The sequence below is a fragment of the Mya arenaria genome, chromosome 7, assembly GCF_026914265.1.
Source record: "Mya arenaria isolate MELC-2E11 chromosome 7, ASM2691426v1".
Classification (NCBI taxonomy): domain Eukaryota; kingdom Metazoa; phylum Mollusca; class Bivalvia; order Myida; family Myidae; genus Mya; species Mya arenaria.
The window spans coordinates 54984581-55045528 of NC_069128.1; the positions used below are offsets into that span (position 1 = coordinate 54984581).

Below are 60948 nucleotides of genomic sequence, written 5' to 3' on the forward strand. Positions count from 1 at the left end.
TAACTAATAACTGTATATCTTATATTTTGAATTGCTTTCTGTTTTCCACATCTTTAAAAATGCATGTGTATCACTTCAACAGATTGTCAAAGCTGAATATGCAATAGATAAGTGTTATTTAAATTCTACTTCATTGAAATTAGTGTATAAAGCACAATCCGTCTACGTTCAGGTAAATAAATTTGAATTCGATGCTTCAAGATGATGCAATAATTGTATTTGATTTATGAACAATATAGTACCAAAAGCTCCAGCAAATATGCTCTTGAAACGGTCGATCCGAATAATCATGTAATTAGGCTTTTAATAAAAATGCATAATATAGATTTGATATATTTGCTTATTCGTCATGTCTTTAAGAGGTGTATTTTGAAAACTTATTAGTAGTTTTGTATTGACTTAAGTATTTGCAGGTACATCCGATCTAAGAGTTTCTTTCCAACTGTAACACATTAATTCTTCTATCCAATTTTGTTTATGTTTGAGCTTATTAATAATATAATTCCAGTATATGCTGTCCGAATCCGATAGAATATCGTATATGTAAAGAATGTTGGAATCAATCCAGTTCTTGAATAGAAGTCTTTTATTTATGTTTTTATCAATTTAATAGCCCATAATATTTTTTTCTCTAATGTTGTAGTACCTGCTGTGTGCTTTTCTTTTTTTAATTGCTAAAAACACTTTGTTGTTGAGTCAAAGATGGTTAAGCTTGTTCAAAGGCTAAAACAACTAAGTCTCCAATGATTTGCCAAAACGTTTGATAAGACTATACTGTCAGACCATCTCGTCAAGGATGTTTTGTTTATGTTCCTATCATTGAGAGCTGTCGTAGCGTTCTTCATAAGAAAATGCTCCCTCACAATTTTCGGCTAATTTATATTCCAATGTTAAGTCTAAGTCAATAAAATCTATATATTGGTTATAATCATCATTTTTAAAGTTTGATGTGTATTCATCATAATAAATGATCACCAACGCTCTTATTATATATTTCTGGTTGAAATAATCTGGCTCCATCTATCTAGTGAATTTATGCTTTTTTACTTGTTCGTGATTTTTCCAGATTTTAGAAATATTTTAGATTAGTTTCTCCTTTTCAATGAAATATACATTTGAACGTATTTGTGTGACTGTGGCTTTATTTCTAAATATTTACATTAACACTTCATTCCTTAACGATGGTTGTTGGTTATCAATTTCACATTATTTCTGTATAAAGTGCATTGACATTTCCCATCGAAATCGCGTGCGTTTGTTCGATACTTCTGTCCTGTCATTGGGCGCAATAATTTTAATGGGCGGGGTATATTTACTACGGAACTATTTGTTTCAATGAAACCGTAGTAAAATTATTGGAAACATGCGAAACTGTAATATGCAGTAAAGCAGTTGAAACAAAATAAGCAACGATAATTTGATTGATTTTAATGTAGATGATTTCATGATGGATGGAACAGTTGACGAAATATTAAATTACAATGATGACGACTTCGGTTTTTGGAATTGACATTTCGTAAAAATAAAGCATCTGACAAAACATGAAATCGAGGAAATGAAACAATAACATATGTTGTAGTGCACCCAGCAACGTCCATAAGAAAGAGCTCAGTTCAATACTAAGTCTGTTCGCGTTCTCTGGCTTTCCTTCCGCGAAAAGGTCACGTTACCCCACCCACCGCCACTGTCGTTTCCACAGAGACGTTTCATCCTCATTGAATGTTTACTTCCAAAGAAATGACAATGCACTTGCTGCTTTGTCCAACACCGTATTCCAACATGATTCATACACCAACTGATTCTTCAAAATAACACTCGACAAATAAATTGACTGGAATTTCTCTCCAATTTGAAAACTCGATCGTGACTTAACAAACGCTAGTATCGGGTGTTATCGCGAGATATAATGAGAACTTGGTAGGTGGCGATATTTTTGTTGTTTTCTTGTTATTGTTAATTTTTCATTACTCAAGTTGTATTTTTCTAGTTATAATGCAGTTATAATACGTATTTATAATATACTTGACCTTGAAAATATAGAAAATAAACATATAAATAAGGAACTATTTTATATGCGCATTCATTGTTGTATAAAATAAGGTTACGATAGCTGTTCTAATTTACCCACCGTTGAGAACAACGAAAGAAAGAAAAAAAGAGAAAATGCTCTTGAATAATCTATTTATTTTAGCAGAAATGTAGATTTAAATAAATGTAAATATAAGTATTAACATTCGACATGTTGCATTTTATTGGGGTATGGTATGCATGGAATACGTAATACTGGGATTATTTCGAAAAAAAAAACTACAATAATTCACTATCGCTTCCTAGAATTGCATTTAATGAGTTTTGGAATGAGACCACGTTGAATATTACGTCCTTATGCAATGATAGTGGAGAACGTCTGCAAACAAGTTTTTTAGTTAAAACTGTATTAGAACTAACTTGACAAATTTTCAACAGGTAAATTCAGTCTACGAATGTTAGCAACAGGTGTTCGCCGAAACTGTCTCCGCCTTGCAACGGCTGGCTTTCAACATAATTATAAACAATGATATTGTTGATGTTTTGACTTTCTGGTGATATTTCCTCGATGGTGTTTTAGTTCGAGGGTATCATGTATATACTATATATGCATATAGACGTTGTCAGTATATGTTTAAAGGAATCACTTAATTGACTTTCAATATGGATAATACTTTTCACAAGGAATGAATGTTTTATTTACGTGTCTAAAGTAAAACCGAACATCCCTCAAAACTTATTTATACATGTGTATGTAAATCTAAAGCTTTTCATTCATCGCTAAGCAAATCATTCAAAATAAATTTCGAAAATTGAAACCGAACATTTTGATTACTCAAAGTCATTTTCTTAGACGGATATCATACAACAAGTGTTTATACATTAAATACCTGAAAAGTAATTGACACTTTATTTCAGGAATCATTTCACTACATGAAATCAACATTATTTTATCTAATCTGAGTTTGATGGAAACCACATCTTCATAGTCTAAACAATGGTGTTGTCATGCAGGATAGTATTATTGCCGATCAAATATATATAGGTAGCATAGAAGATATCGATGTGGAAGTACGAAACCTGATATCACCCATCCATGTTTTAAAATTTAGTGATATCTTTGAATAATGTTGCTTTATTACATTGCAGTATGTTTCTACCTCAGAAATACGTTTCTAGTAAGAAATGGTAACACTGCCGGATGGTAGAAATTGGTATAATATCCAAGCTCTTTATTTAAATAAAATAATTTCCATCAATAATGGCCATGAATAACGTTGCTTTATGTTCTATTTAGGCACGACTGGATGTCGAGTTGGACTTGAAACGAACGATAGCAAACTTGGATCGAGTTAAAATGGTAGGCAATGAGAGCTAAATGACAACGCATGGGTAAACCTCAACAGCGAATGTTGACGATTTATCAATGTATCAACATACAAAACAGTGCTGACTCTAACGTATATTGATAAGTTTATTCTCATATTCATATTCTCTGTTTGTACTGGTGTGTATCTATTGATCGAAATGCGTTGCATGTACTAATCATGAAAAGTTCTAGTCATTGATATATTGTCTGTTTTAAGGAAAAAGCAACAGTCCAGGCAAAGTTTTCACACATCAAAGAAATATTCAACTGTAAGTTCTCCTTAAATAACTATATAGTAAACAGGAATAGAAAGTTAAGTAAATTGACCAACGCATTTAGTATATCCATTTTTATTATTAAAAACTGATATAAATTACATTGCTACATATGTTTCATGCTTGAATTAGTGGTAAATTATTTTTAAAATTAAGGTAAATGCTACTAGTACTTTTTGCTCTTGACATGAATAATGAAATCAATGTTTAAAGCATTAGGAGATGCGCAGCGTCTAACCGTTCGAGTCGGCTTGTTGAAAGGATTGTGTTGCTATTAACAAAATATTTACGAAATAGCAACCCCGCAATGGAGCGGACAGTTATTAATTTAACTATGTTTCGAAGTGACTCAGCCCACTGGAACAGTTGAGGTCAAGACAAGCAGTGAACTCGGTTATCCAATCATCAAGTTTAGTTTTACGTTCCAGGATGGTATTCAGACGGTAATCCTTTTGTGTAAATTTCTTTACTTTATCAATCACCTGTTTCAAGCTAACATGTACTTGTAAATAACAGTTTATTATTTCATGTTTTTCGGTGAAATATGGAGTTTTATCAGTGAAATTACATATTGAAATGTTCACTATACACTAAGGAATAACTTTAAGAACTACTTTAAACATCAATTGTAGTTACTTATATTAGTACAAAACCTAGTACCTCACTTTTGAAACAGTAAATGTTTTCAGAAATATATATTCGATGTTAAAAAAATATTGCACCTTTGTTTTTTTACAGTTTCGACTTTTAAAATATTCATTCAGATAAAGGCGACCAGTGTAATGTAGGCGATGTGTTCATGCCCTGCTCAATTAAAAATAAAATCATACACTTAGTGATAACTATTTGGAATATAAATGCATTAATGTTTAGGAATGAATGTTTATAAAATGATTGTACTGAAACAAGAGAATTTAATCAACTTTAGAAACAACATAAGAGTACTATTTCTTCACAAACCGGCGAAGGTACGACAGTCAGTGTCATCGGCGACCAAAACTGCGCAAGGGGCGTCACATAAGTAGTAAAGGGGTATTTCAAAAAGGGGGTAAAGAATAAAAGTTTAAAATAACAATAAATCTTTGAAAATTAGCACAGAAGAAACAGAAAATATATTGAGTTCAGTATTTCACCACAATGCACACAGCGTAGGTTAACGAGCACACCTATATGATAATAAATTCTAAGAATATATTCATTTGTTGATTTCAGTGTAAGATCGTATTTCATTCAACTCGTGATCACTTTTGATCATGGAAAAACTCGCAAAAATATGGTGCAATAAAATACGAAACTGAAATCAACAAATATCCTCTAAATATTTCATGTAAGTGTGCACAACAACCTACGTCTTGTGTATGTTTGCGAAATACTGCCATTTACGTACTGGCTCTCCATGCAAAAATTGTCCAGGTTTTTATTCTTTATTATTTTCTTGAACTACAAAAGGTGCAAATTACAATGAGAGTTTAGATGCTTAGTGAGGCATGTCATAGTTAAATATCAATAATAAATGATTTTTCATGAAAGAGAAACACTAATTTAATATCTGCATTTATGCCACAACAGCTGTATAAATCCCTGTGTACGTGTATTTGTAAACTGCTATGGCTAATGTCCTGAAATAAACAGTGTGTGTAATGTGTATTAAGTATGTAAATTGTTTCAGAATTTATCGATTAATACTAAAAACTGTCTAGAAGCAAAACAAAATATATATGATTTGTATATTATAATATCGATTATGTATTTCATATAACTATCTCTTTATCAAATGAATTATGATGGATACAGACAAGTCTGAGCATAAAATTAATTCCATCTGCGAAACATGTTTTTCAAACAAAGAGTCATTAGGATAGCTGCACTTCAGTGTTAGGCACCAACTGTTTTTTAACAAGAGTTCGTCGGTCTTACCCTCTAACAAGTGTTAGGAGTCAAAGACATAATCAACATGTCCAGCGGTTCAAGATAACTACAATTTTGTAGAATATCATGTGTCACCTGTTTAAGGCGCCCATTATAGTCAAACCCATTGTAATACCAATATTAATGTAAAAGGAGCAAACATTTCAGTTAAATGAAAATTTGTCTAATTATCATGTAACAAAAAGTAAACAAGGTATATTTAAATGAAAATGGGTTATACCCCATGGTAGTTACGTTATGCTCAAAAACTTTTATCGTGATTGGATAAAATATAGAAAAGCCATTGTCCGCACAAACATAAACCTACTACTTTTTAACGTAAAAATGGATGTAACTTTAGAACTGAGGTGATTTACGCAACAAACAAACTTGACAGAGACATTATGCACGTACACACTGTCACCAAGCATTTAAACCTTCTTTTTGTTCATGTAAAAGGGGCATAACTCTGTAATTAGGCATTTGAACACAAACAAAGTAAATAAATAGACAAACAAATACATAAGTTATTGTCTGCCCAAGAGTTTGCTGATGTAGTTTCATTCGACACAAAGACTTGTTTTCAGATACATTCATAATCATACTGAAAGGAGTCATATAGCTTGTAATAATGTTTTAAAACATTTTAGACCACTAATAGTTGCAAGATAGCATAATGCAAACCATTAATTACTACATTCATGTTTTGTATAAACAAGTAGTCTGACGGAATCCAAAGCTCTAAAATGTAGCAGTCTTGGTCAAAATCTAGGAGCTCGGACTATCTTTAATAACTCCGTGACTGTTAATATAACACTACAGTAACTCTAGTCCAAATAAAATTCAAGTGTGGCCAGTGGCGCAGTCACAAGCAGGACATGGACGGGTAGAAACTTTGGACCCGGGACCCAATCGTCAATTACCCGCGTGTACCCATAAATATATTTCATGCCGCAGAATAAAAATGGCATAACATAGTAACAATGTCATTGGAACGAAAACAAGTACTTTCTGAGCGTTTTTCATATGAAAAGATAAAATGACGCCTCTGTTCATGTGAGCTCAGTCACAAAAGATTGAGACCGTCATCTATGGAAAAGCAGATGAAAATTGTTTTTTTTTTAAATATTTCTTTTCACCGCCTGTACCTTCCAAATTGTAAATGTTGTGCCAGTTGAAACATACGAAGTCATACCGAAAAAGCCAATATAATTGCAATTATACTTTGTTTGCATTTATTAAACTCTATTCGAGCCACTCTTATAAAGATATTTTTTTCAAGAAATACTAGTGATTGAAAATCGGCAAGAGTTTCATTATCGATTAATTGTACAGACATACTGACTTATTACTCGGATTTATCGATAATTATCAGAACATTTATAAAAATATATTTTGTGTCATTTCGCATCTAGTAAGTAGGTACTAGTAAATAAAATCAGACTTACTGCATTGCTTAAGAATCTAAATCAAATAAAGAAGCGTTATATATATGTAGTTTGTAATTTTGTATTTTTTTCTAACAAACTGACAAGCACATATATGTCAAATTGTCAATAAAAACAATCAAAAACAAACATTAGATAAACTTTGTGTGAACTTAATGTAAAGTCACAAAACTTAATATAAAATTAATGTAAAGTCATAAAACTGAATAGTCAATGAATCATGATGACACACTGTCAGTTCCTGACCTGAATAAAATGATTATAAACTGATAAAATCATAAGTGCATTTACTCTCTCAGAAATGATGACTAGTAGTACTAAGGACTAGAAGTTAAACAACATAATCTCAAGGAAATCTCAAGGAATGAAATTACCACTGACAAATTGTCAAATACTATATTACAAGATAATAAATATTACAACTTTAGCTGAGTTATCATTTTCCTCATTTTCCAGGGTAATCGTATATAACTTCATTAATTGTGTCATTATCCGCTTATACAATTGCTATTTCGGCGTCCATGTTTTTTTAAGTCAATTAGATTGACTTCCCTTGTTTAACTAGGCAAGAGAGATATACGAACGGATAGAGAAAATAAAATAAACGGAAATATATAGAACGCGGATTTGGTCCAAAAGTACAATGCACCAAGTATTCAATTAATCGATACCGGCAAAAACGTGGTCACCGATCGTTGACTTTTAGCCCGCGGCGTCGATTAATCGACTATCGCCGACAATCGGCCAACCACTAAGAAATACATCGTTTATTTTTTTACGGAATCGTGTTTCCCGAATTGGGAAATTAATAAGTTTTTTTTGGGGGGGGGGGGGAATGAACATTTTTTAGCAAGGGTAGAAAGCATGTAGAAGGCAGGTAATTGCACCAAGAACAGACACTGGGAAAATTAATAACTTATTCATTCACGTCAAGAAGCAGCATTGCGATAAGGCTGACGAAAAACATCTAAAAAGCACCAAACATTATATTGAATTGCTGTATTAGTTGTGCACCGGGTACTAAAATACAGGACTAGTGGCTATTTTGCAAACTGCCTACATATACTGCAAAAACAAAATTCTGAGGATTCACATTATTCCAATTTGAAAGAACACTGAGAATTGCAATTTACATGAAATGAATGGGAGCCTTGTTTCCCATCAGGTTGCTTGTCGAAAGATGTTTGTCAAAAAGTAAGTGATATTATTTAATACAGACGAAATATGATCCCTTTATTTGTCATCTGAATGGTTGAATTATCCACAGCGTTGTGTTAATTTCTAAAAGTATTATACACCATGTATGGAGGACACCCTCCCCAAATGCAACCACATTGAAAATAACACACACTGCATTTTTTGGAGGCGGAAAACCCCTCTCGAATTTCCCCAATTTTACATTTATCTGAGCAATGGATCTATATGTTATCAGCAACATGCAGTGGTCTTTAAACATATTTTCTTTGGCAATTTGTGTACGTGACAAAGCCTTGTATCGACCCTACTCAACCCCAAACTGCTGACATGTTAAGTTAAAAAAAGTCGGTGCATGTCAGAAGAGGGTGGGGGGGTCCTTCCTGAACCTTCACATTCTTCCCTGATTTGCAATATTCTTGCAAAATTAACGTCAAAACTATTTTTTAAGATTGTTTATATTGCAGACAGGGGCATACCTTAAGCAGTTTGAGTGTTGTACGCCCGTATAACTTTAGTGAGCCATTGACATGTGAAGGTATTTCATTAGTCTCAACATGTTATATGGGATGGAAACGGGACGAGTGTCCACTCCCGTAGGAACATTTGTTTGGAATATACAGTAATGAAAACAACATTTTTATAATATTCACTAAAATTACAGTAAATTTACTAGTTTAAACTTGAACGTTGCATTTATCATTTGAATAATAGTTCCTGAACACTTTTTGAGGATTTTAAAGATGCCTTCCTGAATTGTTCAGATAATAACAACCCCTTAGCCTTCATTTTTTATTCCTGATTTCGTGTAATCAAAATTGAAATGTATGGCCGGGAGTATTGGAGTATGCCTCAGTTCGTCCCTGGCAGATTCTTCCAAACATAATCTTGAAAGGATGCCTAATCTATATGATTTAAAAATGCTGATGATATGCATTTGAAAACCTGATCTTACATGTACATCACCTTCAAAGCAAATGTTAAATAAAAATCTCCAATACAGCACGACCTTACCACAACTACCTGCATGCACATAACTCTTTCCCGTCTATCATACATCTGAGGAACCAGAGTCCGGGATCATCTGCCACAGCCTTATCCTTAGAAGCTTTCAAGTTCGGGGTGATGCAGCGTTACTTGGCATGTGTACATAATTTTAATTCTGCACTCATTCACGCCTCATCAGAACCTTTTTCCAAAATGGCCCGGACAACCTAGAATATTGTCACAATGTGGATTTTCAAGGTGAAGATTGGTAAAACATGAAGTCGCTAGTGATCAATTATAAAATCTGCATGATTTAAATAAGAATACATTTCTACTGGGTCGAATGCAGATTAATAAATATAATTCGTATCTCATTTATTATTTTGTTTGTACGGTATTCTGTTAACTTTGTTGTATTAATGTTAGGTTTTATAACAAATACAATTTTTCTTAAAATATATTGGAGAGGAAAGAAATATAAAGACCGATCAAAACTAAATCTCTTTACCACAAATCAATGCATAATTACATATTTTTGCACAAATTCACGAGAAGTGACTATGTAAAAGTGTTTTAGTATTGATTTTCATTGGTTGTTAGAGGTCACACTATGTACGATTTTCTTAACGGCCTGCATGCGCCTTATATAAGCCAGGACTGTTCCCACTAGCTGAATCAAAGTATTTAAAGTCCATCATACCGGCAAAGAATGATGGACGATAAGTTAGTTCCTTATTTCTCTTTCGAATAAGGCATAAGGAACTAGTTCCTTATTCCTTTTTAAATATTCATTATACAATAGGCGTACAATCACTTCTTTGTTTTGCGTTTCGTCTTTTCATAAGAATTAAACAACATTGTGAAATAAAACAATGCACTTAAATAGTAAATTTCGAATAAGGAATAGGAAACTAGTCAACTACCTCGCAATATGCTTTTTTCCTTTATTTTGCATCCGTTAATACATCAGCAGTATTTTCCATTACATGCGTCCATTTTGACATGCAATCAGGGACAGAAAAGAAATCCACGAAAAAGGAACATTGAATTTGATCCTTATTCCTTATTTTAACTCTGATAGGTAATTGGTTCCTTGTTCCTTATTCAAACCGAAATAAATTCAGAAATATTAAAGTGTTAAAATTATCAATTCGTCATTTATTGATCTAATGACAATGCTACATTGATCAATATAAAATGGTTGCTCTGTCTTTTATACAATACTTGGGGCTGAAAGTGATTAACAATACACAGAACTGGTTCCTTATTCCTTATTCAAAGTCGAATTTTGAGAATTGTGGCATTTTAGACGCATTGGGTTTTTCGCATAAATAATGACTTTCCCATCATTTACCAATATAATAATAAAATGTTCTTTCTCTATTTTCCTCCTGTTATATTGTATACGACTTGATGAGTATAGCTCAGACAAGTATTTAATGTTCTGTGTTTTACCAAAACGATCCAGAAATATATCCTGAAATTGGATGGTCCTTCAAGATTGTGGCTAGATAGCTTCCGTCACTGCATGATGACTATCTCATAGTTAGGTATTACGCCCGTCAATTACCTTCAGTACGTTTGTGCTATTTTAGAGTCCTGTATGCACAGCTGCCCACAATCATGCAGTGATGTGATACATTCACAGTAAATATGTCGTCCAGAATATGTTTTCGTAAGCAACACCAACAAGGAACAAAATGTTATCTTTTCAATTTGCTCCAACAACAGTCAATGGCCCAGCTTTAGCGAAATAAAAAAATCAGACAGCTTAAAATAGTATAAACATCTGAAACAACTAAAAATAAACTCCTTAGTAAGCAGAACACACGAAGTCCTACAATTTTCAAATTGAACCATCATTTTGTATTCTATGGAATAATAAAAAAATAAATGATTCCGTGATGCCGTAAACCTGACAAATAATGCAATTTCCCGCTGAGAGTAAGTTTATAAACGATATTTTTACAATACATAATACACAATACATAACTTCCTCTGTTCTCAGATATAAACGAATATACTATCCTAATCTAATTTAACGTTAGAACTTTCTACAAGGTTAACTAATACTGATATAAAAGGTGAGGTAAACACACACTTATATCAAAGTTTGTGATTATTGTTCCACAAACAACAGACCCTATTCACATAAAATTGTCCTTCTTAATGAACTGGCAATAACAATAGCACAATGTTCAAAATGACTATGCACCATGTTTTGCATTCATAACGTCGATGTATGATATTAGCGTCCGTCTACTTCATTTATTATTTTGTACGGTTAACGTATTGTTATTTTGTTATTTTACGACAGTGTTAAACATACTCTGTCCGTTGGTAAACAACCATTTTAATAAAAACTGCGTTAGTTTTTAAAATAGTTTCTACAATAGATCACCTGTTTGAAGTCAATCAACTAAATCCTTAATAAAACGACGAAGTATCAGCGCCTTTGTCCCATCTAACAAAGGTTGCTCAGTGGGATTGCATATTCTTAGCGGCACTGACTAACAGAAGTTTTCTTCGTCAAGTTGTTCTATAGTGGATTTTGAATAATATATAAGCCCATTATTAACAAAACAGTCCACTTTAAAACGAACTTAAATCGAGCAATTTGGGATCGATATGGTAGTCTCATTATGTTGCTTGCAACGCATTACCGCTAAAAAAAACATTGCATAAATCATACGCATTATTAACAAAGCCTTTCAATTTAAAAAGAAAATTTAACTGAGCAATTAGGTTTCGATTGAGTAGTGACTTTTTATGACTGACCCCTATCCATGTCATGTATGTTTTTGACGCTGTAATTGTAAACTGATACATATTTGTTTTAAAAATTCGATATTTGAATGCCTTTTTTTGCCAAGTATATAATGAAAATCAAAAATAATTATATGTATTTTTGGATATTTTTTACCTTTGTTTTGAATTGTTTAGACGTATTTTGAGACCATTAAAGTACTTCTTAAAGTATTAATAACCAAGTACATTCGCATCTTCACGTCTCCATTGTTGCATTATATATATAAACACAAAAGTCATGTTGACTGGCAATAAATAGAAATGTCCAATATATTGTATGATCTATTCATAGGAAGTTGATATATCCATTTCATGACTTATAACGCAAATATTGTCTTCCCTACTTGCAGAAACACCATTCGTCTTCGGGAAAAGCGTATAAAGGCGGCTTGTTCACAGGACGTTTAAGTGACGACAGTGCAGGCAAGCTAGTGTGTGGGATGCTGAAAGCGGCGTTTAGGAGAGGACGGATGTTCACTATCGGGATAAACGGAAAAGTTGTTCTGGATGGCGTCTCATTGTATAACGATGCAGTGTATGTGGACAGGTAAGAATAATCTCATAGCTCTACTAAGTCAGCTCAGGATGTTAAAAACGGCGTTCAGGACAGGACGGATATTCACTGTCGGGAAGGAAGTGAAAATTGTCCTGGATGGTGTCTCGGCGTATAGTGACGCAATGTATGATAACAGGTAAGAATAATATCGCTGATATAAAATTCTTGCGTATTATTAACGAAATTGAACCTACACAAAGTGGCTACCGATTCCTCAATTAGGCGGACACATTTGGACTTTAGAAGTTTACCGTTTATGAATATACTCTGCCTGTATAATTATTGTAAAAGTGTTATATTTAGGATAATTAAAGGACTGCATTTGAACTACGCTGAATACATATCTACTGTGAAAGCGGAGCTTGCAGTTAAAGGCATCACAGAGGAGGCCATAGATCAGATGGAGAAGTTGTACGAGACTTTCACTGTCGATGGTTCGTTACTTTTTAGTCTTATGTTTTCGCTTTTTTGGTTCAGAATAATATTGTCCTAATCTCATATATATATATATATAATCTGGTGCTCTATATAACATGATATGCCAATCTGTTGTCTTTCTTGCCACCGTCGATTTTGCTATTGTGCATACTTCGTGTTTAATTTTTAACTGTATATCTACTAGGCAATATCAAATGTCTTAGATATTAAATGAAATGAGGTATTGTACTTCCATGAAACTATTGTTCGTATTTTGTTTGAATATTACAACTAGCATGCGAACCATTCTAATTTAAAATTAATTAACACACTATCATAATCAGTACGACAATATATTTTATAAATATTCAATTAATTCTAAATAATCCATAAAATATGGATGCGATTTTGATGTCCTTGGTGATTTTGTTTAATATTATTTTGTCGTAAGTATTATAATATCCATGTCTCAATATTTCATTCTGCGTAGTAGCTTTGTTTTTGTATAGTCGGACATTTTATGAGAATCAGTTACTGTTTGGGATAATGTTAATGTACATTAATTTTACTTTGATTATTGCAGTACATTTAATATTATTCTAAACTCCAGGTTTATCTTTCCTCGAAGTTGCGCTGAATTCATGAGAAGATAGCTAAATTTATAGACAAGGTCATAACAGAGGCGAACGTAGAGCCTGAAGGAATATTGAATACAGACGGTTACGGTCTTTCATCCGTTGTTAACTGTTGTGGATATTCTCTCGACCAATGACCTCGTGTGAAAACGAATGAAACGTGTTGGATACGATGTTTTACAGAGTTTTATTTTACTTATACTTAACAGAGAATGTATACTGTCGTTTATGTCAATGGCAAATTGATGATGTTTATGATAATTTAATTTGTCGGCAAATAATCGTTCCGATGAGGTCCAGAAAAAAAGGAAACCATATGTCATTAACAAGCAGTATAGGCATGAACTGTGCATGAAAGAACTGTTAATTTAATATGTGTGTTTCTAAACATACTTAATTATGGTATTTGTGTTGATTTCTGTGACTTTGTGTGTCTCTAAGTCAGTGTCAGCTATACCATAAGTTTGTGCCTCTCAAACAGGTATTATATATGAGTTGTCCTCGTAGTTTCCATTGTAGTATTTGTTTATACCTAAGTGTTTAATCTCGTCATCACATTTAATATTATTTGTTTTTTTTAAATAATTATTTTCAAGGTAAATACTAACACTTGGTGTATTGATGTGACATTCCATTTTGTAAACACTCAATATTGTTTACATAATCAATATTATTTGGTTAAAGTAATGTTGACCTTGATTTTAATGTTTGATAATATTTCGCAATTTATAAATCTGATTTCATAAGTCGATTTTTTAGATATTAGTTACTTGTACATTCGGATTGTTTAACTTTGAATATAGTATGCCTTGGTTATCTACATCTTTGATAAGTCATATGATAGTAATGCAATACACGATAAAGTTAGATAGTTCATACGTGTAAATAATTGTAAGGTAAATGTAAACTCTGCAATACATTAAAGTAAAGATCTTATTTAATCTTATCTTGTTCAGTTTTGTTGGGGAAGTAATGTTCCATTGAAATCGTATAGTATTATGATATGAAATTCAATGTATTGTAGCTGTTTCAAAATTAAAACCCTGAATGAAGTTATTGCTATACATTGTTTGCATTGTAATTTATCATCTTAATCGGAAAATCTAAAGATGTATAGGTTCGATCTTGACCTTGAGTTTTATGACACTTGCTTGTTTTTGAAGATATATATTTAATGTCTTAATTTATTGGTCTGTATCTAACAGTTTCACATGTCCCCAGCATTTCTGATATACACGTGCAGATTAACGATTAACAGTGCCTTAATAGCTATGTAGCAAGGCTCCCAATACCGGAAGTCAAGGTATTTCATTACCAATTAAAGAAATTGTCGTACCAACGACGGTATATAATTATAGCAATTACACTCCTTCTGGTCTTCAGGGAACAGAGTGAAACTAGGCATAATCGGTACTGGTAAGTCCTATAACAATGATCACTGTTGTTTCGGTGTTTATACTGGGAATGTAAAGGAACCAACTAGTTCATTCAAAAGAGTTTGACTGTCGTCCTCCTTTTAGATGTATCGTACTCTTTTTGTGTCGAACTGAATAAAATACAAACACATGTGGGGATTTTTAAGTGGATGGGCTGATTAAGAAATTGACATTAGAGTTACTAGGGGCATAATTCAGAGAGAAAGTGATAATAAATTGCTTGGTAGCATCTAGCCATATCAAAACAAGTTCCGTATTTGGCCCGAACCTTCAACCTCCCGTTGCGTAGGCGCTCGCTCTTTTAAATAGCCCCCACAAGTCATGTTAACAATGAAGCGTGGCCTTCACCCCATCTCGGAAACCCGTGAACAAACGAAGAAGAATATTCTCAGAAAATGACTGTGCTTTGATATTCACGTATCATAAACCCACGTTCTATCATAAAACGAACTATACAACTGGTAGATCGGCTTTTAATCTAATGTTAAACCATTGATGATTGGTTTCCTCGTTTAACCTTTCAAATATTTCTTTAGTAAAAAGTGACCACTGTAATGTTTTTAACGGGTCCATGATCTTTTTTATTCGTGCATAAACATTTCTAAATAGTATTGTACATGCATTAAAAGTGGTTAAATAAATGTTTATGAAGGAATGACAGTCTACGTCATTAGCGATCAAAGGTTTGCGTTGGGGACGTCCCTCGGGTGTAGCAAACAGTTAATCGAAAACGAGGTGTTTAGAAATGTAAATATAATATAAATAAAGCTACAAAAATACGCATAACAGTATTACAAACAGATTTTGTTCAGTGTAAGTGTGTTTTATACACGTGAAAATATGCTTTGTGAAATAAAATACGATCTAACACTGAAATCATAAACTATCCTCTGTATACATTACAAACTGCTTTGTGAACCTTAATGTTATGAAGTTGTTAAGCTGAAAAATAGAAATGTTTGTTGTTAAAATGCCACGTCTAGATGTGTCGTTTTATTTAAAAGCATATGTCGATTAGTTTAAAAATAACATTAAGGCCCGGTCACACAGCAAGAACTTTGCTGGAGCGTTCCTGGAGCGGTGAAAAAAATCATCACCGCTCGTTACCGTTCACCAGAAGTTGGCCCCCGTTAAGGCAACGCCGTATACGCTCGGCCACCGCTTATGGTCCTTCATACAGCTCCGAAAGTTTTGAGCTGCACAAAATATTGCGAGCGGTGAGGAGCGGGCAATTTTCCGCTCCGGCAAAGTTCACCACCGCTCCAACAACGCCCAGTCAAAGTTTGGCACCGCTAGACGCAAATTCGTGGACGCTTGGGTCCGCTAGCCCAACGCAGAAATCTTGAACGCTGGACCACCGCTGCTTCGCCAGCTTTGCCCGGGCGGTGATTAAACGTTGCACAAACTTTGGTGGAGCGGTTGTAAGCGTTTTACGAGCGGACACGGGATTGCTGGAACGGTGTCGGGCGTTGAAGCAGCGATCCATTGCGGTGATGAACTTTGGTTTGACGTTGGTATGGAGGTGTCGGAGCGGGATCAGAATAAACCAACGCTCGCTACCGCTCGCTACCGTTAAGCCAACGCTATAGCAAGCCGGTTTCAGCGGTGCACCGCTAAGGCAACGTCCTTGTTTTCGATTTTTTTCCCATTTTGTGCGCGGTGACGAGTGTTGTCGAAATTCGGTCCCCTCTCCCTACCGTTCAAGGAACGCTCCAACAAAGTTCGGGCGGTGTGACCGGGCCTTTAGACACAACATTAGAATCTATTGAATCAGAAATAAATTCATCGCACATGCTCATATAAGATATCAATAAACAGCTTATACGACACTACACACAACGTAGTTATTGAAAAGTGTCTTCTTACGGTTTGTAAGCGCATCGCTATGGATCAGCCTGTTATAACTTCACTTCATAACAATATTTACATATAAACTAGCACTTGTGATTGCACCGTGTTCATTGTACATTGTGTTTCATCTCTGGCGAGTCCGCCATAAACCATAACAGCCGAGTTTTATAACTTTATAACACTATTTGCATATGTACTAGTACTGTAACTGACTAACTGGTGAAGCCACCGTAAACTATGATTAGAATACTGCCTTGATTTTCATCGAAGGCAACTGCTGATAAGCAATGATTACGTGCTGTGCTTAACCATTAAGAATTTCAACTTTCGCGCGTGTTTAACAATTCCGCCTTCTGCCACTCATTCAATACACACTCCCTGCATCATTGACAATAGGTCAACCAATGAGGTTGAATCTCACTCCCCCCTTCTTAATCATTGAGAATTTATTTCATATCATCTAAGTATTACTTATTCATTTCTGGTGTTTCCGCCGCTAGTTAGGAATACCACTCATATGATCTTTAGATTACCTTCCTTAAAAATGCAGTCATTCTATCGCGCAGTAACATTAAGCGTATCATAATTGTGCACAACAATCTTTCAATATCATAACAAATGATCAGATGCATTCATCTTTTTACAAAACTAAACACAAACCACAAATCCCAGCTTTTTCTAAGAAAACATATTATAATAGATTGTCAGTCAAGATTGGCAACTCATCTGTGTAGCAATTTAAATGGCAGCCAAGCCAAATGTACTTAGGCCAAAGTTTTTATATCTTTAGATTTACGGGAGCGCCGTACCTAAATATTGCAAAACCCAAATAAAAATAAAATTCATTTTCGTAGTTTTATTTTTATTTTTTCCGACGAACGTTGCTCCAAAGTTAAGAAAAAAAATAAAATTAGTGTTCTATAACCCATATCTCAGAACCAACTGGTGTACCAATTGTCATTCATTATCGGTCTTTTTACTGCACAAACCACGTAAACCAGTCGGAAATACGCGGGGAAACAGAACAGGTACCCGTTACCATAACAACGTCCAGTCAAAAGTGAAAGTACTTTTTGTCATACCCCTTATTTCTCACAATTTCTGCAGCTATATAGAAATGTTTTACTACAAAAACGTTCCGATGTTTATGTTTCATTATTTAAATCAAACCGTGGTGAACTTAGAACGTGTTTATTGTGATTTTTTTGTAGATTCAGTATGTTGTTCGCGTTTCGTGGAATGATTGCGAAACTTCCGGTCAAAATATGGAGACAGAAATTCGTGGGCTGTATTGTCTATTAAAAGTCGTTGCCGCACGTCGTATATTAACAAGGATGAATTGGATTACAGCGCAAAAATGTATAGCTTCTGACAAACACAAACTGCAAAATGATATCGTGTTCATCATAGTCAAAATGGATATTTTTGTCTGAATTTGACTCTGGGGAGCATTGAACACACTGCTTCATGATCACATTTTTGAAGAGAAAAACACAAGGTATCGTGATAATCGTAATTGTTAATTAGTTTAATAATGATTTAGAATTTAAATCGTTACAGAATACTGAAAATGATGTAATAATAACATAGAAGATATCTGGCAGTCAGTGCAAGAAGTCAAACTTATCCGTTGCTTATTGCCAACGGGCATAGCTGGAATTAGAAGGATATTTTTCTGGACTGATTCTAAAATCAGTTCTTAGACCTGCTTTTTTGAAACATATACCACTTGTAAAATTTATCGACTGTCTGTGTATCCGTAAGCCCTGTCAAACTTTGAAGTGAAGAGGAATTTCCATCAGGGCTTCTACTTTTTTTGGTTATATTTTCTATATAAAAACCACATCACGGTAAATTGTCACGGTGCTATTTCGTTAAAGACAGAAAAACACATTTGACCTCCTTATTATACCGTGTCTGAAACTGTGTTCAATGTTTGATTACTTCACAATGGAAATGATATGCTTATATTGTGGGCAAAAGGTTAGAATTGGCCATTTAAACTTCTTTATTACACTGACATGTCTCATAAAATCCATGGGTTGATAATATATGCACCTCATATGCATAGATGCATTCGAACAAATATATACAATTAATTTCAATGAGCGCTTGAACTCACAGTGTTGAGGTCAATATTTTCAGTCATTAAAAGGATCTTTTAATTATGCTTTTGAAACTTTATGGTGATCTATCACCCTTTTTTCAGCCTATGAAATAGCTGACACAAGTAAGGTGTGTTTTGTCTTCATGATATAAGAAGATTTAAAAAATAAAAAAAATCGGAGAAAAATCCGTTTTATTTTTATTTATTTCTCCTTTGGGACATTTTATGTATTTTATTTTTATTTTTATTTCCTCCTCCTTACCCAACTTTTTGAAAAATCTCCCGTAAATCTAAAGATAAAAAAAAACTGGCCGTATTGAATTATATAAACAAGTATAGAAACAATATCTGTTTTAATAGCGAATACATAACAATTCTCTGAAACTTCCATAAAACATTCTTACTTATCTCTCAGAATCTTTACAACTCAACTTATGAAAGAAGGATTAGTATTCTTTAAAAAAAATTATTTTAATGCCGACATTCTAAATTTAAAATCTTCTAAACCAAAAATCAAGAATTGTTCTGCTTTGCTTCAAATCTTTCAATTCAGAGAGAAATAAAATTTCATTTATAATACTTATCGTTATATGTTGACTATATGTCCAAACTACGGCTGACGCTGAAAGGTAATATTAAAACAGAAAGCCTTAATAGGCGAGGGAACACCATCGTAGCGCGGCATTTGAACAGGAAGTGACGTCAACGAAGAACAGCTGCCAGGAGTTGAAGCAGCTCATCTGTTCAAAGTCACGTGGTAGAACCGCGGAATCCGTGTAGTCCCGACCTGATTGTTTTGCATCGTTCTCCTACATGTTTCCCGCAAAAGAAAATAAAATCATTGTCACCTATATATTATTAAATTGTTTGTAAACAAAACACTCATTTTCTAAGTAAAACTTGAAGCACTTTATATTAAAGTGGCGAAAATAATTTCCTCTAACACTCATATTTTGATGCCTTTAAACACAAAAGAAACATGTTCTCACTCTAAAACAATCATTTATTGTCCTTAAAGGAATTTCTATGTTAGTGTATTGTTGTGGTATAGAGAAAGGTTATTTTGAAAGCGTAATGGGAATAGATGTGTAGCAATTAGCTACAATTTTAATTCAATGGTTATAAATCAAGGTATTTAGAAAAAAATGTTGACGATTACACTTAGCAGACACTAGAAGACACCAGACACTAAGAATCGTCTATGTCACAAGTATACGACTTTGCACCGTAAACCATTTTCGTTGATGCCATCATGGGTGCCAATATCATTTTGTTATGCATTTCAATCTCTTAATATACATAGATAATTTGACATGGAATACGATTATGTTTGCCACGGGAATTTCAACATGAATAAAAAGTGCACATATCATGTTGAAATCCGCATTAAGATAGTTAATAATATTAATGTCTTTTTACATAGAATAGAATAAACCAATTTTAATGTCACTCGAAATGACATACTGGGTTAGCATGCACTACGATGCACAAGCTAAATGAATAACGTGATTCCTATTAAGTTGAACATTTGTATATAGGCGTAAAATAAAAGGAATGTTTGTTCCAAGCATGATAATGTGTTTTTACTTAAAATTAATTGTCGGTAGTATTTGTTATTGAATTTAAAACAATTCTTGATTTCGATAAAAGTTTGAAATAGTTGTCCTTAGTAAAACACATCCAAACAAGTTAGACAAAAATATAAAATATAAAATCAATTTTGAAATATACCCTGTTCGATTTAACCATAATTAATATTTTCCGCAATAACACTAGTTCATTAAATGTCAATCAGATAGCTGTTTGCTTTTCCTCATTTATTTTAATTAAACACATTTTACTGATTGTGTAGATTGAAATTGTCTAATTTTATTTGCAAATACTTAAGTTTCGTCATTATACTTCAAAACGCATGAAAGTGTACATCCCTAAATCTTAACAAGGCAAACATATCGAATTTTAATTGATAAAATGATTGAAGTATAACTTAATAAATGTAACAACAGCAAAATAGGAATTAATCAAACTCAGGAATGTATTATGCTTTGTTTCAGTAGAAATTAGATTGAAGTTACACCATATTCTTCGCTATATTACTTAACAGCATAAAAATCAATTACGAAGTTTATTTAAAATCATTGGTCACATTCCGTTATTATATAAAGGTACCAATTTGGATTTCTCGATAACATTATGCTAATTTCAAAAGATTACTTTGCAATCATGTTTATATGGATATACTTTTTATTTTATGTTGATGAACGTAGAGTTTATATATATACGTTCATCAACATAAAATAAAAAAGTATATCCATATAAACATGATTGCAAAGTAATCTTATATAATAATATAGTAATTTCATATTTTGTATTAGCATTTTACCTGTCCCAAAATGTATTTTCACTGATACATAACATAAAATACATCTGAAAATAATCGATGTTTGCCTTTTCCACAGAAAAGCATCACGTTAATACACTGTACACTTTTCATGCGTTTCTGATTGCTTATGTAACATTTCTGGTTTACTAAGTTTAATGCCACATTGGTTTTATATATATATATAATCCCTATGAGCCTAACATTTACTACAAACATGCATATAGAATTTAATAGTTTCCATCCAGTGTTTGTTAAACAACAACAACAACTAAAAACATGTCTTTTGCAGTAATTTATCAGCTCAGATAACTTAGTTTAATTTAGTTGCAAGCACAGATCTTATGGGGGGGGGGGAGAGATGTTAAAACTATGATATTCGTGAATACATTATCCAAATAGTTTTTGGCAGATTTATAAAAAAATAAAAGCAAGGTTAATTTTTAAATGATAAACACGAAAATATGAATGCTCGGTGTATAATCTGAAATAAAATATACCAAATATATACGATATTTATTATAACTCATGCTTGGAAAGTGTGATTTTATATATTAAGGAGTCTTATTGTCCTGTCAAATAAGGGTCAAAGTGAAAATTTCTGACAAAAATCTTTTTTTTCAATTTCTGAACTTTACTATGTACCTTAATCGGTACAAGCTTGATGAACAATTAGCTGTTGAGATTGTCACCATTGATACTTTATTTTCATTTTTATTTTAATGTACGTACAGCTGTCTCGTGGGGCCTTATTAGTGTTATTATTTGTTCTTTTAACCGACACTCGGACATGATGTGCTTACTAAATGCTGAAAACGACTACCTACACCAGAGGCGACAATTAGTAAAAAGCTATAAGCTTCCAATAGAATTCTTAAATATGAGTGTTTGTATTAAATTATATTATACGTTGTCCTGTGAACCCTTTCATGAAATAAAATATATTCAAACTAATAAGCAAAAATGCTAAAACTATTAATAGACCTTGAATCTCATAAAATATAAAATAAATCAAATATTATCGCCTGGGAAGATATTGATGATAATGTTTCGCGTCGTGTCTGTATCGGTTAGACGTCATGGTAGCGATCTCTACATCACATAATTTGAATATATTAACTCTGAATGTCTGAAGACGGTGAATGTAATCAGTCGATGAAGCTGTCTTACAAAGCTCACTTAAAAGGTTTTAAGGATTGGGGGGAGCGAGGTTTAACATTTCGTAGAATTCAAATTGCGGATCTGACTTTTTATTAACTGATTTGAATATACATGGATATATGGATAAAGGTTGATGAATTTTAAGAATCATCACTGCATAATTATATACATTTAAATAATTATCTCTATATAGTTTGTTCCTAGCAGACATCGAGATGATTATTTTTTCTTTAAAACCGACGTGCATTATTTCTTTCATTTTTCTTTGTTGTGTAAATTGCATTGAAATCGGTCTGATGAAGAATTCGTTGGAATATCTATCAAATATGTGTTTGTATTCGGAAATCTGCAATGCTACACGAAAAGCTGAATTTAACGTTTCTGGAAATTATGAACCGTGTTGTAGCTCGTGCAGCTGTGAGCTTGAGTGTGTAGAAGAAAGAAACTGTTGTTTCAGCGACATGTATGCAATGCATGGTACGGTAAAAGAAGTATGTATTAGACTTAATAGTGTACAGTCGGACAAAATTGAATATGGCCGCTCGTTCTTTATGGTTGCCGAATGCATCGACGATGGCTCGGATCCGTACAACGGCACGTTCTCGAAAAACACATCTTGCATCGACGAAATCTTTTTTCCAGTCTCTTCTGTGACAACGGGTTATATCTATTTTAATGCTTTATGTGCGAGGTGCAACGGTGTGACCGATGCAACAGCCTGGGAAGTGATTGTCGAGACAGTAGAACCAATACGTCCCTATCAAGTATCATTAATGACCGACAAAAGCATTCTGAAAATGTTTAACCACGAATTTGTTCCACTCCGAAACGATAAATGGAGTCACAAAGAATGCCAATATACTGTTGACAGTTGTTCCCCGACCTATGATAATGACACCATAAACTTACTGTGTCATTCAATAGAGGTACCCATAAGAACTGGTTTAATAATGTACAAGAATGTTTTCTGTGCCCTGTGCAATGGAGTTGGGGAGGCCAATCTCATTCGTACCAGTATTTGCAAGGCCTCCGATACGCAAAGAGCAAAGCCTTCGAATTTCGCCACACTACTAGATTTTGCAGCTTTTGAAACACTGTCATCTTCGTGGAATCTAATGACTTCCTCGACGAAATCCGATTGTTTTTTAAACGAGGTTCAAAGTTACAGTAAGGTACCGTTAAGCACTTTACTTACGTTTTCACTGTTTCCTGGGTCAAAATACCATTTTAAATGATATACACTTGTATAATAATAATAATACTTAAAACTGTCTTATTTAGGAAAAATATACACATTTAATGCAAATCTATGTCAGACAATTAGCGAAATATATTGTAAAAGCTTACACGCTTCGACGAAACGTCCTATTCTCTTAACTTCTTATATTGTGTTGATAATTTTGTGTTCGCTCGATTATCACTGTTGATATCGCATGTACACTGTACACTTAAACATCTATTTATGTATATTATTTCTTACACAATCATTGTGTACAATATATGTATTACTTTAAAGTATAATTTTGCAATAATTGCACTATACTCGATTAATTATTTTTGTCTTAATCCCAGTCATTGATGCTATGTAAAATAGTACTTGATTGTTTGTATATCTGCACTGTTACATACAACTTAATTTTCATATGCAATTATGCTCCATATACCGCCGATATGTAGGTGACCTACAGGCCCGATGGGCCGGGTATAATGTCAAACTATTCATTATGAAATATTACTATATACACATGACACTATAATAAACATTTTTTTTACTTACTTATACACTGATATTTAGATTACACATTAATTTTAGTAATTTGTGCACATAATATAGGGATGTGAGAAGCAGCCATTTGTGACTTGGTTAACCTCCCTTAAAGCTGCACTCTCACAGATTAAACGTTTTGACAACCTTTTCATTTTTTGTCTTGGAACGAGCCAATTTTTTTGCGAAAACCAATGGAATCCAGTTATATAAGATTGCTGACAAAAAATCAGATCGCAGATTCTTATATTTAAGTTCAAAAATTGATGTTTTATGCATTTTTCTTAAACCGTTAATACTATAAAACATTAATTTTCGAACGGAAATATGAAAGTTTGCGATTTGATCTTTTGTCAGCAATCTTTTATCATTGGTTTGCAGATACTTGCTCAAAAAATTGCTCTTTCCAAGACAAAAAAGGAAAAAAAAACGTTGAAAGAATGGTAAATCTGTGTGAGTGCAGCTTTAAAGGCTTAGTTTAAGCCTTCTTTAAGTGACCCCCCCCCCCCCTAATCGGTGTGTAGTACACAACCTCTGTATATTGATCTTAATCTACTTGCCTTGATCCCTCTTATCAGATCTCCAATCTGAGTATCCTGCTGTGCAGTTTTGGAGGTTTCATTATAATATTGGACCCTAAATGGCCCTAAGCCAATAAACCAATATACAGGAAATTGGCCCCTACTGTGACAGCAGTGCAATAAGCAGAAGATGCGCAGCATGCCAAACATTCCTTAAACTAGGCCTTTAAAGTGACATTCTTATTCAAAACAATACATACACATGTATAACAAACAAATATTTTGACTGACAAATCTTTAACTACTTACTAAATAATGCATTGATGGAAAATATTAAATACTGATCACAAGAGTGTAACCGTGTATTTAATGGCTGAAAACGCAAAAATATTAAATGATTTGTGAGTGCTAAAATATTTACTGTGATCTACTGTAGTCTCATAAGGTAGAAATAATGTGTTTTATGCACCTTCTTTTCATTTTGAACTCGCTATCCTTCATAAGAACCATTATTTTCGACATTTATTCATCCTTTTTGGTATATCAAACCGATAGTATTATTGTGGTAAAAAGCTAAAATAAAACAGAAAACGTGTTGATTTCAGCGCATAATCCTACTTTAGCGATATTACCTGATTAACATTACACTTATTCATAAATAAGATCTCCTTTGTATGATATTACAGGTTGATTGTTACACAGTTTTTTGTCCAGAAGGAATGACAAAAATAAAGGGAGGCGACTGCATGTATATTGGTTCGAAGTGGATTGGGAATTACGTCTTGAATGTCCAACTGCGTAAAACACTTGACAAGCCTTTGACCAACGACGTGCTCAACGTATTGAAAACGATTAACGGTAAAAAGTTGTTTGACAATATTTTGCTACCCGAAAAATGTAAGGCGTTTGCATTTTCAGGAGTGATGTTGTTTCATGAAATTGTGAGCAGTGTCGATGACATTAAGCATCTACTTGTGATATTGTATAAAATCGGAAACGGCGAGGAAGAAAGTCCACAGAAAGTAATTGAATCGGCTCAATCTTGCCTGAACGATTACTGGCGATTAAAGATGAAGACATCATCCTTTATATTTAAGCCATATTTGTTTCCAATGAAATATATCCCGACTGGAAAATCGTGGCTGGTGAAACACGGCTATATCGGTAACGGTTCACACGCGATATTAGCCGAAAAGCGATTCCAGTATGTGAACGCCGGACCACTGGCAATGATAACGTTCGGAAACGCACAGGTTATGAGGATCAATAAACTCTATTTTTGCAATCAGGTTAGTTTTATTTGAACAACAAGTTTTTAAACCCCTGTCACTCTAGAAAAATCAAGTACGCCGATCTGCGCGCAGTGGAATCGCAACTATAGCCGCGGCATCGCAGTGAGAAAGCCGCTGAACGCGGTGGGATCGCATAGAACGCCGAGCGACAGCGCAAATTTGAGCATGCCCAAAACAAACGCCGTCGCTCGGCATTCTGATAAGAGCGCTTGCACGGCGATCGTTAGGCGTTCTCTAGATTACATACGAGGGTGTAACGAGCTATGAAAGGTTTCTGCACTCGGTCAATCGTTTGAAAGAGACAAGCAAGTCCATGTCGACCAGCAAGTCTACCCTTCTGCCTTCATAGCATTATATGCTTAATATAATCCAATACTTGCTTTGCTTTGATTTAAAATATTTTGCAGTCAAAACCTAATTTTACTTGAAATAAACACAATTCCTAACACTTCCTCCAATTTCAAACTTCTTCTTAGCCCGATAAATAAGTCCTTTTTACCCTTTGCACCATATACCGCTTCTGTAGCACCCTGTGTCATTTTTTTTTTTTTAAACCTGGCTTAAAACCAAATATACAAAATCAGTCACTCAGAACATTCCCAATATTTACTGCTTGGTTTTAATCTGGGAGTTGTATTCGCCTCATGTGCACATTTATGGATTTCACAAGGCGCTAGCATTCTGTAAAAAACGAGGTCCGAATATGACATAAAGATTAAACGCAGAAGTAATAACCCTTTTTGTATACATTGCTGGTTTAAATCACTCAAAAGACACATGTTATCAAAACAAATTTTAATGACGCACTATTTTGTTTCATGACGTCATATTAAAAACGCGCAATGATACTTGTTATTACGTGACGTCAGAAGAGTGGACTTCGGAATACCGTTATTTGCGATATGTATTGCGTTTGGATTGGTGATGTGTATATAATATTAATAAGTAATATGAAATAAGGCGCTGTCGCTTAAAGTAGTATTGGCGGACACCTTATATACGCCACATGAACGTTCATCAATAAAGTTCCCCATTTCTGTGATTTTTCAGTTGTACCTACCTTTGGATGAAGTGGAGTTCGGCTATGGGGAGCTTGTTATTGTTTCAACTGGTAAAAAACTGTACGAAAATGAGTTTGCAGTTGTAGATAATAGCAGAGTCGCTGTATGTGTGGAGGACTACATAGCAGACAGCTCTGTGGCTTCTTCTGTGCTACAGCAGGAGAGTTTTACGATGATTCAAGCGGTTTTTGTTTACCTATGTGTTTTTGCCATGGAAATGCGATAATTATGTATCTAATTAGAATATATTGGAAGGCATTAGTAAGGATCGACCTCACTTTTTGACGTGTGTTTGTGTTATTAACGTCGAGCTTGCCCTTGCTTCTATGGACTTCCAAGCTTGCCCTCGCATTAAAATTTGTGTCAATCAAATAATGCCAACTCCAGAAATTTTAAACGAATTGAACCCGAAATACTACGGATTATTTTGTTTTTATTCTTTTATCAACAAAAAGTATCAATACAGAAACATAGTTCACATATACTAACTATTTTCAAACGCATATTGTAGAGGTTAAAACGTAAAAATACCAATTATGTTCGACAATGAATTGTAATGCTTTTTTGTAAAAAAATGTGGGTATGTATAAAATTTTAGTTATAAAACTGTATATTTTAAAGAACTGCATGAAAAAGGAATAATGTAGACCACAGATTTGACTTCAGAGAAAAGAAATACTACTCATTTGATAATATGCATTTTTATACCAAATTCCTAATGGTGATTATTTGAAATATCAGCAACTGATCCACATTTTACCACTTTACTTTTTGTTGTTGAGTTTTGTGCAGTTGTGTTCCATTTTTCTTGTTTGTGATTCTTGGTTTTTGTGTTTTATGTCTTTGGCGTTTACTCTGTGCCATAAAACGATGTTTATGTTTAAACGTTTGGCTACTGAGCTTGTTTCTGTAGTTTTTCACATACATATTGGTCTTTTTTGTTTAAGTATGCTCAAAGATTTAAGGATAACAGTATAGTATTATAAACGCTTATGCCCTTTATATCATTTGCATCCAGACTTAATTCAAATAAAATGCTCCCACCGTTTAAATCCAATATTTTATAAAAGCATGTTTCCATTGACCATGATTATTTTCATCATTAAATTGTTTAATCCAGCTTGCTTTAATAGCATGTGAACTATTTTTAAATTTGGAAGGTTCAATTCACCAAAATGAGTCCATTTTACCAGGGATGATATAGATAGTTTCTCTTTATTTCATCAGGTTTGTTATCCAAAATACGTTTTATTATTTCGTCGTTTAATTGACCTGGAGGATTTGGAAACACCATAAATCGAAACCCTAATTTTGGAGATCCGAACATTTAAACTACGGAGACCTTTCTGAGGAAAGGTTTATTTTCTGTGTTGCCACTATTTAAGACATTTTTTAATTCCTGTATTAAAGGTATAATATTATTGGTTGAAATGGATGAAATGTCATTTAAAAAATGTGATTTCTAGTGTTTTCGTTGATCTGGATGTGAATCGTCTTCTTACGCTAAAATGTTAATATAAGTAACGTTAAGTAGATTAATTGGACGCCAATTTGAAAGCATTTCGAGATCATTGCCCGGCTTAGGTATAACAGAAATAAGACCTTGTTTTTGCAATTCAGTAAGAGAATGGTTTTGGAATGAGAAATTGATTGATTTAATCTATGTTAAGATATCCCATAATACATTATAAAATTCGACTGTTTACCCATCTGAGCCAGGGTTTTTATTCAGTTTCATTTCTTTAAGAGAATCTGTACATTCGGTTACAGTTAGTTAACCTTCACATCTTATTTTCTCATCGTTGCTTATTTTTTGTTGAAAGAACATCAAAACAGTCACTAGTAATATAACTGTTAGTATACTTACTTTTTGTATAAACCTTCATAATAATTTTGTTACGCAATTAAGATATATTTTATGTGACAGTTTGTTAATATGGTTTGATTTAAGTTTAGTAATTGTTCTGTTTCAAGTGGCGTTATTCAAGCAACATGTTTACTATTTACTGTTTTCGTTATTATCTACATTTTGTGCTATTTAACCTCAATATCATTCCGTTATTTTTATGTTGTTATTATATCTAATTCTTGTTTAAGAGCACTTAGTTCTTCTATCTGACTGTTGTTTTTACCTAAGAGTGTGTTTTCTTGCAGTTTATTGATTCTTCCGATTGTATTGTTTTTTTTCTCTTACCTTTTCTTTCTTAACATTAGTTGAATACCTAATTGAAATGTTTAATATAGCCCCTTTGCTTGGTTCCCTCGGTGTATTTGGGTAACAGCAACTGTTAATTTCTAATCTTCCCTTATTGAATCTTTATCTGATGTTAATATTCGGTGTCATTAATAATGATGTTGATGATTTTAAAGTGATCTGGTCCTCTTATTTTCTCATGTGTGTTAACACTAATTATAACTGTTGAGTGGTTATTTTTACATCCTGGTTTGATACTACTTTTAGGAATTGTATTGCGTAATTAATCATAAATAAGTAAATACCCCAGAGGAGAGAATACGACTGGCTTTGTGTTAGAATGTCATGTGTAAGTTTGGATTGTTTTCGCGCCAAAAATAGATCAAATTATAGTTAGACATTATTTTGTTAAGTGTTGCTTGACATTTTTTATTTGTATCCGTCCTACCATTTTTTGTCAATGGAAGGGTTAAGCAGTGTTGAAGTCACCTCCACCTATTTTGTTCATTATTATCAGCTACAAACATTACTAATGTGTCGAATAGCGTTGTTTTGTCATTATTTAGTTATTCAACATTAACTAGTAAATGTAAAAGTAATGTCGTTATTATTAACTTATATATCTAAGGTAATTAGCCGACCAGCTTGATATGTTTGTGAATTCATTTTTATATTTAAACAGATCACCGCGACCTATGCCTTTGACCTACCTACCTCCATATCGGTACGGTTCATCTGCTAGCCTACCAACTTTTAGGTTCCATAGCCCAAGCATTCAGTTAGTAATCGTTTTTCAGCTCAATGTCTACGTATCCACTACAATAAAACTCCTAATATTATAATCGATAGAGGTTATCTGCCTGTTTAACAATATAAAGGTTCATGTGTCCAATCATTCTTCAGTTATTGCTCGGAAACCGTTTTCCAGCTCATGGTCACAGCGATCTTGAGCTATGACCAAAACATTAATAGCTGGTCATGACCTCCCTCCCTGCCGACCAAGTTTACGATTCATGGGCGTTATTTAGCTCTTGATCGAAAACGTTTTTTTTGCAGCTCAAGGTCATCGCAACCTTGACCTTTGAGCTGAAAATCGATAAGGGTCATATTCTGGTTTGCCTACCAAGTTTGAGATTCCTGGAGCCAAAATGATCTTCAGTTATTGACCGCGGGAGACTGTGGGGCCGTACTGAAGTACAGGCGTCCATAACAACAACTATGGTTATTCCTACTTTAAAGGTAAGCTCGTAAATAGGTGTTTTACAGAGTAAAAACAATGTAGAAAACCAAAAAAATAGCCCTAACCCTTATGTCATTAAAACCAATGAACCCTAGATGTTGGTGAGGATGGAAGAACAGACAGAGAGACGGTCTGATTATCAAATGCTACCCCTCGGGAGTAAAAGAAACAATAAAGACTACTAACCTTCTTAAATTTATAAAATTTGTATAATATAATACCAGAGAGCGTGAGACAAAACAACTTTATACATTCTTGTACAGGTAAAAATACTCATTACAACCTGCAGAAAAACACAAGATGTACAGCATAGCAAATATAACAAACATTTTAAAACAGCAGTTACATTTTAAAGGCTAACTACACTTTTGTTTTAGAAGGTTGGCATCTTTGAAAGCATACAAAGAAGTGTAATCACCACTTGCAAACCTTAATAGAGTGTGTATCATATAACAAAGGCTGAACATTCAATTACACAATCTTAAAGGGACACATTTACATTTCATATTCAGACATTAAAAAATAATTGTGTATGGGATGTGAAAAATGCAATCAAGCCTTGTTACAATGCTAAAATATGATCATTTTAGAGCTTTATTATTAAAATTATTGAAACTTGAGAAAAAAAATGCTCTATTTTGCTGAAAAATTGATATTAACGCTATTTAAACTTGAACAATTTAGGCTTGATTTACAAAATCGTGTTCAAATGAGTTTCTGCCAGTTGGTATTTTGTTTTCGTTCATAAAACTGAAGGTCCCTATAGTAAGAAATGTAATCATTTTGAGAAGGTCCCTGTAATAAGAAATGTAATTATTGTGAGAAGGTCCCTTTAATTAGAAATGTAAGGATTTGAAATGTAATTTATACAATATACAAAACCCTCAAATAGGAGGTTTTAGATAATGATCACTGTGAGTACTAACTCTTGAACCTTATGACAGTATATAGCCAGTATTTGTACATACAAGCAATAAAACACAGTAAACACATAGAACTCAACATATCACAGCCATATTTTATCACATATATAGACAAACAAATATCTAATAACATACATACACAAATATTCATTCAGATTGAAAAAATACATTTTCAAACCTGTCAAACTCAATTATCACCATTTTAAAAACATGACCTATTTGTTTAACACATTTGACTATCAAGAGCAAGCAATTTTTAAATGGTAAATCGAGGCAACAAATAAATTATTGGATTCAACAAACAACAGACCTGTAAACCAGAGGTCTGTGGCAAAACCCATCATGCATATTTCATACAACAAGAAACAAATACTGACTTTTCATACCACAGGTGGTAGTTTCAGCTTACCATAGGTGGCAGCATCAGTCTGAGATGGTTAAAACATTCTATATAATTATATCAAACCACCATCTATAAATGATACTGCCATAGCTATGAGTTTATGTTTAGTAAAGCACAACAAGTTGGGTTTCAATTTTCATTCCGAACAAACAGAAGTGGTGCAACAAAAGCTTAACTCCTCTGTTGATGGCCAAAAGGCCCATTAACATATGAAATATGAAGGCTGACAAGTCCTTTTGACCATCAATGGATGAAATGTTTTGATAGAACATGTATTTATGTAAAAAAACAAGACTTAGGCTCTTCTTGTTCACAGGGATTCATAGCAAACTATTAGAAATTTAAAAAATCATAAAATCATAAAATAGTTTGGCTCCTTTTTTGTTTATACAATCTTTACAAACATAATTATTAAATATTTGGTTGGAATTCCGCTTCCCACAATTCTAAATGTTTTAATACCTTAATTCCAAAAAAATAAAATGAAGCTATCATTTTTTTTCATGTGACCATTTCTTTGTCACAAGTCGGGGGAAAAGCAAACAAATAATTTTTATGAACTTTTTTTTAGACAGCCAATTATGTGTAATAGCCTCTATCATGTTACAATAAGCTTGGAATTGCCGGCACAACATGTTCAAATAAGACGCAAATAATTTTTACCCACCGAGCCCATATGTTTTTAAATATCAACCACAAAGATAATAGTAATAAATTGTCTTATTAATGATCTCAGTTTTTTACAAGAACAAAAAACTAAACAATAGATATTTCATTTCTGTCCTTCTAAATAGACATTTAATTACTGTAAAACAAATGGAATAGCTAGCTAAACAAGTCCATGTCATTACAGCAGATGGTGTTTTTAATAAAAACACAATGTTTATGACCATATCTAGTCCATTCAGATGTGACAGCAACAGGATCATCGACAATGTTTAAGTTCTCTATTTAATTAACACGACACGGAACAACCCCCAATATAAATATTCATCACAGCTAAACTAATGGAGAGACATACAAGTCACATGATAACCCTTGACAAACAAATGGACATCAACTTGCATTCAATTAACTTTTAGTTGAACAAAGTTATTTATCAACAAGGCAGTCGTAGTCTGAATTAGGTATCACACAAAATATTTCAGTAAACAACATTTAATTCCCACATTAAGTTCATTCGATACACGACAAGTGCACATTTTATCTACAAACATTTTATTTTTATATGAGTTCAATAAATACACTTCATATACAGTATATATCCACAGTGTCTTATTTTTTCTGCTGAGTCATGCTCAGTGTGACATCTGGAGCATGGACGGGGGTTTATTTCGTATTGACATGGTAGGGGTCCCAGGGGCTCGACGGTATGACGGCTGTGGTTGGGACATTGCATCCTCATACGTTTTCTGGAAAAAATATATTTTTTCTTTATAAATAAATGTTGAAAATCTAGTCTTTCTCATATGCTGACAACAACTTTAACCTGTCAAAATTTCATTACACAACTGCGTATTTGCGTACAGCTAGCTACACGCCTGAATGCAATCATATAATTCAAGATTTTCTTATTCATATAACCATTAATAAGATAAAAGAGGTGAAGTCGTATAGAAGTCTCTCAACAGAGGTGATTGGGGAAATGCAACCCAAATGGGCGTCATGGTAACTAAAACCACAAAGCTATTCACTGGAGATTAAGCTCAACTCACCCTGCGCTGTGTTCTCATCTGGGCATTGTAGAAAGCTGTAGAGTCAGGGTCATTCATCAGCAGCTCCATCTGCAGCCGGTCAAACCTCTCCTGCTCATCCTCAATCTGAAAAGGTCAAGGTACATGTAAGCGGTCAACAGTTGACTTTTCGAGATTCAGAGTTAATCAATTAATATTGCACAACAAGCAGAAAACCTACACCACTGTCATTGTCAAGTTCACTGGGCAAAAGTAAATGGATCAAAATGTTAGCTGTGATTCTGAGAAAATTGTGAAAATAAGACAGTTTCTATGATAACTGCAGGTGTTCAAACTTCTACTACTCATTATCAAGGTTAAAAGGTCAAGGATATTTTTTCTGTTTAGAGGTCAGTACAAGCAGGTTTAAGAAGGGCAAGAACCTTAGCTCTTAAATTGTAAGTATAAAGCAAATCCATGTGTGTATGACATTCAGTGCATTTTTACCACACCCTCACCCTTAACGTATGCATTAGGTTGAAGGGTCTGAAGAAGCTGGACCTGATGCCATGTCCAGCAACCCCACTGGCTTAAGGTTAACAGATGAGTCTCTAATATATAGTTGCTGTAATTTCAATACACCCTATGTAATACCATTATGTTTGAAGGTATTAAGATGCCAGCCCTTATACTTAGCGCCGAAAGGTAAACTTATGTGTCTATGTCAATGAAAATATTGTAAATATACCCTCTAAGACCTTGATTACCATTGCATTAGGGTTGAAGGGTATGAATATGCCTGGCCTGACACCGTGTCCAGCGGCCACACTGGTCTGGGGTTCTTCTGCCTGGTTCAGGAAACTCTCAGCATACCAATTGTCAAACTCTGTAAAAGATAAAGATGAAAGTAATGGATGAAGATCATGACAAATGTTATCACCATAATTACTAAATAAAGTAATTTCATTCACAAATTAAACTTGTTCCATGTTAAAGAGTGTTTTTGTCTACACTTTTGAATTAACACACTCGCGCTAAAGTGCATATGTATTAAATTTTAGACTTCATAAATCAGGTTGTGGATGCCTTGCCGTCTTACAAAATGCACTTTAAGGTCCACCACACACAATGATATATTAAGTTCTCTTTGCTTCAAAACCATTAAAAGAGATCATTTTTATAAGCAAAACTTATCTAAAATTGTACTCCATTCTTAATTGTCGAAGCACTTTATCACGTTTTTTAAAATCTTGGTATAAAACAAATTTGCAGACCAATAAAATTTGCTACAATTATACAAGAAACCAATACATTATTTGCTTTGAAATGATGAATGTTTGTGTTTTTATAATAAATGTCTATTGCAATACAAGGATTGCTTATGATTTGTGTATGTGTGAATGTTTTTTTATTTATTGTCGTACTGTTTTTACATCCTTTTGAACAAGAACATATGAGGATGTCCCAAAATAGCTTAGACAAATGTAGTTTAGCAAACCATTGATGTCCAATTCCTTTAAAATTTTAACAGGATATTATAAAACTTTAACAGGATATTATATGATCATTTGTAAATAAATATAAACAGTTTTGGAGTTGTTAAATATATTTTTACCAATTATGATCAAATCATTATAAGCAGGTCATGTTGACCGGCACACACTGTGATATATATGTTTTGTATCTAAATAGTTTAAGTTAAGTATTCTTTTATTTTTTTTATTATTTTTTTTGGAAATTATTTTAAACACATTAACTTTTTTTAAAGAAGTTATTGAACAAAAGTTAATTGAATGAGCCTTTGTCTGCACTGATCAACAATCATAATCTCCACTCACCCTGAATAAGCCTCTGTCTACACTGATCAACAATTATAATCTCCACTCACCCTGAATAAGCCTCTGTCTACACTGATCAACAATCATAATCTCCACTTACCCTGAATAAGCCTCTGTCTACACTGATCAACAATCATTATCTCCACTCACTCTGAATAAGCCTCTGTCTACACTGATCAACAATCATAATCTCCACTTACCCTGAATAAGCCTCTGTCTACACTGATCATAATCATAATCTCCACTCACCCTGAATAAGCCTCTGTCTACACTGATCAACAATTATAATCTCCACTCACCCTGAATAAGCCTCTATCTACACTGATCAACAATTATAATCTCCACTCACCCTGAATAAGCCTCTGTCTACACTGATCAACAATCATAATCTCCACTTACCCTGAATACGCCTCTTTCTACAGTGATCAACAATCATTATCTCCACTCACCCTGAATAAGCCTCTGTCTACACTGATCAACAATCATTATCTCCACTCACCCTGAATAAGCCTCTGTCTACACTGATGAACAATTATAATCTCCACTCACCCTGAATAAGCCTCTGTCTACACTGATCAACAATCATAATCTCCCCTTACCCTGAATAAGCCTCTGTCTACACTGATCAACAATCATTATCTCCACTCACTCTGAATAAGCCTCTGTCTACACTGATCAACAATCATAATCTCCACTTACCCTGAATAAGCCTCTGTCTACACTGATCATAATCATAATCTCCACTCACCCTGAATATGCCTCTGTCTACACTGATCAACAATTATAATCTCCACTCACCCTGAATAAGCCTCTGTCTACACTGATCAACAATCATAATCTCCACTTACCCTGAATAAGCCTCTTTCTACACTGATCAACAATCATTATCTCCACTCACCCTGAATAAGCCTCTGTCTACACTGATCAACAATCATTATCTCCACTCACCCTGAATAAGCCTCTGTCTACACTGATCAACAATCATAATCTCCACTTACCCTGAATAAGCCTCTGTCTACACTGATCAACAATCATAATCTCCACTCATCCTGAATAAGCCTCTGTCTACACTGATCAACAATCATTATCTCCACTCACCCTGAATAAGCCTCTGTCTACACTGATCAACAATCATAATCTCCACTCACCCTGAATAAGCCTCTGTCTACACTGATCAACAATCATAATCTCCACTTACCCTGAATAAGCCTCTTTCTACACTGATCAACAATCATTATCTCCACTTACCCTGAATAAGCCTCTGTCTACACTGATCAACAATCATTATCTCCACTTACCCTGAATAAGCCTCTGTCTACACTGATCAACAATCATTATCTCCACTCACCCTGAATAAGCCTCTGTCTACACTGATCAACAATCATAATCTCCACTTACCCTGAATAAGCCTCTGTCTACACTGATCAACAATCATAATCTCCACTTACCCTGAATAAGCCTCTTTCTACACTGATCAACAATTATAATCTCCACTCACCCTGAATAAGCCTCTGTCTACACTGATCAACAATCATAATCTCCACTTACCCTGAATAAGCCTCTTTCTACACTGATCAACAATTATAATCTCCACTCACCCTGAATAAGCCTCTGTCTACACTGATCAACAATCATAATCTCCACTTACCCTGAATAAGTCTCTGTCTACACTGATCAACAAGCCTCTGGCAGTACTGGACTTCTGCCTTCAGGTTTTTCAGCTCCTCAAAGTCGTTTCTGTATGCCAGCTTGAGGTCCTTCAGCCTCTTAATCTGTAGGAATTCGTCCTCTGATATGACAACATCACCATCCTCATTGTAGGTTGGCCCTGAGGGAGCAAAAAAATGAATAAGGTATGATGTTGAATATATATATATAAAAAGAGAGCAAAGTCATGTTGTTGTTTTTTTACTTTTCTTCCTTATGTATAGATCCAACAAGGACAAATATATAAGAAACAAAGTCAAGATGGTCTTGCCAGAGAACCAGGGCTCCTCCCAGTTTGGGATACAAAGATTAACACATTTTCAACATAACAGACATTTTTTATCTTGTTTTAATAAGGCAGTTCATTCATTTATTTCAATATATCCTCCGCATGGGAGATTAGAACACAATGTAATATATATAAGCATGTTTAAATATGTCAATAGAAAAAGTTGTCTTTCACATTAACCGCATACATGTTATTGAACAATGTCCCTGTCAACATGTTAAAAAACAGTTAAGTCACCTACAATCATTGTGATCAAATTCATTCACTCTTGATGAATTAAGGTCTTGCACATAATTTAAATAACTGTTTTTGCATCCATACCTGCGTTTTCCCTCTCATCCTTCAGCCTGTCTAGGTTGGAGCGTGTGGTGTCTATGTCCACCTTGGTATTGTTGATGGCCCGAGCCATGTCTGTGTACTTCTTCTTTTTACCAGCGAGAATTTCTGTAGTTTTAAAACATGACCAATACAGTCAACATAAATTTTTACCAGTCCCAATATGAACTAGTTAAAGTTACCAACTGTTGAAAGTCATCAATCAAATTCTGATTCTGTTAAAAAAAATTATCGTTATAAGCATAAGTTACAAGCATAAGTTTTTTTCAAAATATTACTAACTTAAACATGATCAGTGTGTGTGTACCATGTGATAAATGACATCAAAAATGTTTCATTGCAAGGCAATATTTTGCTTCGAAAGAAGACAAAAACATAGAGAAGTTTACCATTTCTTCATTATTTAAACGAAAAATACCACAGTCTACACCGCCTTCAGAGCTCCACTTTGGTCTTTCACCAGAGTTTGATTGAAAGTTTAGTTTCTTTAAACACTTTGACAAACGTTTTACAAAATTGCCGCCTGATGGAGCACTGTCAAAATATTATCTTGGAAACAGGTTTGTCAAAGTGTTTGAGGAAACTTATCACCCAATCAAACTTCAGAAATAAAATGCCCTTTGTTTCATTTAAAATGGTAAAGAAAATGAAAAGTTTTCTCAGTTTGAAACACATGAAACACATTTATTGAGAAATTTTAGGTCACACATATTTTACACCTCATGCTACAAATCCCAAGTCTTAGATTCTGTTATGCGTATGGGCTGAAGACCTTATTTCACAATATTATATTGAATGGTTTCCATACAAATTCAACTGCTCACCTTTATTTTCCACTAGAATCCTGTTGATCTCACTGCCTTTCTCTTGTTTAAACTCCTCAAATGCCTTCGCTCTGTTCGGTGGGGTGCTGAAACAACAAATTGTACAATGCTGGAGTTTTTTTTCTTCTTGTTTTGGCTTTAGTTTAAATGCCATATCAGAATGATAACAATAGGTGGAGCTTAGGTATGCCAGAAGTACCATGCAGATAAATTGAAATGCTATTCACTTATATGCCTGCTTGTTATATTTAACACTGTCCTTGTAAACATGGTTCAAAACAATAACTTTGTCCTACAACCCCCATGATTAATATAATACAACTGAGCCTCATGTACTATTTCAATAACTTGGGTAGCTATTCAGTGATGTATCTTACTAATACAATCATTTAATTTAGTGTTACAGGTGCCTGCCTCTCCCAAATAAGGTTCTAGGTTTGAGCCCAACAAAAGGAAACTTTTAAAAAGCCATTCAAAACTTTAACCATTTTTCTACCAAGGAAACAGACTCAAGCAAGATTATCAGTCAAAAACTTACTTCTAAATCAAACTAAACTACAATTGGTATACACTTACTAAGTTATGGGGCTGATTACTAAACTAAGCCCAGCTATCTCTTACCTGGGCCTGACTTGTCTCTCGGTGCGTGATCCCCCAGCGGAGCTGGTAGGTGTAGTCCTGTCCTCCTCGAGGGTTCGTTCTCGTTCTTGGGGCGTGTGTGGGCTCCTAACATCCCTCTCACCCTTACCCCCACTGGCTGCAGGGCTTGCACGCCCTGTGACAGGGCTGGAAAGGACACAAATGGATTTAATCTTTCAATCTACAGTTATCAAGTCAAGTCAAGTCAAACCAATTATTTGTTTATTGTCGGATTTGAGCAATAAATATAAATCCTTAAATTACTAGTGAACATTGTTTTTTTTACATGACATCGCAAATAAATTAATAATATGAAATAAATACAATAAAATGGGTTCAATACTTATATTTTCTATACAAGACCTCTTTCATTTTCAAGCTAAACATAATTCAATGACCACTGGCTCCCTGTCACTATAATAACACTAAAGGTAGTTACCTCCTGGTTCCCCGTCCCTTCTCTTTCCGTTTCCTCTCATCTTCCTTCTTCTTTAACTGTACAACCGCAGATGGTTCTGCCTTTGCGGACCTCGGTGCCACGCCCACACCGAAGCTCTGGCCATCAGGATCTCCCACCAGCATCCCGTCGTCTGATATCGGGATACCAGCCTGGAACGGGTGAGATGAGATGTATTTATACAGTAAGGGCCAATTATGATTCAGCTAGGTTTATAGGTTTACATCCAAAGTTATAATACGATAATTCACTAACTAAGCCTTATTAAAACCTAAAGATAATAAACTCAATATAATAATCTACAGACATTGCATTATCATATTAACCAGTTTTTAACAGTATGCTACTGAAAGACAACTTATGGTTTAAGATTTCAACCTCTGACCCGAATTTCTTGAAAGATCTTAAGTATAACAATCTTTAGTACATGTATCTTACTTTATTTAGCCAAACTTCTTACTTAAGTCTGGTTTTACAAAATGAAAAATATTCTCTAAAGTCTTCAAAATGAGAATATATCACACAAAGTGGTCTTAGCTTAATCTTGTTTAAAGAGACTTAAGATGATAAAGTTCCAGAAATTCGGCCAGTGAGTTCGGATGTTTATTATTACACACATCTTTCGTAAATTCTTATTCATGTGAAATTAGGTACCGGTACTAACATTTTAACTCGATGAAAACAATGAACTAGAATACACTTCTATTTAAACTACCATAAACAGTGCAAGACAGGACCGCGTAAAAGGCTAAACATTCAAACTGCAAAGCAAATTTCAGTTTCTGGTGAGGCATGCTGTGAAGGAATACATACATTGTATATAATGGTGTTAGTAATTCTAAAACAAAGTTAAGGGCTAAATGCAAAACTGTATTTTCTTCAAGCACATGCTCAGAAATTTAGTACAGTTTTGCATTTAACAGTTCTAATACAATTCATAACAATAATTCAACTTTATGATAAAACTTGCCTGCCAAACAACTTAATGCCAGGAAAGTTATACAAAAAAAAATCTGCAACATATCTTAAATAATCTGTCAAAATTCTTCTTGTCAAAAACCAGGAAAGCAAATTACTATTATATAAGAGCGCTGCAAACACATCGCAGAGCACAAGTATTTTTTTAAGTAAATCAGGGTGCATAACTCCACAAACTTTAAGCCAGAGTAATTTGTATCTACCTTGCCAAGTTTCTTTGGAAAAAATAGGATTGAATAACTCAAATACAGTGTCAGTTTAAAAGCTCTACTTGGACTGTATTTTCAAAAACAACCTTAAATATCACTTTATTTTAAGATTTATGATAATCTAATTGTTTTGATTGGACAGTAAAAATAACTGGCCAATGATCTGAATGGAATCACTGAGACCTGTCTAAGGAGGAGGATAAGAATGAGATTAAATAAGGCCACTGAGCTAACAAATTGTGTCATTAATGTGGTTTATCAAGCCAACTTAGAACAAAATGTCTCTTATTATCATAGTTCTAAACAGACAGGCAAAAACAGAGGTCATTCATGTAACACAGTGACTTATGTTAGATATGTGAAACAGATATAGAGGATAATTGTTTGTTTCAGTGTAATATCATGATATATTTCACCGAGTGAGCACCAAAAGCTATATTTCAAGAGTGGTGAAAATTTATTTTAGGTGTTCACCAGGTGAAATGTATTGCAATCTTAAACTGAAAACAACAATTTTTCTGTTTATTATATGCCTTAAATTGGTTTAAAAATACATATAAATGCATTTCATTTCGGAAATGATGTCGATCATTAGAATTGTATCCTAGCCCTGTGCGAGCTGATATTTGTTTTGGATAGCAGAACAGGCTAAAAATTTCAAAACAATGAAAATATCAAATTCATATTTACACTATTCGAAACAGTGAAATATGAATTTTATTTCACAGATAAATTTCTATAAACCATCGAAAAGCATATAATAAAACAAATATTAGTCATCTATCATCAATAGTAATGTTACACATCTGCTCCCAAACAAAATTTCAGTATATTGGGATGTTCAGGTGACATGGGAGTGAACAGTCTACTGACGCAAGATGACAATTTAGGAAACATCCAACCAGATATAATTTTGACACCATTGAACTTTGGTTGTATGTAACTAAACGTTAAAAGAATTTATATGACAACTACAAAGAAAGTACTGTGCAGGAAACTCTCGCATCTATCTTTAAACTCCATGCAATTTATTCGTTTTCCTAGAATTTCCAACCTTCAAAATTGAATTCTACTCTTCTATAAGCATACAAGAGTGCATCTACAATATCATGTATATTTTGAGATACATGTCTTTATTTATCTCATACATACTCTTGAATCACGCTGTTTTCTGGTAACCTTCTAAGAAAACAGAAAGTTTAAATAAGTATTGCTCTCCATATTTAGTGACTATACAGGGCTGACCAAAAGTAACAGTTCAAAAGATAATTGGGACACAACTATACAGGGATGACCAAAAGTAACAGTTCAAAAGATAATTGTGACACAACTATACAGGGCTGACCAAAAGTAACAGTTCAAAAGATAATTGGGACACAACTATACAGGGCTGACCAAAAGTAACAGTTCAAAAAATAATTGAGACACAACTATACAGGTCTGACCAAAAGTAACAGTTCAAAAGATAATTGAGACACAACTATACAGGTCTGACCAAAAGTAACAGTTCAAAAGATAATTGAGACACAACTATACAGGTCTGACCAAAAGTAACAGTTCAAAAGATAATTGAGACAATTTGGATCATCAAAATATTCTAAACACATTCCTAAATCTCAAAAAGAATCCAAGTTTTTGCATACAACTCAATTAAAAAAAAAAAAATCAAAACAAAAAAGTTATGAGTCTTGCTATATAATGTCAGTTTTTAGTCTTGAGCGTTTTTTTAAGTTATGGCCAAAGAATTCGTCTGCCTCTCTGGATAACACCAGGGTATCATAATTAACAAGAATTCATCATATTAAAAACAACAAAATATAAACAAATGGTGACAGGCAACTTCAACGGTGATCAACAACAAAGCGTCTTGGGTACCATGCATGTTCTGTAATATAAGACATCTTTTAATTATAGAATCCCAGAGTAACTTGATCAGCATTGCTTTTGTGTTCTTTACTCAGTCATGGCATTTAAACTTTTCAATGAAAGGCCAGAATTCTTGCACTTAAGCGTTTGGCATCAAATATTTTCAACAAAATCTACTTTATAAAATTCAAAATTTGAGAAAACCAAGAAAGCATTTTACCAGTGCAGAGCTTGCAGGCTTGTGGGATTAAAAATGCTTGTTTTGACAACACTATTCTGTTTTAATAAGTAAACCAATGTATAGTTTCTCATTTGTAAGTCAGCATACATTGAAAAAATTGCTGCTGAAAGCGTCAAAAGCATATATATCAGATGTCCCTGTGTAAGCAATGCTGAGATTTTTGCAAACTGAGATTCTCATTAATTTATATCTTTGGTGAAAGCAAACATTCCTTTTTACATAATTATAATAAATTCAGTGATCGAAATTAGACTTTTGAGTGAACAAGCAAAAACTTCTCATTAGGGCCTTTTCATCAAATGTTTTCAACAAGCCCTGGGTATATAAATCCCATTTGAGCAAGCCCACAAAGCATTTTACCAGAGGAGAGCTTGCAGGGCTTGTGATTATTTCGACCACTGTTCTTGACACAACATCAAGTTTACAACACATGACAATTATTCTGCAACAAAACTTATAGTTCAGTTTGTCTGCTGTTTAGTTATATTTTATTTACATTTGGTATAATATTTAATGCCCAAACTGAATTGAACCCGAAGCAATTTCGATGCTTTTTTATAGCTATTTTTGATGAAGTCATTTTACCTCAGCCTAAAATAATACTCTAAGGCCATAATTTTGAAATACAAACAAATGTACATTTAGTAAAATTAAAAACATTCGTACATTTTCAAAAATACAGAACTTAAGTTTTGTCCAAAAGCTCAAAGCAAAACTCCAAGGTGAGTGATGACTACATGTATATATATATGGTAACTACTGGACACTACTGGTCACTACTTGTTCTTGGTCAGTGTGAGACCAGCTGTGTTCACTCGCGCTCGACAATTCAGACATACGATGGCTTCCTCTACGCTGTAAACATCATCCAGAAAGTACAAGATTTAATATCTATTTCTATTGGCTAAGAGAAGCTGACTATTACTGAAAGAAGTTCTCGAGTTTTTCTCAGTTGTCGTAACAAACATTCAAATATCTAAAACTTTATGTGGGAAACTAAAGAAACATTCAATTTTCAATATAAATTGCAGTCATAGATTAAAACCAATTAAAAGAAAAATATTGTTTTCAAATAAATGTTATATATAAAAGAAAAACTGAAATAAAGACCTAATCCACACTTAACAGCCCAGGGGTATTCATGCTTCAATAAAGATCTGTTGATCTTTGTCGTAATTAGGAATTATCTTAACACCTTTATTTTTTAAGTCACATTTCTGCAATAATTTTGCAATATATTTGTGTGAATTAACTTTTAGACCGTATTTAAATGATCACAGAATGCAGGAAACAAAAAAGTCTGTGTTGTCATTTGTGACATTTATACAGATTCAAGCTTATGGCAGTTACAATTAAAAACCTTTACTTTATGTCAAACCAAGCCATATATTGAGGCCTGCCAGTGTATGGCTTATCAGTACATTGATTATCAGTAGCCAATAGTGAAACAGACCCTAAAACAGGAACAACATAAGCCACAGTCATACTTAGCAAACAAAATAAGTACAATTATATTTAAAGCAGTTAATAGATAAAAACTCCTATGAAATGTAGAAAAGTTTTAATACTGTACTAAACAAAATTAAAATCATTGAGATTTTGAGTTTTAAAAAAAGATGGGTCTAAAGATAAAGTAGCCAATAACCTTACATCTTAAAAAATAAGGCAAGAATTATTATAAGTGTTGTGATGTACGTGTCCACCTCTCAACCGTTTTAGAACGCATGGCTTTGAGCAAGTACATGCCCTAAATATCATGAAATTCTTAAGATTTGCCTCAAAGAGAACAATATTTAAATCTTGTTTTAATCTCATTTGACAAATGACTAAGTATGATCATGAAAACAAAGCCTGGGCCGGTATTCTTAAAATGCCTTAAGTCGTTTTCTAACTTAAGTAATTTTCTTAGGTTAAGTATTTCTGTTATTATATGATATAATTGCTTCATCATATTAAATATACTCTTTTTTTCATTGTTTTGATTCAAAATACATATTTTCATGTAAAACATACTAAGTTATAATTTTTGTGACTACAAAAATTTTAGTAAATTGACTTTTGACATTTTTCCGCTTCGTCCTATCTTATATATTAAGGGGTTTTACCCGTTTTTCCAACTATTTTTTTGCCTGCGTCCTATCTATGCTAGCGTCCTATACATGATATAATACGGTAAGTTAAAAAATGACTTAGTTGTTTTATGAATACCGCAGCCCCTGGTGTCTACTCAGAAAATTGACTTAAGTGTGAATCACCTAAGCTTATAGATGACATCACAATGGAGCTAAATTAAATAAGTGTAAATTAAACTAACTAAGTCTAACGTTCAGAAAAACAGGCCAGTATAACGATCAGTACCTGCTGTGCTGCCTGGATGGCTGAAGGGTCAGTCCGGTCAATCAGTGCATATTTCTGCCTCAGTCTGTCTTCGATATCCTTCTCCATTTGTCTGTAATAATAACAGTGTTAATACACATCTTTTGTGACCACTAGACATTTTTTTTGGCCAAACCTTGCATGGCCTCAAAACCATTATGTCACTTACGACTGAATGTCAAACATCATGTCAAAAAATGTGCAAATATTCTTAATTTGAATCAAGTCGCGGCCATCTTTGACGCCATCTTGAAAAAGAATAAGAACAAGAAGATCTAGGCTACCAAAAAGTATATACACTGCCATGCAAAATCTTGACTTAGGCTGCTGGCTGCAATTTCTCGATACTTCTTAAGTCTATCATGTATAAAAGAATTATGCTAAACCTTTTTGTTTTTCTGTAATTTGTGTTGTTTCCTTTTTTTTTTAGAATATTTAGACTGTAAATAGCTTTATGATAATAACAATAAACCAATAAACATTTACCAAAATCAAATTTAAGTATGTATATTGGCTTATTGAAAAAAGCTACTTAAGCCTAGCCTGACCTTAAGAAGTTAAGAGAAATTGGGGCCAGGAATATAAATTCAATTCTCTAATTTTAAAAAGAGCCGCTGTAAAAACTTAATTATACTTACTGATAAATATCTCTAAATGCTTCAAATGATCCCTGTATTTGTCGAAGATTAATTATCTGAAACAAAATATGATTCATTACATTTTAAAGTATGAAATAATATCCAGCTTTATAATATGTTTATGAATAATTCATAACACCAAATTTTATAATAATTAAAAACAATTTAATGTTGATAAATGGCAATTGAATTATTTGCCAAAATTTCGGAAGCAAACTTTAGAAATCTTACAAATAAACTTCATTGTATACATTGGCATTCTTCCATCTCTACAAAGATGCACTCAATAATATTGCAAAATATTTTTTAAAGCTGCACTCTCACAAATTAACCGTTTTGACAACTTACCTTAAAAAAATGATTTATTCATAGACAAAAAAGCTGTTAAAATGATCAAATTGTGAGACTGAAGCATTAAGGAAGAAACGTGTTTTCATAATTAGTTATATAACATTTTACTGTTAAGCTTAAACTGAAACCATCCTCCTTGCCAGCCAATGATAAATAAAACACACCACTGATTCACATAAACATCTTTAGTCAGAGTTTTACATTCGAGACTGCAAAGTTCAAAATTCCTATTTGCAGAGCAATAATATTTATTAATTAATGATAATTATTTATACAGATTCTGTCAAAATAAAAATATATTAGATTGTAGAAATTTTGTCTTACCATATTAGAACATCACTTATAAGAGTCTGAGTCTCAAATACTGAAAAGGTGACTTGAACGCCTATTCTACTTTTATTCTCAAATAATTATTAACCACAGAATATCTAAAACCAACATGAATTCCATCCCCTTGCTTAGAGAAGTTGTTCAGTGCTTTATACATAAAATAACTCACGTCTATTTCATCGAGTTGGCCGGAGACATATCTGCGGACCTGCTGTCGTATCTCATACTTCTGTTGCTCTGACAATGGGTCATATGCAATTTGACTTCTGTTGGTCTGAAAATAGAACAAAAAATCGAAAATGATATAATAAACATTTGGTTAAATATACTTTAATTACCTTCAGCCTACATTATATTGAACAAATTTGGAATATTTAAGACTCTTACTAAAGGATGCTTTTGGTCTGAATGCTTTATGGTATTATAATTAATAAATATAACATAATATATAATTTAATATTTATTTCCTTTATTTACATATACCTTATGAGAATTGTATAAAATTCCACATTCATCCAAAGAAAAAATTTCTTCATTTTCCATTTTTGTCAGACACAGTGACAGATAGACTCGAGCTAGATCTTTATACTTGACTTCTTACTTTTCTATACCCTAACTTGTCTATGAATGGACAATTGTTGTTAAGGGAAGGTAGAATTGATGGTCACTTTTAGAGAAAGTCCTAACGCTTCTCACACATTTAATGCCTTATTCTAAACAAGTCAACAACAGAAAAAATGGAAAATGTTATAATACACTGTGAACAACAGTTAAAGCCACAGTTGCTTTATTTTTGGAATTTAAATGTTATTATTGATAATAAATATGGTGCGACCATGCTGGAAATCAATGCTCGTAATTCCATCCACAAAATTGTCATTAATTATGCAATAGAAAAATAATTGTACCTGATACTGGTAGCTTTAATTGAAAGTTTTTTATGCCAAATTCAGTGTTTAAACAATATGATATCTACCAGTCATGGATTTGCTTTTCTTCCACCTTAGATAAGTGTATCCAATAATTTAACCATGCTAGAAAATCTTATCTTGCCCACGAGCAAAGATAAAATGCAATATGGAACTCTTTTTTTTAATGGTCACCGCATTGTAATTACCTCCCTTGTTGAAGACTGTCGTCTGTAGCATTATGTAAACCTTGTCTTGTGGCAATATTTAGAATACTAATTAATTATTTCTCACTTTAAATGTCACCATAAAAAGTTTTCACGCACCTTTCAAGAAATAATGCTTCACTCTCCTTAAAACTATTTAAAGACCGATTTAACTATTAACATAATCTGAATCACTGCGCGCATATCCATGACAACCACGCATATTCATACGCAATTATTTCCTCTAAGCACAAAAGAGTTCCAGCAAAAAATACATTTTTACTTAATTTTGTTTAACTGAGGTGGGAGAAAACGCATCTACCTGATAGCCGCTCATGTAAGATAGGTTCATCCCAACCCTCGAGCAGGGTGTTTTGCGGAAACTCAGTAAACCTCGTTTCCGCAGAACACCATACGCTCGGTTCGGGATGAACCTATCTTACACTCTCGGCCATGAAAGATACGTATAATCTTCACTTCTTTTATTTATGAATATTTTGTGGATAAAATAATGAACAATCATGGTAACAAAACAATTAGTGTCAATAACAACATTTAATTCGCAAAAATCAAACAACTGTGGTCAAAGCTCAGTGTGAGAGGGGACATTTCTCTGACCAAGTATTTTAATAATAGCCTATTACTTCCATTGATCTTTGATGTATTATTTACATGTTTGTTTGTTTTTTAATTCCACCCATTGCATGTGAAGATTAATGACAACACTTGAGTATTTCCAAAGCAATTCCACAAAGACACTTTTTACTGACATAATTCCAAATAATTCTCACAATTCTGTATGTTTCCCTCCAATCAAGCACTTTTAGGTCACAAGATTCATTCATTAATAAAGTTATGGTTTACCTACATACTTAGAACTTTCATTTAAGTTCCATAATTTTCATGAGTTTCTTAACATTTTTTTCATTTTCAGGCGTTTCACTAAATCATTTTATAACAACAAATGTAATGGACTCTTATTGAACGCATAACTCAAGACATTTCTGAAAACTTAAGGACAACTGTCATAAGGCAATTTTTTTAGACCATCCTTCATTCAAGATGGAGACATATATATCTTCATTAACCAACAGAAAACACCAGACAGACTTCAGGGTAACCTCCGCAACAAGGCAGCAGTCAATACAACTATATTGGTGATCAGGAAATGATCTGCTTTATTGTTCACTTTCTCTTGTAATCAATCGAAGAGCTCTTATAAATAGTAACTGTTGCTTTATCAAAAAAATAACATAGTCAACTTTCTTGATTTCTTACATTGTCTGACGTAAAGTAGTTTTCTAGAAAGAGATCTGACAATGCTCTCTGGTATAAATGCTACCATTCTGGTGGACCATTTTGTTATATGGTATTGTTAAGAAACAGGAATCAACAGTCAATACCAGAGATATAAATCTGGCAACAATGGAATCGAAGATCAATATTGCTAACAATCATGAATGGTATGGTAAATTATTTACGAAGGTATCAATTCAGATAAATAGCTTGTTGATTAGGGAATGAGGATGTTTGTATATGTGAACAGAATGAATGTATAAATTCAACTCATCACGATTGACATCTGTATTACAGGTGGAAAACATAGTAATAATAATACTAGTAGCTGTTATTGCTTAGTGGAAACCTACAGTATAATGTTCAACGGAAAATAGGCTAGCAAACCATGAATATTCATAATATTCATATTCAACTATAAAATTTTCAGCTATGTATGTATTGCCGGAGGTGTGCGTTTAGCGTCCAATCAAACATCCAGATTTCACCTCATTAAATATTCATGAGTTAGAGGTGTCTGCAGTTTATTTGACCAGTGTATTCAATCGTGTAATACATTATGAATAGACTAAGTATACGGAGAATGTGCTTGTTATAGACAATATGGAATGTATAAACAAATGCATTTTTATATTCTTTTCCTACATATTTTTTGACAACAAGCTTCTGAGCTACATGCACTATGAAGCTACATGATAAATGAACAAAAGTTGCAATAAACCTATAATTTGGATAAAACTGTGTCTTGAAATATAATATATATATATTCTTTTAGTCTTGTTTATGACTTTAAATAGAAGCTGGACTCACCAGGGTATCGTGCATGGCTAGTTCATTCTTCAAGTGGTTGATCTCCTTTGTGAGTTTCTTCACAAGCACCTTGGAAAGGAACAAAAATATTCAATTAAATTACTGGTATGCGATTGTTCAATAGATATACATGGTTTGGTATTGTAGGCTTAAATAACAACGTTCTTTCTCCATAACACTAACTAAATTAATTTTTAAGCCATTAAGATTTAAAAATACAACAGTATTTATAAATGTACTTTAATTTTCACAATATTTAAAATGTTGCTTATTGTCAACTGATGTAACTTGAAAAGGAGATAAATCATATTTTGCAGGAATTATTTTTTATATTTTGGCATGATCCTGTCAAAGCTCAACACTGTTTTTGATAAAGAGCCTTGTTTGGACAAGAATAGTTCACTTTCACACTGGTTTTAAAAAAGCTACAAAAGGTGGATAGATTTGTTTTTTAAGTAGATAGTTTTTTTAATACATATTTCATCTTATAAAAAATAAGACCACTGGTGTCGTCTCATTAAGGAGCGTACGAGAAAAGGTCGTATGATCACATAATTCAAATTGACAATTGGATACAAAGAGAATGTGAGAAATGAAGGAAAAAATATCTTTTAAATCTAAACAAGCCAGGAGTACTTTTCCAGCAGACCCTTAAGTTTCAAAATGAACCTCATTACAAACAAGAATAAAGGATATGGAAAATTTATTGTACAATATGATCGTTGATAAAATGAGGCCACTATGTGTAGAAACTCTTACTGCCGGGTCGTATATCTCGTTCATTGTCGGCTCGCTGGCCACACACATCATCCGCGTGGCAAACCGCAGTGTGGAAACCTTAAAGTTCAAAGTATAGGATGAGAATACAGCAGTCACTACATACTAAATATTTAAAACAATTATAACTTTATTGAACAGGAACCCGGTAATTTAGCAACCTGAAAGTCAAACACTTGCTATAGTTTTGTGTAATGCCATAAAGATCAAAAGCCACATTAATTAGCTTTCATTGACAATCATATAAAAAAAGACATTTTTTGTAGAAAATAATTGAACAATTAAAAACTGGGAACTTATTAGACCACTCTCATAAACTAGTGGAGATAATGAGCACTACTAACCATGTATTTTCTCTGCATGATGGACATGTTTATCATTGTCAAAAAAGGTAGACAACTCTCAAAAGTCCCAATTTAACATCCAACAAGAGAGTTTTTTCAAACAAAGGGAGATAACTCACAGTTTCTTCTAACTGGTTGGCCTCGCCCCAGATGTTAGCGACGAGCAGGGTGTTGCTACGGCCCCCAATAGAGTCTTTCAGGCAGTGGGTCAGCTTTGACTGACGGAACGGGATGTGCTCTCGTCTAAAAACAGTAGAGAAATTATACAGTTATTTCACAGCTGTTTGAACATGAAAATTGTCCCAGAAGGGATGACTTTTGACCGGTTGCCTGGGGCCTTTATAAATAGTTTATACTGTATGTCTTTCTTGCTATGTAATTCTGTTATAGTTCATTTTAAAATGGACTGGTATACATATAATAACTTTTCTACTATTTTCTTGGTACATAGAAAACAAATATTATAATAAGAATATCTATGCAAAGTTTAAGAGAATAAATCAAACCATCAATAAAATCAAACATGCAAGGGGATTCAGGTCCACTTGTTTAACCAAGATCAGTTCAAGAGAATAAATCAAACCATCAATAAAATCAAACATGCAAGGGGATTCAGGTCCACTTGTTTAACCAAGATCAGTTTAAGAGAATAAATCAAACCATCAATAAAATCAAACATGCAAGGAGATTGGTCCACTTGTTTTACCAAATCAGTAACAGCCCTCTCCCAATCCAAACTTCACATTAAATACACCAAGCAATAGTGTATGGACAGACTGTTTTGTACAATGCACTGGAGTAATACATTAAAGTAGAAGTAGTGGAGAAAGATGTGTGAGAAAAAGAAAGATGAAGAGAAAATGGGTTGTTGATCTTGATGGTTAAATAAGTTAAAATGCTGTAAAAACTTAATAATACGTTAAATTTTGCTTAAGATCAGGACATTATCAGCTATAGAAAGGTTGTCAAACTAAATAGCATTTAATTTTTACATAGTGGATACATTTTTGTGTATTTTAAAACGAAGTTAAGGGCAAATCTTGTTATATCCAATAATCTTTATGTTTAAACAGTGTTAATGCAAAACATATTTCATCGTACCCAAAATCTTTAATTTTGATTTTTCTTGATATGAATAAAAAACAACGACAGCAAATTCCTGTACTGTGTTTATGATTTCCCAATTCTTATTCCCAATGTTTACCCGACATCTATTAAAGGGGGATATGTCCTCGCCCTCCCCCCAACAGCCCTGCCCCCTTTGCCACTCCATGGACCCCACCCGATTTTTTGTGAGAACATATACCTGCGGTCTGCAAGAGCCACTATCACCTGTTCCAGAAATGTTAGCGATTTGTTGATGTACATCGCTTCCTGCTGTGTCTTACCCTCCGACTGTAATACAGATATTACAATTATATTATTATAATAGGTCTTACAAGAGAACAGACAGACAAGTATTACTAACATAGAATTGCATTCGATATCGATCCTTTGTGGTTTCAGTGCATCTGTTCAACCTGAGGGAATACTTTCGACTGTAAAAACAAATGTTTACAAATGACAATATTTTGATAGTTGTGTTATGTTTGTTGTCTTGTAGCACTGTGTCTCTTGTTTATGTCCTGAAGTTGGAAATTTAAGTATATCCGCAATTTTATACACATTCACATCTTATCGTGGAAACAGCACAGAACAGGCAAAACATCAAGCTGTGATATATTTTATTCATGTTCCTATTTGGTACAGAAAACTTTTCATATCATAAACCAAATATTTTGTGACCATCTATTACCTTAGTTTTTCCAAGTCGTTCACTCCCTGCTAAATCCACAAAGTTCAACTTGGACACTGTGTATCGGGCATTGGACTGTACTCTTGATCGAGTCTGAAACAGTGAAACAATACCTTAGTATGGTTATCATCATCATCATCATCATCATCATCATCATCATCATCATCATCATCATCATCATCATCATCATCATCATCATCATCATCACCACCACCACCACCACAATCATCATCATCATCATCATCATCATCATCATCATCATCATCATCATCATCATCATCATCATCACCACCACCACCACCACCACCACCACCACCACCACAACCACCACCACCACCACCATTTCATTTGAAAAGACATACAAAACAAAAGCATCACAGGCGGGTGCCAACCTCATCCATTTATTGTTGCCAATCAAAAGAACATTATAAACTTAGCTCATATTATAGCCAAAGCCATGGAATTTAAAAATTGTCACTGGTAACATGACTGTGTTATTAAGTTTCATGGAAATATGTTGAACAGTGTTTAGGTAACAATTGGCCAATATTTAACCGTTTTGCACAACCACACCGTCAACACCTTCAAGCCTAAAGCCTATGACACTTGAACTTTTTTCCTTAAAAAAAGCCCAACAGAACAGTAAATAAAGCTTACCTCAATGTATACAGTGAAGATACAGTGTGATCTAGAGGATCGGGCGTTCAGTGTGTGGGACGCAATGGCTCTGTTTGTCTCTCCCTGAAAATGAGTGTCAAATGAACTTAAAGTGTGAAATAATACTACAAAGCGTGAAATGACCAGAAAGTGTTAAATAATTTGTAACCACAGTTTGAAATATGACCTATGAACAGCATACATGTGAATAAATAATGAGGGAAAATACAGAAAATAACAACAACAAAATATGCGTGTCAATAAGGGCATGTGTGTCTGTAGGGATATATACGGTAGAACAAAAAGAATCAAGGAAAAGCATAATGTATGCGAAAAAAATCTTCTTATTGCATGTTTGCAAGTACTGTGATGTTAACTTGTCAAAGAAATGCCTGGCAGATGCACAATGTAAGTCTGTAAGCATGATATATATTTGTTTACTCTTTTTGTATTACAAGGCTTTTAAACACATATTCATAATTCATATTCAAGTTTTAAAGGGTAAAGCTTTACTTAAGAATCCATTTAAAAAAAAACAAAGAATCCAAATAAAAGGTATTGATCTGTGACGTCAAAGGAATCAATAAACCATTTACTTTTCATTAAAAACCTGATGTGATTTGTTTGTGCATTTTTGCCTAAATATTCTTAACTAGAAAATGGCTTTCAATGAAATCAAAATGAAAATAATAAATAAATATAGCAATGTGATCTTTCAAACAACAACAAATTCACTTTAATACAATTTAACAATGGAATTCAGGAAATGAAGTTTTCTTTTTTGTATATATATATTCTGTAGTAGACATGTATTAGTGAGTATATTAGGGCATACATTTATTCAATGTCTTGTTTTCTATCTTAGTATGTTGACTTAGTATGATGACTGCTCACTAATTACATGTAGTTATTACTATTGGTTTGTGGTCACCAAGCCGAACAAGTTGGTTTCCTCCAGGTACTTCCGTTTCGCCAACACAAGACCACACTTAAGTGTAACATTGTGCCAACAAGAGTGATTAATATAATGTTGTAATTGTTTACTTGTTTCCCAATCATTGTAAAAAAAAGGAGTTTAAACTAACTTATTAGAAAAACATCCAGGTCTAACAAGTTGCCATTGATCTTGGCAATGTGAGATGCTTTCAATATATAATAATAGCCAATAATTCAAAAATATATGGCCACACCAATTAAGTGTTTGTTCTAGGGATTTTTGCTGAAAGAAATTGGAGAAGCGAGCAAAAAAACAAAAAAACATAGTTTATTAAATGTTTTTGTGTTGTTTTAATCAACTTTGCTTCAAATGTCACATTAGATCAAAGCAAAATAGTTCAAACTATCTCTCTCCACAAACCTCAAACAGCAAGTTGAGAGCCTCTTCCTCATTATGTACGAGGTGACAAGAGAGTCCTTTCACGTAAACACCATCCTCGTTCTCGGAGATTGTCATGGGCTGACCCTCCGCTAACTGGTTCCACGACTCCGGCAGTGTGCCCAGAAGGTCAAACATCGTCTCATTGTAGATCTCAAGGTATGATACTCTGTAATAAATGGAAATATTTTATTTGGATTTTTGTGTGATGTTTTTGGCAGTCATTGGGGTATTTATATACAAAAAAATCAGATATGTAAATTCTTGTTCTCATGTATATACTGGTAGCAATGTTGAAAACAGTGTTTCCTCAGTGTTTCCTTATTTGGTGTATGGGTTCAAAGTCCAATGACACGATATATATATATATAATTTAAGTCATGAAAATCACACTTGTAAAAAATGAAATGGAAGTATTGTTTTACCTGGCAGTGATAGCAAACTCAGGTCGGTCCTCAATTTCCTTGAAAAGCTGTGAGATGGAGCGTGGGATAAGCCCCCTGTGCGCGTAGTTCTCGGTTGCTCCACACATCGTGAAAGTTTTACCTGCCCCTGTCTGTCCATAGCACATCATTGTGCCTGGAAAATAAGAAATGTAAATGTAACATAACATAAATTTCATACAGTCATCAATACTTGAAGATAGATAACAAGTCTGAACTTTTCAAAACAATTTGTCATCAAAAGAAAAGTTTTGGATGAACAAACTGGGTTTAAAACACTTATGTATGGTTATTTGAGCTAATGCAAAGAGCACTTTATGATTGCAGGGGTAAGGTGCTAGTCTTGATTTCAAACACTGCAGGCTTGAAGATTGTGACAAGCTCAGCTTTATAAAAAGGATGTCAATTATTGGTATGTTGTTTCTTCTTCTTCAAAGGCAAAAAGAAATCTTGTTTGTTTAACTATTCTTTTTTTTTTAGATTTTCTTTCCCTACCAGATCATCATATCAAAAACTACATAGGGGCATCAGGCATCGAAATGACATATCCATGTGTCTTATGCCTTAGAGTGACACTCTTATTCAAAGTCAATACATACACATGTACAACAAATATATATTTTTATTGATAAACCTTCAACTACTTACTAAATAATGCTTTTATAGAAACTATTAATTATTGATAACAAGATAGTAACCATACATTTAATAGTTGAAAACGCAAAAATATTAAATGATTGGTGAGTGCTAAAAGATTTTGTGCAATCAACTATCGTCTCATAAGGTAGAAATAACATGTTTTCTGTACCTTTCTTTTAGATTAAACTCGGTATCTTTCATAAGAACTATTGTTTTTGACATTTAGTTATCCTTTTTATATATAAAACCAATTTTATTAACTGTGGTATATCTTATTTGAGAGTAAGAGTGCATCATTAAAAAAATTACCATTATAGCCATCCAGCGCTGATGTGACAATGTTTGCGGCAACTGTTTCAAACACCTGGTCCTGATTTGAATTGTGGAAAATTCCATCCAAACGGAAAGACCAGTCAGCAATCTGATTGTTTACCACCCCCTTTCGACCATCTTTCATCACGTGAACATTAACACTCTGCAAGAAGAAAATGTTCAAACACATGTGTGTGAAAATCTTAAACAAGAGTGCAGGGGAGTAAATGCCAATGCTCATCTGGTATTTATCAAACCAAAAAAGGGGTATTACTCAAGACTTAATAAAGCCTAGCTGTAAAAGTTTTTTTTAATCTCTTGAACACTTTTAAAGCTACTGCCAAAGTTAAAAATAGTCTGACGATACTAACAGTGATGCCAGGGCTATATATGACAATACAGTATTATACCCCAACCTTTTTCTTCCAATGTCAGAAAATGAGCTTAAAAGGAAACATTGTGATTATCATTGCTTAGTAAATAAATTTGAATCGCACACTAGGCAAGTTCATTTCAAAGTCAAGCAAAATAGTTAAAATAACACCAAAGGCATTTAAAAAAAGCAAACTATAAAATGTATAGATTTTTTTTTTAAGTAATACACACCTTGCCATCTGGAAGCAGTTCAAGGTTGTCCTGAGCAAACTGTGATGTCGGTCGAATCCTTGTCCAAACCTGGACACGTTTTCCCTTTGAAGCTGGTTGCCGGCTTGCTTGACTACCGACGCTCAAGTTTGAGCTTACACGGCTGTACTTAGAAGGGCTATACATTATGCCCAGTGAAAGTTTCCAGTACTTGCCTGAAAAGGATGGAATTTGATTAATTGAACTCAAAAATACTTAAAATGAATATATGTTTAATTTTTGTTACACCAACATAAACTCTTTTAAAATGAATTTATATAAAGAAACTCGTAAATTGATACCAATGGTGAGATCAAACGAAAATTGATTCATTCAAATATTTTAATGACTTCTTATTGTGTGTACATACTAAATGCCATAGAATGACATCTCAGGGTTTTCAATAAGTTTTGGTTGAACCGTCTCAAATAGTAAAGTAACCGACCAGCTTCTACTTATTCTACTCAAAATTCATTTAGTTTTCCAAATTTGAACCGGCCCAATTGCCATTTGAACCGACCATTTTGGCTGGCAGCCAGTTCTTATTGAGAACACTGCATCTCCACTCAAATTTTTGTTTTTTCACAGAATGTCAAGTTTTTGTTTTTTCGCAGACTGTCAAGAGACAATTAATATACCTTCTTTAACAGAGGCAAAAAATGGGCAGAGGCTGGGACTTTAGCAATTCTTGATCTTTGATAAAGTGAAAGAAAAAGTGTATGCCTGAACCACCGTACCTTTTCACCAGCAGTTGACACCACAACCACTTTGCCGTAAAAGCTTGCTAAAAAGCGAGGCTGTTGGAAGTGCCATATATGGCTGACACTTCACCGATTAATAACTATTAGCGTAACTGACACAGACCATTTGACAACTCCTTTGACAATATCACTAAGACATTATTCCGAGAAAACATGTTATAAATGAATAAAATTTCACAAGTATAAACAAATAACTGTATCATACTCAAATCACAGATTTTTTTATTTAAATAAATCTTGCCTTTCTACTGTGATTTACAAATATGCTTCTTCTTGAGCAAAGTCCCAGTTAAACATATGCATGTGATAAATGCTCTTTATGTGTTATAAAGTAGTAATTACCTTGTTAGATTTATCCTCAGGAGATAGTTTAAATGCATAAATTTTTAATGACCACAAAACGATATCCGATTTTGTTTTCACGTTGTTAGGATAAATGCGCATGCGCAAACTGCCTTGGTCCCCTGCATATTACACAAGTTAAGCAAGATCGCAAACAGGAAGCATACCGTGTCGAGAACCATCTTTGGAAGTATATCCGCTTCCGCCATAAACAAAACGCATCACATTGATGTGAATTTTATGTTTGTAATGCAAGTCGAGCGCAATGCATTGATATCAAAAAGAGCCGTAGCCGTTCTATTGATTGTTTACACTTTTCTTTTACAATGTATCCAAGCTGAATATTGTGACACACGATCTGAAGATAAAAATACTGAAGTAAACACTGGACAGTGCATTGATACCAATACAATGGCTTTGATGGTTTATAATGAAAACGATGTTCTGCCACTTCATAGACAAGAAAGAAAGTTTAATTTTGCCTCACACGATATAATTATCAAGCAAGATTGGAAAGGGCTCGGTGTTGCAGCAGTTGTGTGGGATGCAGTATGTGCACATATAAATATATTTTTTATTTATTATTTATCTACTAATTCAGTGATTTTGATTAATGCCAAATCACAAAGATGTCTGTCATATAAGATAAGATTTATTTAAAGTCAGCAAGGCAAAATACAAATAACATAAGCTTGCTGAGTTCTTTTAACAGTCTCCTTGGCCTAGTGGTTAAGCATCTGCTTACAGAGCGGGTGATCGTGGGTTTGATCCCTGGCCGCATCAAACCAAAAGACGTTAGAAGATGGTACAAGTAGCTCCCTTGCCTGGTGCTCAGCATTTAAAGGGTAGTGCTTGGAAAAGTGGTGTGCTCAGTACTGGTTTAACCTAGTCTAAATAATTGTACGTTGACGGATTTTTCATAGATTTTTGATATGGCAAATCTTTCATGTACAAATTGTTTAGTATCAAAAGTGGGTAGTTGTTCCGATCATGATTCCGGGTTAAAGCATATAGCGTCTATAAAATATCATAAAAACAAGAAATATTACCAGATAATGTTATTTTATATTAGTTCCGTACACAAAAAATAAATATCCAACTTATAATTATGAGTTTGACGGCTTTTCTTCATTTCATTCTGTCAAAACATAACGATATATACATGAAGGGCACCTGCAAGGCTTCAGGGCACAGTTTTAAATCGCTCGGAACATTTCAGCCATGGCCGAGTTGTTACGATTGTATAATGAGGTCTATCTCGAAGCTTTGTCGGAGGAGGCCGAGTTATTACAATTGTATCGAGTTGTTCCCCTTCGCATAATTATTGTCTGTGTCAGTCAACTTTTGTTTTATTGGAAAGGTAAACAACTTGTTTTAATGCATTTTAAATGCTTGTTTAGTGCAAAATAACATTTCTCTTACATGGTAAAATATGAATATAACTCTTTATGATCAATTTCAACCATAAAATACTTCACTAATAAAACAATTTCTTAAAAAATGAAATGATGAGCATGCATGTACATTGCTTTCATCTTGCAAGTTTATTGCTAGTGTAATGTTAAGTCAATGAAACCTGATATTGGCTGAGATTGTTTTGAAACACATTCTATTCACCTCGATTCCTCACCAAGCTTTTCTAATAATCACCAACTTACTTTCAAACTCACATGAACATTTCAATCTTATTAATGTGTTGAATAAAGTGATCTATTAATTTGAACTATTTTAAACTTCATAGCACCATATGTCTTTTTTGTAGCCCCTGCCATTAATTTTTTAACATGCCATGTCAAAAATTAGATCTGACTATAATTTTTTTTATCTGATTTTGATTTGCGTTACTAAAACAGTATCTACAAACCACATGTAATATATATATCATTAAATGTGTTTGAATTTTATTTGCTTTTACAGGCTGAAGTTTTGGCTTGCTACCTGGAGAGTCATACTGAAGTTGTGCATGACCGATCAGTGATTGAGCTGGGAGCAGGGGCTGGGCTGGTTGGCATGGTTACTGCTCTACTTGGTAAATATTTAATGTATTGTTGTTGAAGCTTCATCAAGTGGTCAAACCTCTTGTAGCCAGACTTAAACATTTTCGCAGTCAATTTTCTGACAATAAATACCAAATGTAAGCATGTATGATTGTTATGCCCCTGTATTTTCTGTTTTTTTTACTCTTAATGAATAAGATGGACTTGTTCGCTATGACGTTTGCTCCTCCTATTCTTATTCATTAGGAATTTACTTCATGTCATCTTACTATTACTTAAACCCTTTATTTCAGGAGGGCAGATAACGATAACTGACCGTGAAGAGGTAATTGAATATCTTCGCTCAATTGTTGAGAAAAATGTTCCGGAAGAGTCCCTGGACAGGGTCAGCATTCAGCCGCTTGACTGGACCAAGGATCTGGCCAGCTTTTCTCAAACATTCGATGTGATCTTGGGGGCTGACATTGTGTACATTGAAGAAGTGTTTGAGGACCTTCTCAAGACATTGATAAAGCTCAGCAGAAAAGATACACTCATTTTATTGTCGTGTAGAATTCGGTATGATAGAGACACTAGGTTTTTGGAAAGATTAAAGGAACATTTTGTTGTTGAGAAAATTCTCTATAGTGATAAAATGGATGTCAATCTGTATAAAGCAATAAAACGATAGTTCTTTTAAGATTTGTTTTTGTATTTAGCTAAAAGGAATGCATAAAAAGAACCTTTATAAAGAAATTATTTTATTGTTCTTACAATTTTCAACTTACTAAACAATGTGATCTCAACATTTCACATGCTTAAAGATAAGTCAGCAAGGCATAATACAATTTAGGTAATCTCACAGTGACAGAGCTAATTTAACCAACTAGGAATTATCAATGCATTTTGTGCCCAAATCTTGACTAATGACAAGGTGACTGCAACAGCCCTACCTGGTACTTAAAACATTCT

The 60948-nt window shown here is 33.6% G+C and overlaps 2 protein-coding genes across 5 annotated transcripts; one reads left to right on the forward strand and one right to left on the reverse strand.

Moving 5' to 3' along the window:
- Positions 1-30815: 30815 nt before the first annotated feature.
- LOC128241648 (kinesin-like protein KIF9) lies at positions 30816-58105 on the reverse strand. 4 transcript variants are annotated; one of them, XM_052958665.1, is made up of 24 exons: positions 58001-58105; positions 56880-57073; positions 56271-56436; positions 55305-55458; positions 54862-55048; positions 53505-53588; positions 52848-52940; positions 52359-52447; positions 51172-51295; positions 50691-50768; positions 49932-50000; positions 46881-46985; positions 46031-46086; positions 45375-45465; positions 43797-43871; positions 42062-42091; positions 39705-39874; positions 39248-39412; positions 38627-38712; positions 37788-37910; positions 37119-37298; positions 34400-34518; positions 33675-33779; positions 30816-33371 (listed from the first exon to the last, which is right to left on the reverse strand). In XM_052958665.1, exons 2-24 carry the CDS (start codon positions 57042-57044, stop codon positions 33258-33260), a joined length of 2628 nt encoding a protein of 875 aa, XP_052814625.1. In that variant the 5' UTR covers positions 57045-57073; positions 58001-58105; the 3' UTR covers positions 30816-33257. The 4 variants fall into 4 exon arrangements, with proteins under 4 accessions (XP_052814625.1, XP_052814627.1, XP_052814626.1 ...); XM_052958667.1 differs by lacking the exon at positions 43797-43871; XM_052958666.1 differs by lacking the exon at positions 42062-42091.
- A 97-nt stretch (positions 58106-58202) lies between these two features.
- LOC128241454 (protein N-lysine methyltransferase METTL21A-like) lies at positions 58203-60676 on the forward strand. Its single transcript, XM_052958383.1, has 3 exons — positions 58203-58549; positions 59918-60029; positions 60291-60676. Exons 1-3 carry the CDS (start codon positions 58241-58243, stop codon positions 60665-60667), a joined length of 798 nt encoding a protein of 265 aa, XP_052814343.1. The 5' UTR covers positions 58203-58240; the 3' UTR covers positions 60668-60676.
- The last annotated feature ends 272 nt before the right edge of the window (positions 60677-60948 follow it).

Coding starts and splice junctions, on each gene's coding strand:
- LOC128241648 (XM_052958665.1), bottom strand. CDS start 57,044: ATGTATAGCCCTTCTAAGTACAGCCGTGTAAGCTCAAACTTGAGCGTC. Junction 55,459..56,270: donor AGCGCTGGATGGCTATAATG/GTAATTTTTTTA, acceptor CTTATTTTCCAG/GCACAATGATGTGCTATGGA. Junction 37,911..38,626: donor GATTCTAGTGGAAAATAAAG/GTGAGCAGTTGA, acceptor TTAAAACTACAG/AAATTCTCGCTGGTAAAAAG.
- LOC128241454 (XM_052958383.1), top strand. CDS start 58,241: ATGTTTGTAATGCAAGTCGAGCGCAATGCATTGATATCAAAAAGAGCC. Junction 58,550..59,917: donor CAGCAGTTGTGTGGGATGCA/GTATGTGCACAT, acceptor TTGCTTTTACAG/GCTGAAGTTTTGGCTTGCTA. Junction 60,030..60,290: donor CATGGTTACTGCTCTACTTG/GTAAATATTTAA, acceptor CCTTTATTTCAG/GAGGGCAGATAACGATAACT.